This window comes from Beta vulgaris, chromosome 8, assembly GCF_026745355.1.
Source record: "Beta vulgaris subsp. vulgaris cultivar EL10 chromosome 8, EL10.2, whole genome shotgun sequence".
Classification (NCBI taxonomy): domain Eukaryota; kingdom Viridiplantae; phylum Streptophyta; class Magnoliopsida; order Caryophyllales; family Amaranthaceae; genus Beta; species Beta vulgaris.
In genome coordinates this window covers 28,213,605-28,285,693 of record NC_079209.1, presented here as the reverse complement: position 1 = coordinate 28,285,693, position 72,089 = coordinate 28,213,605, and the positions used below count along the sequence as shown (strand labels likewise).

Below are 72,089 nucleotides of genomic sequence, written 5' to 3'. Positions count from 1 at the left end.
AGCCGGTCAATATTGGGCAGTGGGAAGCTGTCCTTAGGACAAGCCTTGTTCAAATCTGTGTAATTAACACACATCCTCCAAGTACCATTCGGCTTGGGAACCATTACCACATTGGCCACCCAATCCGGGTAATAGGTTTCGCGGATAAATTTTGATTTGAGCAGCTTTTGGACCTCCTGGTCAACGGCATGATTTCTAGCCGGCCCTAGATGCCTCTTCTTTTGCCGGACTAAGTTCTGCCCCGGCTCAATGTTCAGCTTATGCACTGCAAATTCTGGATCTATTCCCTGCATTTCTTCCACAGTATAAGCGAAAACATCTTCAAACTCTTTCAGCAACGCAACCAAGGCGTCCTTGGTTTCAGAACTCAGGACGGATCCAATCTTCAATGTCCTCTTCGGACGCTCTGGTCTTAAACAGATTTCTACTAGGCTTTCTACTGGCTCTGGACGTCCTAGTCCCAAGCTCATGATAGCCATAACTTCATCGGATGAATTCTTCTCTTCTTTAATAGCTAAACATCTCCTTTTCTTGTTGGGTAAGAGAATTGACGGCTTGCCCTCTTGGAGAGGCTTTGCCTGTGCTTTCTCTACCTCATGCTTCAACTTAGTTATATGGCCTTTCACCTTTTCGGCCGGCTCTTCCTCTATGCCCTTTGGCCGTTCTGATTTCTCATTCCATGATGATGGTCTCAAAGTAGTAAGATAGCATTCTCTTGCCGCCTGCTGGTCTCCATATAACGACCCAATTTTTCCACTATCACACTCAAATTTAATGAGCATCAGATGAGTCACAATGACAGCTTTGATATGATTTAAGGTAGGTCGTCCGAGGATGATGTTGTATACCGTCAGATCTCGTATTACCAGGAACTTCACGAAAAGCGTTCTCGCAGCTTCTTTGTCTCCAACTCTGACGGGCAGGGTAACCGTCCCCATAGGATGAATTACCCCTTCGCCGAAGCCAATGATAGGATGATTAACAGGAACCAAATCATTTTCATCAAACCTCAATCTTGAAAGACAATCCGCACTGATGATGTTGGTAGAACTTCCTGTATCAATCAGGATCCGTCTTACCCTGAGATTAGCAATCTTCATCTCCACCACCAGCGGGTCATCATGAGGAGTTCTTATCTTTCCTCGATCCTGCTCACCGACCACTATCTTGGGGAAAGGATCAGCCTCAGCTTGATTGGTGAGCATCACCTGGCTGAGTTCCCTCAGATAATTTTTATGGCCGCGAGTTGTAGGACCTCCGGCTGCGAATCCCCCCGAAATTACCATTACCACGTCTTCATCAGTACTTTCGTCATCTTTCCTTCTTCCCTAACGATTATCTTTTTTCTGGAATTTCCTTCCCGACGAGGGTAGATAAGAGTTCATTTTTCCCTTTCGGGCCAAATCCTTCAATGCTCTCTTGAGATGCTTGCACTCATTCGTCTCATGGCCACAATCTTTGTGGAAATGACAGTACTTACTTTTGTCCCTATTTCTGTAGGGTGTTTTCACCTCTGCCGGCTCCTTCAATTCATGCTGATCTTTAATTTCCATGAGAATGGAATACTGATCTTTGTTGAACTCTATGGGCTCAATTGAGGCTGCCGGCTCAGATCTCCTGCTCCTCTTGGACGAGTTGGTCATTGAAGTCATCGCCCAAGTTTCAGCTTTCTTGGGGAGACTCTTTTTTGGCTGAACTGCCTCTTCAGTTTTCTTCGCCTCTGGCTGTTTGGCTTCTGCACAAACTTCCATGGCATGGATGAATGCTTCGGCTTCCTTCAGAGCCTCTGTTAAGGTTGTTATCTTCTTCTTTACTAAATCAAACTTAAAGCTGCCAGGTCTTAGACCTCGGATGAAGGCGTCAACGCCACTCCAGCATTCAGATCCTAGATCCGCAATGCTTCCAAATTGAACCGCTTCATATAACTCCTTAAGGCTTCTTTAGGCCCTTGAACTACCTTTCCTACGTGCATACTTGTCTTCTGTTCTTGACGATTTGCCACAAAATGGCTGGTGAATAAGATACTAAGCTTGGTGAAATTATTCACCGAGTTAGGAGGTAAATTGTTGAACCACTTCTGCGCCACTCCCTTCAATGTGGCCGGAAAGTTCTTACACCATGTAGCGTCATCAACACCCTAGACGTACATCTGGTGTTTGTAGGCTGACAAATGATCGTCTGGATCTGTTGTACCATCAAAAGGCTCGATCGTTGGGAGCTTAACCTTTGGGAAAGGAGGAGACTCCATGATTCTGACCGAAAAGGGAGTCGGCCAATTAATCTGGAGTACCCCCGCATGTCCCTCAGTGGGTATGTGCTCCCGGTGGTACTCCTTCACTAGTGGAAAAAACAGCTTTTGCTACTTATCAAATGCTTTGGTTGAATAATCAACCCGAGCATTTGTGATAATTTAAGAATAAAAAATTCACAAATGCATGTGTTGATTAATCAACCGGAGCATTTGATGTGAAATGCTCCGGTTGACTAATCAAACCGAGCATTTCTAAATAAATGCTCCGGTTAGTCAACGGAGCATATGGATGTTAAGCGCGATTTTTTTTCTTTTTGTGAAATTTCCCCGCTAATTTAAGCAAATATTAGTCGACCCTATAGATCAGTTTCAGACTTTCAGTCCCTACTCCCTCCCTCTCTTAAGTCGCTCGCTCTCTCACCCACTCAGCCGTCCTCCGTCGTCCTCCGTCGTCTGCTCGGTCGACATATTAGGGCTCAAGCCCTTCTGTTTGGTCGACATATTAGGGGTCAAGTTGGCTTTTGTTTGGTCGACAAATTAGGGCTCCGTCATCGACTTCTGTTCGGTTAATGGTTGTTGGCTTGTGAAATATGTTGCTAATTAGGTAAAATCGATAGATGGTAAACTAAAAATTTGATGCTAAGTTGTGATATTGTCGTTCTCTCTCTCTTTCCCTCATCAAGGGATATAGCCTAGCTAATTAAGATTAGGTTTTAGTGTTATTATTATTATAGCTTCATTACCCAACGAAACCTTATTCTTTGTTTATTTTTCTTTGTGATTATGAATTTATGATTCTCTATGTTGTTGTTGCGCATGCGATATAGTCTATGTTGGTCCCCGACCGTCGATTCGATAACCGTTTGGCCTGAATCAATGGCTTCTTTTGAGAAATTTAATGAACTTTCTCTCTCTTCCCACTTGTTTTGATAAGTTAAGTTGTTATGTTGTTGCAAATTGTGAGCCCTTGATTTTGCAGCCTACTTCAATTGAGAGTACGAGGAGACCGTTTGATTGTTGAATCGATTGTCGGTATGTTTTCGAAACCGACGATTTCTTTTTAAAGCATTCTAAATGAAGTTACATGATTAAGTTGATTGGTTCTTGTTAAGGATCTGAGGAGTAATTGGAGTGCGTCTAGTTGCATTTGATAGACGGGTGAATTTTGGTTTCGCCGTGCTATATTGTATGTGAGCTTGAGAATTGATTTTATTCGCCCGTGCTGGAAACATCGGAAGCTGGACAACACGTTGGAAGAACTTTACTGGAATATATTTCAGTTACATTCCGCTTAAGTTTTATTCGCATTGGCTGCAGGTATGTAAGCAACACTCTTTCTTGTAGAACCCCATGTGACCAAAAGTTATAGAAAAGACACTAAAGGCAAGTTTGTTAGCTAGTAATAGAAGGGGGTATGGTAATGAAATTATATGTGATTTTGTTTGGAATGTCGCAAGCAATGCACATGGTAATGGAACTTTGGCCAAAATGTATTTTTTTCCCATAACGGAATGACTACTGCAATCGCGTTAATTAACCTCACCACCTTCCTTGTTTTTTTCTCTCTCAAATCACTTTCTTTCTCCTTCCCCCGATTTGACTTTTTTTCCTCACTTTCTCTCACTATCATCTTGTTTGTCTTTAGTTTTGATATTAGTTAAACTTTGTCTTATTTTGATAACTAATTCTATGGAAATATCATTGACAAATTTGACTAGTGATGATGAGAACAAGCATATTGTTTGCATATGAGGTTTGGAGACGTGGACTTCCATCTACAATCTATATATCTATATTCTATATATATTATTAAAAACGCTTAGGTAAGCATTGCACGCTGCCATATTCATGACCTTCCTACTGCTACCATCTTCTTACTCCAATCAGATCTGCTCTACATTTCCTCAAATTTGCAAAATTTCATGATCTTTCACAAAAATATGATCTGAGGCGGGTTTACTTGATTTTCAGTTGTACTAGTTTTTTTTGGTCTTAAATCTTTAAAGTTTGATTCTTTTTGCTAATTTTGGTTTTATTTTTTTGTGGGTAGACTTTGAAGTGGAGGTTTAATCAGTGGTCATCACCGATGAGAAAAAAAAGTAAAAAAAATAAACAAAGAACATGAATGAAAGCATGGGAGGATTTCAGCTTGGAACAATTGGGGCATTGAGTCTCTCAGTTGTTTCTTCTGTTTCTATTGTGATATGCAATAAAGCCCTTATGAGTTCTCTGGGTTTTCATTTTGGTAAGTAAATTCTTCTAAATTTTACATTTGGGTGTTTTTTTTCTCATTAGTTTAATTGTGTGGTTGATGAGTTCTGATTTTTTCATAACGTATGAATTTTTTTGGATTTTTTATATTCATGATGGAAAGTTATGTTTTGTTTATGCTATTTTAATGCATAAATGTGGCCTGCTTTAAGCTGAATTGTTGTTGATTTGGTGTCTGTTGAGAAAGTCTATTACTTGGGAATTGATGATCTTATCTGGTGAAATGAAAAGAAACTGGAGTTGTTTCGGAATGAAAGGGGTTTATGGTTTACTTTAGAACGGGCTCTGGCATTTATGAGATGTGGGATTATATTTCCATGCTTTATATGGTGATCTCTCCATCAGAATGGCATAACCTGAATCCTTGTTAGTGAGGCTTGTAGACAAGGAGAGTACATACGTGCGGTGAGAGACTACATAGGATGAAGATTTGGTGCTTGTATATAAGTTCCACGAGAATGTAGTGCACCTACACAACTAAATAGATGACAAAGTCTCAAGACCAATATAAGCAACAACTGGCTATTTGCATCAGTACAGGACTTAAGAACAGTTGGTTGTTTCTTTTAGCACTATGAGATTAGATTTGGACCCTGGAAGCTTGCATATCCAATAGTAGACTGGGAACTATTCGACCACTGCCTAATTACCATTGACCTAGGTCATGACCAAAGAGTGATGCTTGGATTTGTTGTTGATTTGGTTTGGCTTTTGTTGTTGGTTCATATATTAAGGGACGAAAATCAAATGTTGATACTAATTGAGATTTCCATTCTTTACGCAACTGAATTAATGGTTTGTGTTTCTATTTCCTATTTCAATTTTCGGTTTCTAGGGTTTCAATTCGTATATACCATTTTCTCTCTAAGTTTGTGATTTTCTTGCTATTTGAAACTGTGATTTTCTTGCTATCATGTTTTTTGATTTAAAAGCATTGCTGAATTGTTTATACTATACATGATCTATCTCATTATTCTTGATTTAATATCAACGAGGTGTCTGATTGTGTAGCTTTATAATCTGTTTCATTCTCTACTGAATTTAGTTGACTCAAATATGAAATTCGTCAATACGGATTTCTTGTTTTTCAATTTGGTTATGATTTAAGGATTCAGATCCTTGGCATCGCTCAACAATGTATAGTGAAGTGACGGTATTTTATTATGCTCTCATTCTCAGAGCCAATGGTGCCACTTAAGGAAGAAAAAGAAAGTGATATAGACAAGTTCAGGCCACAGGACACTATACCTACAAGTCAGAGGGTGAAACCAAAGGCTTCACCATCTAAGAAGAAGGGAGATCAATCAGTTCTCCACACTCAAGTTTCTGTGTCCAGAAAATCCAAACCAGGAAAACCCTCTGTCCCTAATTCTAGTCTTGTAGCTGATACAAAAGACTCAGGCATGCGGAAAATGAAACCAAAGTCATCTGTGTCTAAGGTAAGACTATCCGAGGGTTCTCTTACTGTTGTACTTATGTATTTCATAAATAGATGCAAATGATATTTTTGTCTAATATCTTTTCGCTGCAGATTGCTACTGCAGAGGCTCAAATGGATTCACATGCTAATGCTGTTCAGGAAAAGGAGGTCTCAACTTATTCTGTACTAGCTTTCTTATTCTAGTAAATTATTTTGACAACTGGCAAAACAAGGAATTTTTTTATGCAATTAATCCTCGTATCTGTGTTGATTGGAGATATAGCTGTGTGCATAACACCTTTTCACAGTATTTAGATACCTTCACTTTTTGACTATATTATTGTTGTTGTCGTTAGAATGATTATGATTACTGTTCTTACTTCATCGTTATCATATGAATCAAATATGGAAGTTGTTTCAAGAAAACCCATTATTTCATGCAAATCTATCTTCCATGTTATTGCTGCTTACATGGGGAAATTGTATTGATCAAATCAAATAAGCCTAGTACGCATTTAATTAGAGTTGTATCTTCTACTGACTTTTTTTTTTGCATAATTAATGACTACATGATGCATGAATTGCTGTGCTATTCTCTGAATTATATAGTATATATTGAATGTACTTTAGGTGTGGAGATGTAGAAGATGCTTGAAAAATTATAAAGAAATCTGGGATATCCAATCTCAATGTGATAGCATTCACAGCTTTGATGGATGGCTATGTGAAGCTTGGTGATGTTAGTCCTGCAAGAGAGATATTTGACTCGTTAAAAGACCGCGATGTGGTTGCTTGGACAACAATGATAGTAGGCTATGAGTAGAAGTAGAGTTTGTAATTATTAGCTAGTTGTTTATACTTATGTCATGGCATATTAGTTTTTTATTTGATTAATAAAATTTCACTTTATATCCTTTTTATTTGTTCTTTTGATTTTATTAAAAGTAGTTTTAGGGGTTGCCACACTAAAAGGTACTTGTACTAAGTACCTGTTAGAGCTGTACAATTTTTTTTTAGAAAAAAAACTATCAAATGCTCCGGTTGTTAAGAAAAAACCGAAGCATTTAACAAACAAATGCTCCGGTTTTTTCTAAACAACCGGAGCATTTGATAGTCAAATGCTCCGGTTTTTTTAAACAACCGCAGCATTTGAGTTACAAAATGCTCCGGGGAAAACCGGAGCATTTGTAAAATGCTCAAATGCTCGTATGGTGTCTGCTACGCGCTAAATACGGAGCATTTAATGGGTTTTCAACCGGATCATTTGATGTTTTTTCTACTAGTGCTTCAATACTGGGTTTAAAGAGGTATTGGCGACGGCCTGACGCCTGTACACTATAGGTTGTACCACTGTTTTTTCTTGCCTTGGCTGAATAGCCGAAGGTCCATGACTTCTTCTTGTTGTCTTAGATGGAACTCTAAAAAACGGGTCCTTCATGTAAGGAGTAGAACCTGAGGCTGAGCGCTGAAACGCAGCAGCCCTCTTAGCCTCCAGATACTCCCTAGCATCTGTCTCCATCATACGACCAGTGGGAGGGATGTTATCTCCTGGACGGACTAGGTGGTCCTGCGGAGCTTTCGGAGAAGGGCTACCAGCTTCCAGTCCATCTTCCTCCTTGTCCCATTGACCGCTGGCTGCTTTCCCTTAGAAGGTGGCCTGGACAGGTCTGGCCGTGGTGGCCTGCTGGTCCCTGGATGACCTTCTTGAGATTTTCCCTTGAGCGTCTCAGCAACCTCTCTTCCTGGGCTTATCTGAAAGAACAACATGTTGTTCTTAATTTGCTCTTCCATAACAGCGACCATCTTGGTCTGCAAGTCATTTAAGACATTCTCCAGATGACCAGCCGTCACTGGACGATCAAGATTATCCTGGATGACAGGGGTCCCACTTCTTCCCTCAAGATGAGCGGCAGCATGGTGCCTGTCCCGTCCTCGGGGTGGCCTCTCGTCATCCACTGTATCCTCTACTTGAATTCTGAAACTTCTATTCCGAGCAATGTTTGATGAGTGACAATCAGTCATTGTTGCGTCTCCCCACAGACGGCGCCAAATGTTACGTAGTATGAAACTAGTAATTTAATACAACAACTCCCAACTCCAGGTTCTTGATTTGGAGACTCGTGCAACAATGATTGGACTCGAATCCCGATACTGAACTCCGATTAGCCACCTGCAAAAAAGGGACCACCCTGGAGGTTTGGGTGGTATTTCCTCCACCGATGCTTAAGTAAGATATCAGGGATATGAAGGAACTTTTAGAGAGAGAAAATAGAGAGAGAGAGAGATAATTTATGGCAGAATAACAGTACTGTGCTCTGAAAAACGTACCTTTCCCCTGATTTCAAGGACTATTTATACTGTTTGAAATGACTGATTTACCTTGATGTCACCCTAATTTGGGAGCATCTGATTGGCTAAGCAATAAAATGGTGACACGTGGCAGGTACTGATTGGTTAGTACACCTCACCTTTAGGCAGGGATATAAGCTGCTTTAGCTGGGCCTAAGTACAGATTTGGGCCATAAGACTTGTTTTAGTACATCTTTTTCCTCAGAAAAGTGTACTTTAGCCCACATAATCTTTTGACCCATGTACTTTACTTCATAAACATGCGCCACATGTAAGGCTAGGATGAAGCCACGTGTCATCTTGGTATCCCTTGATTTTTAAGCTACAACAATAACCATTATGTAAAAAAAGTATGACTTAGCTAGTTAATGGTAGTGGTGTTATTCAATAATGATTAAGATAATTATTCTTGATTATGTTACATAAAAATGATTTAAGCAAACAATTATGTAAATCAAATAACACTTAGCTAGTTAATCGTGATTATGTTAATCTTAAATAATTAAGATTTTTAGCTTAATCATGATTATTTAAAATTAATAATATTTTAGCAATAATAATTATGTATAATAAGTACATAAATAAACTATCACTTATCTAGTTAATTGTGATTATTAACGATTTAAAATTAAGATAGTTAATCGTGATTTTGTTTAATTAATAATGTTTTTGTAATAATAAGTATTCATAATAAGATCGTAAATGAACTAGCACTTAGCTAATTAATTTTTATTATGTTAATCGACAATGAGTAAATATATGTTAACTTAAATATCGTAGATGAAGCCGGTGAAACCGACGTGGGCAATGACGACGACGAAGCTGGTGGCTCACAACCTCAAGGTACCAAAAAAGTGTCACGGGTGTGGCCATTCTTTGAAAAAGTTGCAACCAACGAACCCAGACAATGGAAGTGCATTTGTCAACTTTGCAAAATTGTAGGCGTCAACGCACCACCGACTTACAACTGGAGGAACGGGGACCTTAGGTCGTCATTTGACCAACAAACATGGCCTTACGGCGGAGAATGTTAGCAGTGGCGGGGACCGAAACACCCAGACACAACTCCACGGGTATGCTGGTGAGATGCCCGGCGCAAGTATGCCTTTCTCCTACAATAGAGATCGTATGATTGATGAATTTGCTAAATATGTTATCACTGATGAATTGCTGTTCAACCATGGAGAAAGTGATGCATATGAACATTTCAATAGAACTGCTTTGCAACCAGCATTTAGGAAAGTCCCTAGGAACACACTTAAGCGTCGCACACAAACTGCATTTCATCTCTATAGAAGTCATATGATGGAGATGTATTGTACCTTCAATGGTCGCATTAGCCTGACAACGGACACATGTACCTCATGTTTTAGTGAACCTTTTATGTGTGTTACTGCCCATTGGATCGATGATGAGTGGTTTTTGCAGAAGCGTATCATTGCTTTTGAGCTTATGGAAGAGAGTCATAGTGGGTACAACATAAAAGCTCGTTTAATGGAGTGTTGTAAGAAATACCATTTGCTTGATAAAGTGTTATCATTGCCTATGGATAATGCAACGGCCAACACTAAGGCCATTGATTTCTTGAAGCAGGAAAGTACGTTTAAGCTTATATTAGATGGTCAATTCTTACATGTTAGATGTTGTGCTCATATACTCGACCTGTCTGTTCAAGAAGGTATAACTTGTTTACAACCTTTATTATAGCCCATTAGAAATATCGTTAGGGTGTTAAGAAAAAGCCAGGTTAAGAGGAGGTACATGGCATTGTGTAAAGAATTCGGCTTGCCGAAGAAGGTCTGGTCTCTTGATACTCCAATGCGATGGAACTCTACTTATAAGCTGCTGAATGATGCAATCAGGTATCGTGATGTTATGACTCATTTATATAATGAAGTTGTTTCGAAATAAGATATGTGGATTACTGATTATCATTGGACAGTTGCAATGCTTGTTCGAGATGTTCTTAAATCTTTTCACAATGCAACTAATAACACATTTTCTTTGGATTATGAACCCAACATTCATTTGGTAATTGTAGAATGCACTAAGGTGGTACGTGCCATCAATGAGAAATTGGATGTGAGTGAAATCAAAGTTGTGCTTGATAGCATGAAGGTAAAGTGTTTTGCATATTTTAGTGAATTTCCGTACATTTATGGTGTTACCTGTATCCTTGACCCAGCGCTTAAACTTTATGGCCTATCAAACTTGCTAAATTTCTATTATCAATGTTTAGGTGTTTCTTATGATGTTGGCAGTTATGTTTTGAAGTGTAGACATCTTTTGGAGGAACTTCATGATCATAGGAAAAATTGCTTTCTAATAATCCAAACTTTGGTTCATTCGCTCGAAATAATCCCACCTTCTTATTATTTTCAATAATCCGACCTTTTAGCACTACCCACTTATTTTGGAACATGCAACAATGACCTGATGAAATGGTACTTTTTTTTTTTACATTTTTTTCTCCTTTCCTCTCCAATCTCTCTCATTTGTTTCTCCCAATTTCTCCTGCCTCATCAGTCATCAACAACTACCAACCTTCGCCGGTTCCGACCACCCCCGCCCCCACTCCTAACCTGACTAACAATCATGGTACATATAGTATAACCCATTCTAAATATTTTTCTATCTAACATCCTCACAGATATTATCATATTTATCAAATAACTTTATCTCCACATGAAAAACAAGCACATTACAAAATTAGAAGTAATTAAAATTGTAGAAAGGATACAAAATAACAGCATGTGCCTTGGACATTGATTGCAATGATTTGACAACAACGCAATATTAGTTTCATATGGATTTGAAGTCACAAATTGACTTTTTTTTTTTTTATAATGTGTAATTAGTAGAAGAAAATATTCGTTCTTGGAAAAACAAAAGTGCGGAAGAAAAGTTTGGAATTGTAGGCAAATTAAACATGTTTTTTAATCAATTGAGATTTTGTACTTTCCAGAAAAAAACAAAAATATATCCTGACAAATCAAATGAAAAGCTGTCACTTTATTCTTCCAAATTCAAGTCAAATTTCCACTACTCTAGTACTCCCTTTTTTGTCTGATTTTGTCTCATTGAATGCACGATGACTACGATTATGGGGGCAAAAATTTTCAATGATTGTATCATGAAACTGTTTATCTTATACTAACCCAATCAAAGTTAACAAGTCTATTTATCAAATTAATTCTATTCAAGTTAATATGCATCAATGGCAACGAAAACCTAGCTATATTATTAGCAAAGAGCAAAACATAAATCAACCAAGAGAACTTATATCGATGATCGAATTTTCTCTTGGTTTCTGTTTGCGTAATAAAAAAGATTTTGCCTTTTGTTTCCCCGTCAATAAATATATGTAATGATGCTCAAAACATAAGATAAATATAGAGACAAAACAAAAGTGAAGAGAAATATCCTTGGATGATAAATTTGTGAGTTTCTTTATTCAATGGACAATTACATATAAGAAAAATGGATTTCTAATAATCCAAACTTTGGTTCATTCGCTCGAAATAATCCCACCTTCTTATTATTTTCAATAATCCGACCTTTTAGCACTACCTACTTATTTTGGACCATGCAACAATTACCTAATGAAATGGTACTTTTTTTTTACATTTTTTCTCCTTTCTTCTACAAAATAACAACATGTGCCTGGGACATTGATTGCAATGATTTAACGACAACGCAATATTAGTTTCATATATGGATTTTGAAGTCACAAATTGACTTTTTTTTTCATAATGTGTAATTAGTAGAAGAAAATATTCGCTCTTGGATGAACAAAACTGTGGAAGAACAGTTTGGAATTGTAGGCTAATTAAACATGTTTTTTAATCAATCAAGATTTTATACTTTCCAGAAAAAAACAAAAATATATCTTGACAAACCAAATGAAAAGCTTTCACTTTATTCTTCCAAATTCAAGTCAAATTTCCACTACTCTAGTACTCCCTTTTTTGTCTGATTTTGTCTCATTGAATGCACGATGACTACGATTATGGGGGCAAAATTTTCAATGATTGTATCATGAAACTCTTTATCTTATACTAACCCAACCAAATTTAACAATTCTATTTATCAAATTAATTCTATTCAACTTAATATGCATCAATGGCAACAAAAACTTATATTATTACCAAAGAGCAGAAAAAAACTCAACCAAGAGAACTTATATCGATGATCGAATTTCCTTTTGGTTTCTGTTTGCGTGTTCTAAAAAATTTTGCCTTTTGGATCCTAGTCAATTAATCTATCATAATGCTCAAAACATAAGATAAATATAGAGACAAAATAGAAGTGAAGAGAAATATCCTAGGATGATAAAACTGTGAGTTTGTTTATTCAACGGACAATTATATATAGGAAAAATTGATTTCCAATGATCCAAACTTTGGTTCATTCGCTTGAAATAATCCCACCTTCTTATTATTTTCAATAATTCGGCTTTTAGCACTACCCCCTTATTTTGGACCATGCAACAATTACCTGATGAAATGGTACTTTTTTTACATTTTTTCTCCTTTCCTCTCCAATCTCACTCCTTTGTTTCTCCCTATTTCTCCTGCCTCACCAGTCATTAACAACTACCAACCTTCGCCGGCTCCGACCACCCATGCCCCCACTCCTACCCTGACTAACAATCATGGTACATATAGTATAAGCCATTCTAAATATTTTTTTATCTAACATTCTCACAGATATTATCATATATATCAAATAACTTTCTCTCCAAATGAAAAACATGCACATTACAAAATTAGAAGTAATTAAAATTGAAGAAGGGATACAAAATAACAGCATGTGCCTTGGAAATTGATTGCAATGATTTGACAACAACGTAATATTAGTTTCATATGGACTTTGAAGTCACAAATTGACTTTTTTTTATAATGTGTAATTAGTAGAAGAAAATATTCGCTCTTGGAAGAACAAAACTGTAGAAGAAAAGTTTGGAATTGTAGGCTAATTAAACATGTTTTTTAATCAATCAAGATTTTGTATATTCCTGAAAAAACAAAATTATATCCTGACAAACCAAATGAAAAGCTTTCACTTTATTCTTCCAAATTCAAGTCAATTTCCACTACTGTAGTACTCCCTTTTTTGTCTGATTTTGTCTCATTGAATGCACAGTGACTACGATTATGGGGGCAACACTTTCAATGATTGTATCATGAAACTCTTTATCTTATATTAACCCAATCAAATTTAGCAAGTCTATTTATCAAATTAATTATATTCAAGTTAATATACATCAATGGCAACAAAAACCTATATTATTACCAAAGAGCAAAACAAAAATCAACCAAGAGAACTTATATCGATGATCCCATCTTCTTAATTTTTTCAATAATCCGACTTTTAGCACTACCCACTTATTTTGGACCATGCAACAATTACCTGATGAAATCGTACAATTTTTTACATTTTTTCTCCTTTCCTCTCCAATCTCTCTCCTTTGTTTCTCGCTATTTCTCCTACCTCACCAGTCATCAACAACTACCAACCTTCGTTGGCTCCGACCACCCCTGTCCCCACTCCTACCCTGACTAACATTCATGGTACATATAGTATAAGCCATTCTAAATATTTTTCTATCTAACATTCTCACAGATATTATCATATTTATCAAATAACTTTCTCTCAAAATGAAAAATATGCACATTACAAAATTAGAAGTAATTAAAATTAAAGAAGAGATACAAAATAACAGCATGTGCCTGGGACATTGATTGCAATGATTTGACAACAATGCAATATTAATTTCATATGGATTTTGAAGTCACAAATTGACTTTTTTTTTTTTTATAATGTGTAAATAGTAGAAGAAGATATTCGCTCTTGGAAGAACAAAAGTGTGGAAGAACAGTTTGGAATTGTAGGCTAATTAAACATGTTTTTTAATCAATCAAGATTTTGTACTTTCTAGAAAAAAACAAAAATATATCCTGACAAATCAAATGAAAAGCTTTCACTTTATTCTTCCAAATTCAAGTCAAATTTCCACTACTCTAGTACTCCCTTTTTTGTCTGATTTTGTCTCATTGAATGCACGATGACTACGATTATGGGGGTAAAATTTTCAATGATTGTATCATGAAACTGTTTATCTTACACTAACCCAATCAAATTTAACAAGTCTATTTATCAAATTAATTCTATTCAAGTTAATATGTATCAATGGCAACTATATTATTACCAAAGAGCAAAACAAAAATCAACAAAGAGAATTTAAATCAATGATTGAATTTCCTTTTGGTTTTTGTTTGTGTAATCAAAAAGATTTTGCCTTTTGTTTCCCCTTCAAATTAATCTGTAGTGATGCTCACAACATAATATAGAATAGAGACAAAATAGAAGTGAAGAGAAATTGCCTATGATGATAAAATTATGAGTTTCTTCATTCAACGGACAATTATATAGAGGTAAAATTGATTCTAATATTCCAAACTCTAGAACATTCACTCAAAATAATCCCACCTTTATATTATTTTTGATAATCCGACCTTTTAACACTATCCGCTCATTTTGAACCATGAACCAGTTACCTGATGAAATGGTATATTTTTTTTCTTTTACATTTTTTCAACTTTCTTCTCTAATTTCTCTCCTTTGTTTCTCCGTATCTCTCCTGTCTCACCGGTCATCAACAACTGCCAACCTTCGCCGGCTCCGACCACCCCTGGCCCCACTCCCACCCTTGGCCCCACTCCCACCCTAATTATTAATCATGGTACATATAGTATAAGCCATTCTAAATATTTTTCTATCTAACATTCTCCTAGATATTATCATATTTATCAAATTAATTTCTCTCAAAATTAAAAACATGCACATTACAAAATTCTCTCTCGTTGAATGCACGGCGACTGTGATTATAGGGGAAAATTTTCATTGATTGTATCATGAAACTGTTTATTTTATACCAACCCAATCAAATTTAACAGGTCTATTTATCAAATTATTTCTATTCAAGTTAATATGCATCAATGGCAACGAAAAGCTATATTACCTAAGAGCAAAACAAAAATCAACAAAGAGAATATACATCAATGATCAATGCAAATTTCATTTTGGTTTCTGTTTGCGTAATCAAAAAGTTTTTGCCTTTTGTTTCCTCGTCAATTAATTTGTAATGTTGCTCACAACATAATATAAAATAGAGAGAAAATAGAAGTGAATAGAAATTGCCAAGGATGATAAAATTGCGAGTTTCTTTATTTAACGGACAATTATATATATCGGAAAAATGATTCTAATAATCCAAATTTTGGGTCATTTGCTCAAAATAATCCCAACTTTTGATTATTTTTAATAATCCAACATGTTAACACTATCCTTTCATTTTGAACGATGAACCAGTTACTTGATGAAATGATATTTTTTTTTGCATTTTTTCTCCTTTCTTCTCTAATATCTCTCCTTTGTTTCTCCGTATCTCCCCTGCCTCACCAGTCATTAACAACTGCCACCCCCCGCGGGCTCTAACCACCCCCTCCCTTACCCCACACCCTATCGGCTGTAAGTATCCCCTCCCGAAACGAACAACCTCCATCCCCGACTAATAATCATCTTTTCCCTCCCCCACCCCCCGAAAAGAACCCCCGCCCCCCCCACCCCTACCCCACCCCCCCCCAACGAAGAACCATCACCTTACCAACAATCAAATTAATTTCAATTTTCGATTACCTTAAGTTGTTCTGTAACCTTGTTAGGCATAAAGTTCAGATCAAGTTCCGGTGTTGCAATCGAATTCGTTAGGTAATCGCCTTTTTACCACTAATTTATGTATTTGGATTTAGCTTTATTTTTGTGATTTTTGCTTTTTTTTCATGCATTTTTTAAATTTCGCAACTGCTAATGGTTGAATATGGTGGTGATTGTAATACCCCATATTTTCGAGTATTTATTTAGGTAATTAAAGTATTTATTTTCTAAAAAAATATTTTAAGCCAAGGGTATTTTAGCAATTTCACTCGTTTTTTGGCGGAAGATGGCGCCAAAATTGGATTTGTTAAACTTTTGGTTTTAAATCCTAGTCAAAATCATTCCAAAAAGAAAAAAATTTTTTTAGGCCATTGTGAAGTATATGGGGGAGTTTTGTTTTCCTAAAACTTCCAAATTTATTATGAAGGTTACAAATCTTGGTTTAATCTCCTAATTTATGGTGAATGTTACAAACTCTTTAATTTTGAAAATTAAGTACCTATTCTACTCCTATAAATACCCCACACCTTTAGGCATCTTTTCCACACAAAAACTTTGGAGAATCCATACTTCAACGTTCTTCTTTCTATTCTTATCTATTCTAGTTTTATATGTCTTATTCAAGTTCTAATTTTCTTTGGGTTAAGAAAAGAAAAAGATTTTCCATGTTTCTTACTCAAAAATATTATGCTCATGATAGGTTATTCATGTTTGCATTCATGATTAAGTTCATGTGATAAGTTACTTATTAGATTTATTATTGGTTTGTTAGGAGATCGTTCAAGATTAAGACTAAGTGGAGATACTAGTATACTGTTTGTGCAAGATCAAGGCATGTTATGTAGCTATATCTTTTAAAATATGGTTTTATATGATAATCTTGTTTGTTGATTTTATTGGTTGGATTGGTTTAGAATTTTGGTATTAAATGGTTACAATATTTTATTATTCATCTTGCAAGTGAAAAGAATGAATGATCTTATCAATCATTTTTACATAGAGAAGTTTTGTGATCCGTTTTGGAAAACTAAATTATTTTTACAAGGAAAGGTTGATTGGTTTTTATGAACTCTAAATGTTCAAAAAGTTGTTTATGAGGAAAGAAGGTTTATTCATGACTTACAAGTCATATTATTATTATTTCCGCTTGATTAATATCAAGAGCTTCGAAGTCCACTTGTTGGCAATTATAGTTACCTCTTGATATAGCTTCGTGATGGAATGGCTAGCTTGGGGGGTGTGCACACTTAGCAAAATAGAAGGGGGAGTTAAGAAGAGGAATTGTTTTCAGGATTATTTTAATCCAAGTTGTTTGGAAAGAGTTTGTTCTTAAAAGGTTATTCTTGAATAAATTATTATTGAAGTGTTTGGAAAGAGTTTATTCTTGAAATGTTATTCTTGAATTATTATTAAGTGTTTGGAATAGTTTATCCTTAAAGAGTTATTCTTGAAGTATTGGTGATGCAGTTTTCGAAATGAAAAATTGTTACGAACTAACAAATGTGTTACTTACCCAGTGCATTTCGTACTCAGTTTTCTTTTTCCTATTTAGCTTTGCCCTATTTACCTTTTGTTTTTTGATAAGGAAAGAAAAACTTAGACAAGCCCCTTTAGTCCGGGGGCCAGCCTAAAACATCCTTATGGATGATGAGAGAGAAATCAACATCAAAAGGAGGGACATAATGCACCAAGGAGCAATGCTGATAGCCCCAAGAAGCCATAAAATCCGCCGCCGTATTAGCCTCCCTGAAGATATGGAAAATCCTAAAACAAGCAAACTCCCGAAGATCTACTTCAATATCAGAAATAATGTTAGCAATCTCCCAAGGAACATACCAGCTTTTTTTCACTGCATTAATAACTGCTAGATTGTCCCCCTCAATGATAATGTCCTTAAAACCTAGCTCAACAGTAGCTCGAACACCCTCTCACAACCCCCAAGCTTCAGCTTGAAGAATCGAAGAAGAGGACCCTAAAGACTTAGCTCCCGCAGAAAGAACCACACCACCTTCATCCCTGATAAAAAACCAAATGTTTGCTCACTTTGAAGCCTGGAACCATCAAAATTTAATTTAACAAACCCCAAAGGAGGGCGAGACCAGATGACGGAATCCCCCCGCCGAGGCACTTTTCCAGCCTTAGGGCGCAGGGAAACAGGAACCTCCCACCTATTCAGATCATCACCAGAAGAGCGAAGCCAAGCAGAGAAAAAATTATTAATAACCAAGGCAGCTGAAGAGAAAGAGGCTGAAGCATCCTGAAAAATCACTTGATTCCTAAAATACCAAAAAAACCACCAACCAATAACAGTTTGACAGAATACATTGATCGAGACCATCGACATATAAGTATTTATGATCTGATTAAAAGATTGATGAGCCAAATGGGCCAAAAGGGGGGGAGCAGGCCACGCATAGTCAGCGTGAAGCTTAGCAAACGTATCAACCATAAAGGGGCAGGAAAAACACAGATGATTAATAGATTCTGAATGATAGTTGCAAAAAGAGCACTCTTGAGGAAGAAAAATATGGCTCCGTTCTAACCGTTCCTTTGAAGGCAATCCATCATTACACGCTTTCCAAAGAAAAAAATTTACCTTAGGAGGGACATGGAGCTTCCAGATCCACGCATAATCCACACAGACCACCCTCTCATTAAAAAAAACTTGGGCTAGTCTTGCCCCGGACTTGACCGAATACTCCCCATCCGCTGTGAGACCCCACACCATAGAGTCCTGCTGCTGATGGACAGGGATAAAAAGCGAGCAAACTTTATCCACTAAAAGAGGGGGAAGACATAATGACAACTTGCCCCGATTCCAACATTTAGTGGGCAAAATGAATTCATTAACTCTTATGGAGATAGCATCCGGAGGGGGAGGGGTAACAGAAGCTAAAGGATATTGGAATAGCCAATTATCAACCCAGAAACGAATGGTTTCACCATTCCCAATTTACCACCGCAATCCTTGACTAAACAAATCTCTCAGACTCATAAGATTTTTCCACTGCCACGAAGCTAAGCTTGGCACTTTATGAGCTAATACGATGCTATATTTAACATACTTCTTACAAACAAGTTTCACCCATAGACTATTTTTGTCCTTCATAATTTTCCACAGGAGTTTTAATTGAAGTGCAACATTATTTACTTCCGCCTTGCGCAGGACCAAACCCCCAAATTCTTTTGGCTTACAGATCCCATCCCACCCAATTAAATTCGCAGAGCCAAAAGAAATTACGATACGTTTTGTCTAATGAAACCAGAATTGGCTTTGGTAACAGGAAACTTTGCATTTGGAAATTGGCTTTAGTCGCCAAATTAGATTGGACCAGAATCGTTCGTCCCGCTTGAGAAAGCGAATTAGCTTTCCATTTAGGAAGCTGAAGCACGATCTTAGAAGTAAGCTTAGCAAAGGTTTCTTTTGTAACTCGACAAGAGATAATCGGACACCCAAGATAGTCACCCAAATCATGGGTTTCAACCATACCTAAAATAGAGGCAAAATTTCGTTTCGCGTATTCTGAGATATTGGAAGTCACTTTAAAAGACGACTTATGATAATTCACAAGCTGGCCTGATTGAGAACAATACTTATCTAGAATTTCCTCTATTACGAGACAACTAGCATCCCAAGCTTTAGCAAAGATCATCGTATCATCCGCAAATGTTAAGAAGGGTATGCGAATCCCTGAATGACCGATGGTAATTGAAAGGCGTGTCGTGTACCTAACAAAAATAACCTAACTATTCCTCCTAACTAATGTAGTCGGGCAAGTAAGGGTCGAATCCTAAGAGACTAACTGATTCAAAGTAGTTAAATTGACTCTAATTAATACTAAGCAATGATCCAAATAATGATGATGACTAATCTAAATACTAAAGCAAATGAAATTATCAAGAGTGAATCAAAGACTAAAGACATCTAGGTTTAAGTATCCCCACTAACACGAATTAATGCCACAAACAATCCCTTTTCCCTTAATTAACTAATAAATAACTCATAGGATAGACGCGCCCTAATAATACTAAGGATTTCTTTCGATCAATCAATAGCTTCCCTAACAATGCAATCATGCCTATTTTCATGGAGTCATGCAAATTAAGGACTTTAGACATAGCATCCTAACATCCTAATAAATTCCATCAACTACTTTCGTGATGATTTCCTTTATCTTAAATTAGGGTTCTAGATTCGATTAAGACTCAACTTTCGTTGCAAAAATAATCACATTCATATATACTATTTCTAGTCATATATTGATAATTAAAACCAACCCTAAAATAAATGAATCATAAATTAATTAAAGTTGGGAATTGGGAATTAAACAAGCATCAATTCATATTAGGGTTCAACCTAACCCTAGAATAGAAAACTACTCACACATGATGATTGAATAAACAAAATAAATATTAAAAGAAAGCATGATTAACAATAATAATAAAAGAATAGAGAAGAGAAAATAATACTTGAATTAATTGATGAAATTGCAAACTTGAATGTCGAAAACAAAGACTTGAGGAAAATAATGGAGAATGGCGTGATATAACGTGAAGAAGCCAAGAGGCCAAATAAAACTCACGTTCTCCCTAAAAGAATCCCCCAAAACAAAAAATCAATCTTTTCTTTTAATACTCGTGGCCCTCCCCTCATTACAAGATAAGGAAGATCTAATTAAATCATTAAGAGTCGAAATCGTGCAGTCCGCGTGCCAGGAAATTTCAGCAAAACTGGGCCAACTTGCAAGGCCCATATCTCTTAGAAATAACTCGCCTTGGGCCGTGCAGCCTATCGTTGGAAAGCTCTTCAAGCCTACTTTCCAATGCCTTTCGAATCAGCCAATATCAGCATCGAGTCAGAAGTTATCGATAAAAGAGTGAGCATGACTCAATTTCCGCAATTATATCAATGAATTTCAACTCCAATTGAGCTCCAATTTGCACTCAAATACATCCAAATGATCCTTATCAATGTAGCTTGCTTCCATTTGATCCTAAGTACTCAAGCTTGCCATAATGCTCCAATTATGTTCTGATATCTGAAATTCATCAAGGATACCAAAAACGCACAAGAGGAGTAATATTTCGCAAATTAAGTAAAAGGTGCAATTATGAACTAAAATACACCTAAATGTTCCTAGAATGCAACCTAAATGCAACTAAAACCTATATAAAAAATACGAACATCAAACTCCCCAAGCTAAACCATTGCTTGTCCTCAAGCAATTAGACATAGACATTGGAAAAGCAAGACAACTACAATATGAGACTGTGATAGGGCCAAGCAACAACCGAAAACACAAGAGATACAATTACTACACGAACCAAGCATCGAAACATTCTCAAGCAAAGCCGCATAGCACGTCATGTAATGCAATCAGCTTCCTAGCATACCACATACCATCTCCCCCAAGCTAGACTTAACCAAACCTGAGAGACCTCGCTTTAGTCATGTGCACTCGTACTCTCATGTGTTTATGGCATAATCAATGTCACTCAACCTAAACCATGTCGACTCAAATGAAGCATTTACTCTTTAACTTTGACTATCGACTCACTTTCCACTCGAAATTATAATGCAAAATGATCATGAGGACTTTCAAGGGTTGTAACGGGGTTGAGGTTATGGGTAGGAGTATATTTGGAAATGTGGTGTTAAAAGCCAACTAATGGAGAAAAACATTTAAACGTCTATGGTCATTAGATGCAAACGTCACAAAAACTTCTACTAGAAGTTCAGCATCACATTCCATTAAATCAACATAGTACCCATCTTTATCAACTCCAACCGATTTCATTGACCTTTTATTCGACCCTTTCATTTTTTTTCATTTTTCTTTAGAATCATTTTTCACAACTTCTTCATCATTCTTTTCATTTTGCACTTTCACAATATTTCAAGCAACTTTCTTTCAACATATTTCCTTCCAATAATTACCACAAAACCAAACCTCAAAACATAAACTTTGATGCTACTCCACTTAGCAAGGCTTAGGTAGAGAAATCATAAAAGGCTTAAGGCTTGTAATGTAGGTATTAGTTCATAACAAAGTCAGGAAAGGCTCAGCGGGGCTAGAGAAAGGACAATATATGTGAAAAGAATTTTCTCTGGAAGTTCAGAACACTGAAAAGAACGCCTCAATCATATCCAAATGCTTATAGAGTCAAGTATCAAAGAGTGCCAAGTCAAAGTCAAAATCCATGCAACAAATGAGGAACTAATCACACATGAAAGAACATAACTGACATAGATATATCAGTTTATAGGCACAAAAGCTCACGTGGGTTAAGGTGTCTAAACAGTAAGGTTAAATCAAGCCAGAGAGAGATCAACCAATCTTACCACAAGCAATCAATCGCGATACAATCATGCTATGAAGAATCATGAACGAGATGAATTACGCTTAAGAGTATAGTAAGGATATCAACAAGGTCCTCGAATGGTGCTAGCAATAGTCTTATAGATGCAACTAAGATGAGATGAAACCTAATATGCTAATGCAGTTAAGAAAGCAGTACAATATTTTTCGTTACACGTAAACTCCCACTCCTAGTAAGTGGTACAAACGGACATCCTATGAAAGCAAGAAATATACTAGAAAGCGATAAAAGATAGAATATACCTCCCCCACGCTAAAATCTCGCAATGTCCACAGTGCAATAGTAAGGCGCAAAAAGAAAGGGGAAAGGTACTCACAAGATCTCACTGAGGAGGGAGAGATGGGGGATTAGGGAACCCTCCCGATTGCATCCAAGTGCTAAAACGCTCCAAGAGCTTAATCATGTCCTTCGGCTCGTTGACTCTTAGAAGTAGGACCCTTTTTCATAAGAACGGATTTGGCCTTAAAAATAGAGCTTGTAGGCACGTTTTTTTGTCGAGCATGTAGAGTGTGCGTCATTAAAATAATAATAAGGCACAACCAAATCTCAGTGTCAAACAAGCGGCAAGTGAAATAGTCAAAGTCATGAGCGCCGATGCTATCCTTGTCAATGTAAAACAGTACCCACACCCAATATCTTTGATCAAAATCAAAACACTCAAAACAATTCAGTCACCACTCACCAATACATCTCGAAATAGTCGGGAATTACGCAATTTTCTTTTTCTTTCGCGTCAAATAGGCCAGCAATAAAACAAAACCCAGATTATTTACGTCAATCAATCAATTGCATAAGAACCCCAAACCATGAAATTCGCAGCAAGTGCCAATGCAGTCAAGAAAATCGTCAAGGGGTCGAGTCAATATTGATGAAATTTGCAGCGATTCATCAAGTTTCACGAAGCTGATGCAAGAGAGGTGAAAAGCAGCGAATTTAGTCAAGAATTACCACAATTTCAGCCATTAAAAGCCGAACCCATTAGCCACATGTCGACCAAGAACAGGGGAAACAACCAGCATCAATCTCAATGGAGTTCAACGACAGAAGAAAAAAAAACACGAAGGAGGGAGAGATCAATGGGTTCAGCCTTCGTTTCTTGTTTCTCTCTCTTCGATATTTTTTTTTCTGTTGTTTTGTTGGAGTGGTGGTGCGTCGCTGCGGTAGGGTCAAACTGGGATGGCCTTTGTTTCTCTTTTTTTTTCTTTTTTTTTTTCGGTTTGGTTGGCTGCGATGGGCTGAGTGGAATACAGGAGGGGTTGCTATGGGTTGGCAGTAAGTAGAAGACAACTGCGAAGGAGTCGCGATGCCCACTGATTGCGTGGGACTTTGCTCGCCCTCTCTCTCTTTTTTTTTTTTTTTCGTTTGTTCGCATTGCGATTAGGTCGTGGTTGGCTGAAATGGGCTGCGGTAGGCTGGCAGTTCCTACTGGAATTGTTACTTGCTTGCAAATTTGAGGATTGCGCTTAATAGGTTGAATAGTTGACTAACTCCCGTCCATAGACTTCTTGTGAATAGCGCCATTATAATGCAAGATTTCATTTGTACAAGCACACACCAAAAACTAGAAGAGTTAAACTCTAAAAATAAAAATAAGATGTTAGCTTCCTAAATCTTATGCCTAAAATGTAGACTAACTAATCATATAATACACTACAATATTAAACTAACTAAGAATATAGACTAAGGAACCTCTAAAAAAAATAAGTAATGGGAAAAGTGAAAGAGAAAGCTTGGGTTGCCTCCCAAGAAGCGCTAGTTTAAGGTCATCTAGCTTGACCACCTTTTCACGTCACTTTGAATGAGGGTCGGAAAGTGTGTAACACGCCTTCCCTTCAATAGGTTCACCTTCTCGGTAGTGCTTAAGACATTGTCCATTTATCTTAAAGGAGCCAGTTGCTTCACTCCAAATCTCAACCGAGCCATACGGAGAAACCTTAAGGATTTTGAATGTATCAGACCTCCTTGAGCGAAGCTTACCAGGAGATAGCTTCAATCGAGAGTTGAATGGAAAAACTAACTCTCCTTCATGAAATCCTCGCCGCATGATATGCTTGTGAGGCCACCTTTTCCTTCGTTCTTTGTACAACCTTGAGTTTTCATAAGCTTTTAACTCTACCTTAGGAAGCATAGTACTCTCCTTAGATTCTTCGTGTGTCAACACCTCCTTGATAGGCTCAACACTAGGTAATGAATGTGGTTCCTCTAAGAGCCTCTTGTACTCCCTAGTTTCCCAATCCTCTTCATCAGCACTTCCCATGAGGACGGTTTGCAGTGAATCATAAGTGTAGACTAGCAGCTTTTACCTCTATCGCCTCATCTAGAGCATCCACTCTATAGATAGTCTCTCCCATAGAAGGAGCTTCCATGGAGTTTGTGAGATTGTACTCCATCTTCTCAGTACCCACTTCAAAGGTAATCTTTCCATTCTTCATGTCAATGATGGCTCCAGCAGTGGCCAGGAAAGGTCTCCCAAGAATGATAGGGACCTGCGCATCTTCCTCCATCTCCATTACTACAAAGTCACATGGAATGAAAAACTTCCCAACACGGAGGGGAACATCTTCAAGGATACCAAGTGGATACTTTACAGTTCTATCTGCTAATTGTAGGAAATACGTGTGGTTTTGGTTCACCCATTGAAGCTTCTTGCAGATTGACAAAGGCATTAGACTAACACTTGCCCCAAGATCACAAAGTGCCTTTTTTATTTCAATATCTCCAAGCTTCACAGGAATATAGTAGCTACCCGGATCCCCTAGCTTCTTGGGAAGCTTATTATGCAAAATAGCATACATTCTGCTGTAAGTGAAACAGTTGCATTTTCCTCGATCTTCCGCTTGTTTGAGAGTATGTCTTTAGAAATTTTGCATAAGATGGCATCTCAGAGATAGCCTCCAAGAATGGTATGTTTATGTGCAGCTTCTTCAGTATATCAAGGAACTTCCCATATTTCTTCTCTAATTTTGCACGGGCCAACCTTTGTGGGAATGGAACTGGTGGCGTGTAAGGCCGAATAGGGGTAGGAGTAGGTTCCTTCTTCTCTTCTTCGACAATCTCATTCTCTACCACTTTCTCAGTTTGGACCGTCTCTTTCACGGTTCTTTTTGATGGCTCCTTCAAAGGATGATCTTGTAGCTCTTTTCTGTTCCTCAAAATCACAGCATTGATATGAGCCTTAGTGGTTGTTCACTATTACCTGGAAAATGACCAGGAGCTTTTGATAATTGGCCCACCTGATGTGCAAGTTGGCTTATTTGACTTTCCAAGAGCTTTTCTGAGCTTGAATTTGTTGAATTGCGTTATCAGTCTTCTCATTTTGCTTACCTTGTTGAGCCATGAAGTTAGTTTGTTGGGCTAAAAGGTTCTCCATCATAATCTCCAAGTTGTCTTCTGTTGAATTGGAGGAGGTTGCTGATTAACACCTTGATTGACATGATGATTGAATGGTGCTCTAGCTTGAAAACCTGGTGGTGCATTAAATTGTTGCGAGGTGGAGGAGGTGGATTGAGTTGTGCTTGAGTGTTCTTGTATGAGAATGCAGGATTATGCTTCCATCCTTCATTGTACGTGTTAGAATAAGGATCATATGGCTGCTTTGGATTGGAGTTATAAAGAGCATTGGCTTGCTCAATTGTCATCCTATCATTGTTGATTTGACATTCTATAGCAGCATGTCCTTGTACCCAACATCTGACATGAGACCATCATAGATGAACCAGCTTGGAGTCGATCAAACTTGTGAGATAGTGCCTGCACAGTATTAGTCAAAGTGGTTAGCGCATCAACATCATATTTACCTCCCTTCTTAGCACGATTGCGACCATTTGGATGGTAGTTGTCATTGGCCGCCATCTTCTCAATCAACTCCTTTGCTTCGGTTGGTTCTTAGTCATAAGGGAACCCTGAAGCAGCATCAATGTAGATACGAAACTCATGTGTCAAACCATTGTAGAAAGTCTGTATCAACATCCATTCAGGAATCCCGTGATGAGGACATTGTCTTTGCAAACGTAGAAACCTTCTCCATGCTTCATACAATGATTCGTCGTCATGTTGCTCAAAGGTTGCTAACTCGTTCCTCAGCTTCGCGTCTTTTCTTGCCCCAAAAACTTCACCAAGAATGCTTTGGCAAGTTTCCCCATGTATCAAAAGTTCCGACACCTTCATCTCTCAACCACTCCTTGCCCTATCTCGAAGAGAGAAAGGAAAAAGGCGTAGTCGAATAGCATCCTCACTCACATTGTTGATTTTCACTGTGTCGCATTTCTCCAAGAAACTAGCAATGTGACTCACAGGGCATTCATTGGGTAACCCTGCAAATGAATCGTTGGAGATGAACTGGATGAATTGAGGCTTAAGTTCAAAATTTGCAGCATTGACGGCTGGTCGAACAATGCTCGATAATGCACCAGTTGTAGTATCTGGTACACCATACTCCCAAAGAGTTTTAGTTGCTTCTTCACCCATTGTTCTTTCTTATTCTTAATTCTTTCTTTGTACTTCCTTGCTTGCGTGCAGTGGCTTCGATTTCAAGATCTAGAGGAATCAAATTCTGTGGACCTCTACGTCGAGTTTGCATGCAACAAAGAAAGAACTAAAAACAAAAGATCAAATAAACAAGAAATGATAGCCGAAGCAGCAAACTAAAAGAAAAACTTAGCAAAAATAAAATCAAAAATAACTAATTTAAATACCGTTAGTCCCCGGCAACGGCGCCAAAATTTGAAAGGCTGTCGCGTACCTAACAAAAATAACCTAACTATTCCTCCTAACTAATGTAGTCGGGCAAGTAAGGATCGAATCCCAAGAGACTAACTGATTCAAAGTAGTTAAATTGACTCTAATTAATACTAAGCAAGTAATCAAATAAGTGATGATGAACTAATCTAAATAACTAAAGCAAATGAAATTATCAAGAGTGAATCAAAGACTAAAGACATCTAGGTTTAAGTATCCCCACTAACACGAATTAATGCCACAAACAATCCCTTTTCCCTTAATTAACTAATAAATAACTCATAGGATAGACGCGCCCTAATAATACTAAGGATTTCTTTCGATCAATCAATAGCTTCCCTAACAATGCAATCATGCCTATTTTCATGGAGTCATGCAAATTAAGGACTTTAGACATAGCATCCTAACATCCTAATAAATTCCATCAACTACTTTCGTGATGATTTCCTTTATCTTAAATTAGGGTTCTAGATTCGATTAAGATTCAACTTTCGTTGCAAAAATAATCACATTCAAATATACTATTTCTAGTCATAATTGATAATTAAAACCAACCCTAAAATAAATGAATCATAAATTAATTAAAGTTTGGGAATTGGGAATTAAACAAGCATCAATTCATATTAGGGTTCAACCTAACCCTAGAATAGAAAACTACTCACACATGATGATTGAATAAACAAAATAAATATTAAAAGAAAGCATGATTAACAATAATAATAAATAGAATAGAGAAGAGAAAATAATACTTGAATTAATTGATGAAATTGCAAACTTGAATGTCGAAAACAAAGACTTGAGGAAAATAATGGAGAATGGCGTGATAACGTGAAGAAGCCAAGAGGCCAAATAAAACTCACGTTCTCCCTAAAAGAATCCCGCAAAACCAAAAATCAATCTTTTCTTTTAATACTCGTGGCCCTCCCCTCATTACAAGATAAGGAAGATCTAATTAAATCATTAAGAGTCCGAAATCGTGCAGTCCGCGTGCCCGGGAAATTTCAGCAAAACTGGGCCAACTTGCAAGGCCCATATCTCTTAGAATGTAACTCGTCTTGGGCCGTGCAGCCTATCGTTGGAAAGCTCTTCAAGCCTACTTTCCAATGCCTTTTGAATCAGCACAATATCAGCATCGAGTCAGAAGTTATCGATAAAAGAGTGAGCATGACTCAATTTCCGCAATTATATCAATGAATTTCAACTCCAATTGAGCTCCACTTTGCACTCAAATACATCCAAAATGATCCTTATCACTGTAGTTTGTTTCCATTTGATCCTAAGTACTCAAGCTTGCCCTATAATGCTCCAATTATGTTCTCGATACCTGAAATTCATCAAGGAGTACCAAAAACGCACAAGAGGAGTAATATTTCGCAAATTAAGTAAAAGCGTGCAATTATGAACTAAAATACACCTAAATGTTTCTAGAATGCAACCTAAATGCAACTAAAACCTATATAAAAATACGATACATCAGTAACTACCACAAGCTTTTCCGATTGCACGCTAGCAAGAGAAAGCTGACGGGCCAATAGCTCAGCACTGAGAATGAATAAATACGGCGATAAAGGGGCACCTTGACGGATACCCCGAGAAGCACCAAAGGAATCTCCAGGCACACCATTAACAAGAACAGAGAAAGACGTGGAAGAGATGCATTCTCTAATCCACCCAATCCATCTTTGGGCAAAAGCCAAGCTTTGCCAACATCTCTAAAATGAAGGGCCATTCCAGTCTATCATAAGCCTTTTCCATATCTAGTTTGATTGCAATCCATCCCGATCCCCCCGCCCCCTTTCGCCTAAAGGAATGAAACACCTCATGAGTTAAGAGAATATTATCCTGAATCAATCGATCAGGGACAAAAGCACCTTGCAATTTAATGGGTGAATTAGTTTACCCATAACAACCTTCAGACGATTCGTGATAACTTTAGAGATGATTTTATAAATTGTAGAACAAAGACTAATCGGACGGAAATGATTGGCAGACGATGGATTGTCAATTTTTGGAATAAGGGCTAGAAAGGTAGGGTTAATTTCCTTGAGAATTTTTTCGGAGTGAAAAAAGGCTTTTACCGCCCTTGCGCGTTACGAGCCACCCTCGACGAGGATCGAGACCTTGCGCGTCACGAGCCACCCTCGACGAGGGTCGAGGCCTTGCGCGTCACGAGCCACCATCGACGAGAGTCGAGGCCTTGTGCGTCACGAGCCACGAGCCATAGAGGACGGCGAGCGACAACCAGGAAGGACTGTTAATGAAAGAGATCGAAACTATGCGCCGAAGAGAGAGGAGAGAGAGAGAGAGGATAGTGAGGAGAGAGAGGGGAGAGAACAGTTAATGGGAACGCCGGAACGCCGAAGAGGAGAGAGAGAGATGAGGAACGCCGAAGAGGAGAGAGAGGAGAGTGAAACGGCTAAATGGAACTCTGAGTTCTAGAGAGGAACAAAACCCTAGTTGGGCCATTCTTTCTTTTTTATACTTAAAACCGTATATTGCTGCGGTTTTTTTAAAAAAAACCGCAGCAATAGGTTAATATTTTAATATTATATGTTTTTTCACATGGTTTAATTTTTTTTATATTATTTTAATATATTGCTGCGGTTTTTTCGAGAAACCGCAGCAATATGTTTGGTCAAATAGTCAAAACAATTTCAAAAAATTTCCGTTGAAACCATATTGCTGCGGTTTTCGGCCGAAACCACAGCAATATGGTTATTTTATATTTTTCTTTTCTTTTTAGGTGATATATTGCTGCGTATGGGTAAAACCACAGCAATATCACCGCAGCAAATAGCATTTATTCTACTAGTGCTAATAACAGCATTACCAACTAGCGACCAATACTTTTTTAAAAAAAAAGGCGGATAACCATCCGGGCCCGGGGATTTATCTGGAGCTAGATCAAATGTTGCACTTCTAATTTCCAAGTCAGTGACCTCGGCCACCAGGAAGTTGTTGTCTTCCAGAGAAATAAGAGGGGAGATACTTAAAAAATCATTTTGACTATCAAAGTGGCAGTCAGGATTGGACACAAAGCGCCCTTGGAATTCCTCAGAAATAATTCTAGAGATCTCACTAGGCGACGAGAGTAACACATTATCTTTCGTGAGGAATTCCTTAATTTGATTACGGTTCCGGCGAATAGTAGCATGGGCATGGAAAAAACTCGTGTTTGCATCTCCTTTAGAAAGAAATAAGGTCTTGTCTTTTTGTTTCCAATACTCACGCTCAAAAGATAATAAATTTTCCCGCTTCTGAAGAAGAAGGTTTTGCTTGGCATTCAGACTGGTATCCAATTGGTTATGCATAAGATCACTTTGTACATTAGAAAGCTTTTTATCTACAAGATGAAGTTGGCGAAAAATATTTCCAAACTGCGTTTTATTCCATGCTTTAGATTTTTCTGTAAGGAGTTTACATTTTTTAACTAAACAATACATGAAAGAGCCGGAAAATCGGGTACACCAAATTTTTTTAACTAGAGTATCATAATCTTTTCGAGCACACCACATTTTTTCAAAGCGGAATGGAGGAGCTTTAATGGATCTAACAGATAAATACTCTAGCGAAATGATACAATGATCTGACGATGTAAAAGGGTGATGCTTAAGTAAAGCTTGAGGGAACTCCGAAATCCATGAAATGCTAGACACCACTCTATCTAATCTTTCTAAAATATTATTAGGGCCTGCCTTTTTTTCCTCCATGTAAATCTTGTCCCAGCAAACGGAACATCAACACAACTGATTTGAGAAGATAATTGCGAAAGGTATTTCAACCTTGAATGGTTAAAAACACCCCCCCCCCCCTCTTTATCTGATGGTGAGCCTATTTCATTAAAATCCCCCATAATGATGAAGGGTTGAGAGAGACTACTAACATATTCTATAAGTTCTGTTCAGAATTCAGGTTTGAATTCACTTCAAGCAGGTGCATAAATAAAAATGGCTACAAATTTAAAATTAGAGTCTAATAAGGAGATTTCTACAGAAATAAATCGACTTGCTTTTAATAACACAGATAAACTAAATGGATTGACATTACAAGCTTTCCACAAAAGCCAAATCCCACCTTAATAACCAACAGTGGGGACATAATCAAAAAACTGAAATCCAGCTTGGTGAACAATACTGAGAGAAGGAGGGGATTGGGATTTCACTTCACACAACATCATTATTTTTATATTACAATATTTGCAAAAGTCCTTCACCTCAGCTATAGCATTTTTCCTACCAACACCACGAATATTCCATGCAGCAATCGACATAATAAACTGATTTAAGCATGATCACTTGGACAAAAAAGAAGGGGCTACCCAGCTAATTTATCTTCCTCTTCAGAGTAGAGGATGCATCATCGCTCTCCATGTCATCAACCCTCCTCCTTACAGAGCCAGATTGGGAGGAGAGAATGACTGGGAAAGTAAGGTCCCTCCCCATGTGCTCAATTTGTTTCACCAGAGAGCTATCAGAATGAAGAGAATGAAAAGAATTTCCAACTAGAGAGTTAAGCTCACCAAAGCTTTCAGAGTTATCTGGATCAACCAGGAATGTAGTATCATCTTTCTTACCAGAACCAGCTCCTTCAAACCCAGGGTCAGAAAAGATTTGGTGAGCTTGCAGTTGATAGTCACTTACCAACTGAGATGGGCAGAACACTCTGAGGGGAGGAGGAGAGCACAGGGGGGGACAAGCTCTCACCAGCATATTCCAACTCCAACCCAACTGATCTAGGAAGGTGGAGAGGGACTAGAGGCTCTAGTATTGTTGCTGCATCATCAGAGGACTCGTCGGAGAGCACTGGGTTAGCCACAATCAACTTACCTTTTCCCTCCCATAGACATGAAGAGGGGGGAGGTTCTTACCATCATTGACCTTCTTAACATGCACAACATCCTTAATAACAATACTAGAGGATCTTGGGGTGGGGAGGATACCAGCAAAATTCATATCAGAAACAGGAGCAATAGAAGAGGGCATTGAGCTTGCAACATTCCTTTTAAAGTGTTTGGATTGCACATGGACCACTTTTGCTTGCTCAGCAGTGGTCTCATGTTTTGCTTGACCAGTGGCTTTAGCCATTGATAAAAAGAGATATTTTTGTTTATGGTTTTTAAGAAGTTAAACCAGAATTTCTTTTTTAGGAGCAGCCAGTAAAGGACACACATCAATTTCATGAGAACATTCACCACTAAAAGAACAACTAGAAGAGAAATCTTCATACCAGGTTACATATCCATGCACCAAATCACTAACCCTGCATACCTCAGCAAACTCCAGCAAAGGACCTTGGATATTCACCCTTACACATGCACGAGCAAATCTTATTTTATTCCTCAACGGTGAGCTTTGATCAAGTTTGATCAAAGCCCCAATATCATTAGCTGCTAAAAGATTAGCAATAGATTCGAATTTTAGGAGTTCAGTGGGTAGACGTGGAACCCTCACCCACAAATCCACCCACTTAATCTCCTCCAAATAGGGGTCAAAAAGGGCTTCTAGGGCTGGAGAATGAGAAGATCATCCTGAACATGCCAGGGCCTCTCACTCCACACCAACGAGACATCACTAGGATTAGAAAATTTCAGAAGTAACCAATTGTTACCCATCTCCAGATACTCAACTTCCCCCTTAATAAACTTCCAGTCAGTCTTTATACGAGCTCTAGTAGTTCGCACATCTAAAGGGGCAGACAACATTTTAGCAAATAAGCAGGACTTAGATAACTCTTCAATATCCATTTTTACCTGAGGGAGATCATCTAATACAATTGCTGCAGGAAAGGAAGGAGGGGGAGGGGGGTCCTGACTACTAGCCTCATGACTAGTAGACTTAGGAGGGGGTTGACTTCAGGATTATTAGCATCTGAACTAATAGAAGAAGTGGAATTAGGGTTACCAAGAACTACATCTTTAAACGAAGGAGGAGTTGCCATAATAAATGAAAACGAACTGAAGGAGAAATTAATACTTGACAAAGAGTGTATTAAAGAAGACAAATGCTTAAAGGAGAAGAGAATGAGGAATAAACCTACTAAGACTTGCCTTTTATAGGCCAAAATAGTTACCTGCCAAGAAGAAAAGAGCGAGACTTGGATACCAGCTTGCAAGATGATAAATTCCATCACAATAAATGCAATGGAACTCTTCAAGAAATTTTTAAAATTCCTCTGCAACACTAGGACAGCAGAGAGATGTCCTTTAAACTCCAAAAGTGAACCAATAAAAGAGAATTGAACACCACTACAGCATACCTTATCAGAAACGAGAAAAGACCTCACACAAGCATTTAATGCACTGAACCACGGAACCCTAGAACCCCAAAAAAATTTATACTTAAATTTCGGGGAAATAAAACCCCCTAATCCAATTAAAAGTCTTCTGGGGGATGACTTAAAAAAGATTAATGAGCTTAGCACTCCACCCAAAGTCATAATTGCTCTACAAACCACGAGATAATGATTTACTCTGCCGGAAGCTACGAAATTGATTTGGGGAAAATTGATTATAGCCAAAACTAGGGTGGATTTGAGTTACAATTAAACGCAACCAATCCACAAGACGATTAATCTTCCACTGCAATAAGGCAACAGAGATAATGATTACAGAGTTGAGGATACGAGAAGACTCAAGAGGAGGATTTGGGGAAATTGAATTGGGGCTTTTTTCTAGGGTTCGAAGGCTCGGGAGCATTTTCTCTCTCTAACATCTTTTTTTTTTGTTCTAGTAATGAATAAATGCCCTGTTTACCTTTTTGGTATGCAGATTTGCAGGTGAATTTTGGATGTGCATGGGAGCATACTAGGAAGGGGATCTTCACCTAGATTAGAGTGTTTCATTTATTTTGAGTATTGAGACAATATTTACTTTTATTAATAAAGATGTATTGTCATTTTTGGTTAAACTCTTCCGCTGTAAGTTATTTTGGTTAGTTAGTAGTTGGTTGCCGAAAGCGTGTTAGTCACGTGGCGGTAATACTCCTAAATTACTCAAATATTATTTACGAAATTATTTATTTAAAAGTGAGTAATTTGGGGGTGTTACAAAGTGGTATCAGTGAAGGTCTTGAAAAGATCAAAGTTGAACATTAAAATTGATGGGTAGACATAAGATGGGCATATAGAGTTTCGCCTTTGCATTCTAAATTATTTTTGTTAAGTTTAATTATTTTCTTTTTGACGATTTCTTTTAATGCATCTTTCTAGTGCCACAAAAAGGTATATATATATATATATATATATATATATATATAATATATATATATATATTATATATATATATATATATATATATATATTTTTAATTTTATTTGGAAAGATGAAGGGTGTAGATATGTTGGGGTGATCGACAAGCTCTGTCTCAGATCAGGATGGCTCTCCCCGACGCTGTGGGTAACTTCCTTACCTAGGAGCTATAATCACCTTGGCTATTCTATATCTTGAAATCAAGTACACTTAAATTTTTTTTATGATTTTTTTTTAAATAAATATTTTAAGCCAAAGTGGTGCATCTAGTACAAATCTTGAACTATATTTAGTTATCATATATTAGTATTACTCTTATGATATTTTTGTAATATCTCAATTCTTTTTACTTTTATATGATTGTTGTTGGAAGTAGAGGAAAAAGTTTATGTTATTCCCTATGTATGGGATAAGCAAGGAGGTCATGCTACATTGGCCAGCAAATAGTAGTATTATGTGTATTATATCTCTTTTAATTGAGTAATTTTGTTAACAGATGATTAACCATATGAGGGACATGTATTACTCTGAAAAACTTCTTTTGGAAAGAAAAACGGTCCCTGATTTTATAGATGATATTGTTGAGGCCAGTGGTATTAATGATTTGACTGGGAGTCATGGGTCAGTGAGGAACACTACCAAATTCTGTTAGCCTTAATTCACCTTCCTCATACACCCAAATACCAAATCCTCCATGATAAGTACGCTAATGTAGTCTTACCAATTGGGGAGTGAATTAGAGATAATCATGAGTTCCAGGGAGTTTAGTTAGCCACTATTCTTCATTTTGGCACCGAGTTAATGTATCTAAAAATAGATGGAGCCCAAAGGGGTGGGGATGCCATTGATATTGACCTACCTAGCCCAGTATCCACAATTTCTTCAGTTGATAGCATGGGATATGAAGGTTGACCAGAGCCTGATAGCCTAGAATATACCCCTCGAGAATACCCAGGCCAATATGATTATATGGCTATTGAGGAGATGGAGAATGTTATTGAGGTGGGCTACCCAGCGTTTGAAGTCTCCAGTAACCAAAGGAATATATAGTTTTATTTTGGCCAAGAAACGACCTAGTTGTCTGAAGAATATTTTGATACACTCAATTGATCTAGTAGTTGTTATAAATAAGGCCTCATATTTGATGTACGAAATATGTGTTTGCTATATTTTAAACTAGTTATACTGGCATAGTTATTTATTGAATTGTTTGGTAGATATACAGTTATTCTCTGAATGTTTATACATGTATATTTACTCAAACACTTTGACTCCTAGCAGAATGGCAGAAAGAAGGAGAAGGAGTATGAGTTCTATGGTTAGAAGGCTAGTAAAGATCACTGAAAACATCACTCAAGTGATAGCTAATCAAGAAACCAAGTAGAGTGAGACTGATAGTTTTAGTGAGGTCTTTAAGAGGGTAGCAGCTGTCAAACCTCCGACTTACCATGGGAAAGAGGACCCAGCTAGCTTAGAAAACTGGATCCTAGAATTCGATAAGCTTTTTAATGCCATAGTGTGCCCTGAAAACCTTAGAGTTAATAATGTTGTTTATTATTTGAGAGATGAGGCAGACATGTGGTGGAAACAACGAAAAGATGATATGTTAAAGGATCCGAACTTTGGGTGGGATGAGTTTAAAGAAGCCCTGAGGACTAAGTTTTATCCCGCGTACTTAAGGAAGCAAAAAGGTATGGAGTTCACCAATCTGAGGATGGGGATTATGTCTGTTAATGAGTATTATAGCAAATGTTTTGAGTTGATGAGGTTCGCACCTAATATAGTACCATATGATACTTTAAAGGCCCAAAGGTTTGAGCAAGGGTTAACCTTAACTCTCCAAAGGAAGCTGGGAGGAGTAACTTTTGAGACTCTTGATGAAATTTATGGTAGAGTTGCTCACTTATATGGGATTAAAGGAAGAGAGATTGAAGGGACTTACTCTAGGGAAAAGAGAAAGTATAACAACAATGGGAACCAATAAATTGGAGATAAGAAGCCTAAGACCAATGGTGGATTTAACCAAACTGAGAAAGACAATAGGTACCCTAGTTAGAAGCCTAACGGGAACCAAGAGAATGGGAAGAAAGCTGAGAGAACCTTATTTTGCAAAAGGTGTGATAAGAACCACACTGGAAAAGATTGTCAAGGCAACTTGGTGACATGCCATTATTGTCAGAAATTGGGGCACCGTGGATATGAGTGCTTTAGAAAAGCTGGTAGAGAACCTGCAGTCAAACCTGACACGAGTAGTAAGGCACCTTAGAATGATCAACAGAAGTTAGCTTCTTCCAATGCTGGTATTAGACCAGGGATGGGGAATCAATCTAAAGGCAAAGTTTTCGTCATGAACCGCCGTGAGGCTCATAATGTTTCTGAGGTTGTAGTTGAAACCTTTTTCATTAATTCCTTGTCTATCAAAGTGTTATTTGATTCAGGAGCATCTCATTTATTTATTTCTACCGCTCCAGTTAAGCAGTCCAGTGTTTATTTCATTAGAAATTGCATTGCCATCAGGGGAAATGTTTAATTGTACTAGGTTGCATAGTCAAGTACCTTTAGTGATAGTTGGGGTGAACTTTCCATCCGACTTAGTTGAGTTTGATTTGTCAGACCTCGATGTAGTTTTGGAGATCAATTGGTTGGGAAGATTCAAGACTCAAATTGATTGTGAGGCCCAGAAGGTGTCCTTAGTCGGTCCTAAGAAAGAAAGGGTGACTTATAGGAAGCTTGGGAAGGACAAGGGAATGAAGATAGTGTCTGCGATGAGAATTAAATCTTATGTGAAGAAGGGGTGTCCATTATTCTTATGTGGAGTTCAGAGGATTGAAAAGGAAGATGAGAATAGGGAGATCCCAGTTGTATCTGAGTTTCTAGATGTGTTTCCTGAAGAGATACCGGGTGTGCCACCGGTTAAGGATCTTGAGTTCACCATAGACTTGATGCCAGGAACCGGGACCTATTCCAAAGGCTCCATATAGAATGGCTCCAGCTGAGATAAAAAAGTTAAAAGTTCAGCTGGAGGAGTTATTGGAAATAGGGTATATAAGACCTAGTTCATCTCCTTGGGGTGCACCAGTACTGTTCGTGAAAAAGAAGGATGATAGTTTGAGGTTGTGCATTGATTATCGGGAGTTGAACAATGTGACGATCAAGAATAAGTATCCGCTTCCGAGAATTGATGATTTATTTGATTAGTTAAAAGGAGCGGGAATTTTCTCCAAGATAGATTTGAGGTCAGGTTATCACTAATTGAGGATTGCTGAGGGTGATATTCCTAAGACTGCGTTAAGGACGCGGTGTGGTCACTATGAGTTCACAGTGATGCCGTTTGGTCCGACCAACGCACCTGCAGTGTTCATGGATTTGATGCATAGGGTTTTCAGGCCATACTTGGATAAATATGTGGTTGTGTTTATAGATGATCTTTTGATATATTCAAAGGATAGGATGGTCAGGTGTCGGGTTTCCAGATAATCGATGATGGAAGTATTCGGTTCAAGGAGGTGGTGTATACCAAGTAATAGAGAAGAGTTGAAGCGAAAATTATTGGAAGAAGCTCACAGCTCACCTTATTCAGTACACTCAGATGGTGATAAGTTGTATAAGGACATGAAGAAAATGTTCTGGTGGCTAAACATGAAGCGAGAGGTAGCAGAGTTTGTGGCTAAGTGTCTCACATGCCAAAAGGTCAAGTTTGAGCATAAATCGTTTAACTAAATCTGCAACTTTCATACCTATGAAGAATACTTGGTCGATGGATCAATTGGCTAAAGCATATGTGAAGTGGGTGGTGAAATATCATGGTGTGCCTAAGGACATTGTTTCTGATCGTGATTCATGATTCTTGTCCAACTTTTGGCAGAGTTTGTAGAAGGCTTTGGGTATTAATTTGTTAATGAGTATAACTTTTCACCCGGCTACAGTTGGGAAAATAGAACGAACAATTGAGACTTTAGAAGATATGTTGCGATCTTGTGTTATGGAGTATCAGGGTTCGTGGGAGGATTTCTTGGATTTAATAGAATTTTCGTACAACAACAGTCATGCATATTGGTTTCGTTTGAGGCTTTGTATGGTCGGAAGTGTAGAAGTCCAGTCTGCTGGAGTGATATTAGTGAAACTGTGGTGCTTGGACCCGAGTTCCTCGAAGAGACAGTGAAGCAGGTGAAAGTGATTCAAGAAAAGATCAAAGCAGCTCAAGATCGGCAGAAGATTATGCTGATTTGAAGCGAAGGGATGAAGAGTTTCAGGTTGGGGAGAAGGTATTATTGAAAATATCTCAAATGAAAGGGGTGATGCGATTTGGGAAGAAGGGAAAGTTAAGCCTAAAGTATATCGGGCCATATGAGGTTTTAAAGAAGATCAGGAAAGTGGCATATAAGTTGAATTTGCCAAATGATTTAAGTCGAGTCCATGATGTTTTCCACATATCTTAGTTAAGGAAGTATATTCCGGATGTGTCTCATGTGCTGCAACCTGAGACCATTGAATTAGATGATAGTTTGACTTACGAGGAAAAACCTGTAAGAATCCTTGATAGTAAAGTTAGAAAGGATGTAAGGTTAGTCAAAGTATTACGATCAAACCATCAGACTGAGGAAGCAACATGGGAAACGGAAGTGGATATGCGCAACAAATATCACGGGGTCGTAACTCCTTTTAAGGGGGTAGAATGCGATAGAGTTTTGCGCTTTTACTATAGTTATTGCATTTTAGCATATTCTTGAGTCATTATATGCATTTTAGACATGAGCATTTGAGTTAGAAACAATAGTTTTAAATTTTAATCCGTTTTTGGAAAGTGATTATGAGTTTTTGTCTTAAGTTTCGAGGTCGAAACTTCTTTTAAGGGGGGTAGACTGTATTACCCCATATTTTTGAGTATTTATTTAGGTAATTAAAGTATTTATTTTCTAAAATAAATATTTTAAGCAAAGGGTATTTTAGCAATTTCTCTCGTTTTAAATATTTTTGACGGGATTGTGAAGTAAATGGGAGAGTTTTGTTTTCCTAAAACTTCCAAATTTATGATGAAGGTTACAAATCTTGGTTTAATCTCCTAATTTATGGTGAAGGTTACAAACACTTTAATTTTGAAAATTAAGTAGTATCTATTCTACTCCTATAAATAACTCACACCTATAGCCATCTTTTCCACACAAAAACTTTGGAGAATCCATACTTCAAGGTTCTTTTTTCTCTTCTTATCTATTCTAGTTTTATATGTTTTATTCAAGTTCTAATTGTTCTTTTAGTTAAGAAAAGAAAATATTTTTTCATGTTTCTTACTCACAAATGCTCATGATAGGTTATTCATGTTTGCATTCATGATTAAGTTCATGTGATAAGTTACTTATTAGATTTTTATTATTGGTTTGTTGGGAGATCGTTCAAGATTAAGACTAAGTGGAGATACTAGTATACTTTTTGTGCAATATCAAGGTACGTTATCTAGCTAGATCTTTTAAAATGTGGTTATATATGACAAACTTGTTTGTTGATTTTATTGGTTGGGTTGGTTTAGAATTTTGGTTTAAAATGGTTATAATATTTTATTATTCACTCTTGGAAGTGAAAAGAAGGAATGATCTTATCAATCATTATTATATACAGAAGTTTTGTGATCCTTTTTGGAAAACTAAATTACTTTTACAAGGAAAGGTTGATAGGTTTTTATGAACTTTGAAGGTTCAAAAAATTGTTTATGAGGAAAGAAGGTTTATTCATGACTTACAAGTCATATTATTATTATTATTTCCGCTTGATTAATATCAAGAGCTTCAAAGTCCACTTGTTGGCAATTATAGTTACCCATTGATATAGCTCCATGATGGGATGACTAGCTTGGCGGGTGTGCACACTTAGCAAAATAGAAGGGGAGTTAAGAAGAGGAATTATTTTCAGGATTATTTTAATCCAAGTTGTTTGGAAAGAGTTTGTTCTTAAAAGGTTATTCTTGAATTATTGTTCAAGTGTTTGGAAAGAGTTTATTCTTGAAATGTTATTCTTGAATTATTATTAAGTGTTTGAAATAGTTTATCCTTAAATAGTTATTCTTGAAGTATTGGTGATGCAGTTTTCGAAATGAAAAATTATTACGAACTAACAAATGTGTTAGTTATCCAGTACATTTCGTACTCAGTTTTATACTGACGCGTATTTTCTTTTTCCTATTTGGCTTTGCCCTGTTTACCTTTTTGGTATGCAGATTTGCAGGTGAATTTTGGATGTGCATGGGAGCATACTAGGAAGGGGATCTTCACCTAGATCAGAGTGTTTCATTTATTTTGAGTATTGAGACAATATTTACTTTTATTAATAAAGATGTATTATCATTTTTGGTTAAAGTTTTCCGCTGTAAGCTATTTTGGTTAGTTAGTAGTTGGTTGCCGAAAGCTTGTTAGTCACGTGGTGGTAATACTACTAAATTACTTAAATATTATTTACTAAGTTATTTATTTAAAAGTGAGTAATTTGGGGGTGTTACAGTGATGATTGATGATGGTTTAAGTTTTAAGACGATGGGGTTGTCGAATAGGGGAAGGTGGTTTCAGGAGTGGTGATGCTTGCAGGGGTGAGGTTGTGGTCTCGCACGCGGTGAGGAGGGGTTTAGTTGCGGCTATATGGTGGTGGTTGGTGGTGGTGTGGGCCGAAAGGGGGTGCCTAGCCTTAGTGGTAGTGTTGTTGGCAGTAGTGTCATGGTGGTACGGTGTTAGTTGTATGTTTTAGTTAAGTTAATTAAAATTTAAAATAATTAATTAAATTAGAACAAACTAGAATAAGACACGTGGGCGATTAACTTATACTCCTGGTCATCAACCTGTTTCAACTTTTCAATCTGTAACGGTTCAAAATGAGTGGATAGTGTCAAAAGAGATTAATAAAGAATAATCAAAAAGTGGGATTATTTTGAGCTGACGGCCCAAAGATTGGATTATTAGAATTGTTAGGAAACAGGGTGTTGTATTTTGATTAATGCGTAACAAAATCAATGAAATAATAAGGATGAGAAAACAATAAAGAAGAACAAACAAAGAATACAAGAATTTTACGTGGTTCAGTGATACCAATTGTTATTTCCCTAGGAACACTACAAGAGGGGGGTGAATTGTATGTGTAGAAATAAACGTAACTTTTTGCGGAAATTTAAACTTAAACAAATAAACAAGCTAGAGGAACACAAGGGATTTTTACGAGGAAAAACTTCTTGGGCCCAACAAGAAGAAACAACCTCGACCACTAGGGATTTTAAACTCAACTCTTTCACTAATTAGGCCAAACAACTTTGTTACAACCTAATTCTTTTCTCGAGCCACACCTTGAGTTCCTAAACTCAAGTTCCTGAGCCACTGTTCCCTTAATAGCAGTTCCTCTCAACTTCACTCGAAGTTTTCTCACTCTTACTAGCTTTACTCAAAGCTTCTCTCTTACAGAATTTCACTCAAAGTTCCCTTACCCCAAAAACTAAAATACAATTGATCGAAATAAGCTTAGTGGAATTAGAGTAATAGGTAAGCAAAGAACAAATGGCTATTATGAGAGAATGAAGGCACTGACACTTAATTAGTTAAACTCACTTAATTACTTAGTCAGACACACCTTGGAACTTATTTAGGCTTCAATATTTATAGTAACAATAATGTAGAACGTGGGAAATAAAAATGTGTTCATGTTTAAAATCATTATCCCATGTTGTTCCTTCCCTTAAGGAACACGTTCCTTAACACACCCCATGATCCCATGATCTCTTTTTGAACGTGGACATGTTGTTGTTACTGCTCCTAGATTATAAGAGTTGCTTGAGCTTTTATCCGAAAATCAGTACAACTTTAAAACAGATTTAATTTAAAACTGAAAATAAAACTTTTAAGAAAATATTATCTTTAAATAAAATCTTTAAAAATCGAATAATAATTTTCTTATCTTTTTCTCAAAAGATTTTCTACTGAAACTGATTTTTACTTAGAGAAAAACGGTTACCTATTATTTAGGCATGACTTACTCAACATCATAATTGAACCGTTTATTCTGCTTCACGCCTAAGTCTAGTTCCTCTTTAATTGTCAAGTTCCTTTAACAGATTTGATTAGTGCCATTTAGTTTGTTCCTTAGAAAGGAACAAACTCTCATTCTCAAATAAGACTACCAATGTTCCTTACCAACATTACTTGTTCCTTTTACAATGGAACTAGAAAATAAAACGCCTAGCTTTTATTCTTCTTGATCCAATGCAGCTCCAGTATCAACTTCTAGAAACATCTTTACTTAGTCTTTGAAATCCTCTATTGACTTCTTCCTTGACTTAGTATTCTCCTTGTTCCTTTCAATGATACCTTAAAAATCATACACTTAAATAACTCATTAGTTCACTACTTAGTTTGCATCTTTGTTCTTTTTCATCATCAAAACTAGGGTTCAACAATTTCCCCCTTTTTGATGATGACAACAAAGGTACAAACTAAGGAAATAACAAATAATATAAGTGAATGAAAAAGATAAAACAATAAAGCAGAAAATGAAAAATGAAACACAATTAAGTAACCTACTTAATGTTTGATTTTTGATTTTTCATTTACCTTAACCTATTTTTGATTTTTCATTTACCTTAACCTATTTTTTTGATTTTTCTTTTACCTTAACTTAACTTATTTACAGTTTGTTCCTTAAATCCTTTTCCCCCTTTGTCATCTTCAAAAGGAGTAGGCTCTTCGTGATGTTATAGATTGGTTGTAAAACCTTAAGACCATAAGCAAGCACCAATAATGGCTAAGTTAGAATTGCAAAGGGTAGGCATGCTCAAACATCAATCTATAAGGAAAAATTATGCACAAATAATCACAAACAAAGACAAAATAGCAAAAGTCATTGATTCATAGCACTTGTTCCTTAAAAAAAACAAAGAAAGAAAAAGATAAGAAACTAAGAAAAATGACAGTCTTGTTCCTCAAAAGGGAAATAGGAACTAAGAACTAAGAAAGGGGAGGGGAATTGTGTTCCTCAACTACTTCTTCTTCTACCACATCCTCCAATTTCTTCATCACTTCATCATGGTTTTCACCAACCTTCTTCTTCAAACTCTCAAGGGCGAGGGCCATTGTCTCCATCTTCTTCTGTTGTTCAACCACCGTATCACTTAGAACTTTCATCAAACCTAGCATTTTGTCAGTTTTGTCATCCAAGGTCCAGTGAAGGTGATTATAAAATTTCATCATGTGTTGTGCAGGAAGATAAACTTCGTTAACCCAGCCACAATCATCCGTAGGAACTTGTTCCTCACCTTTGGAACCAGAGGCAGTACGAGGTTTTGGTGGAGGAACTGGGGTAGGCTTATTTGTAGTCCCATCAGTTCCTAGAGTAGAAGCAGATGGTGCGGTGGTGTAAATGGGAGGAAGAAAAGGTGGTGGTGGTGGAAGATCTGTAGAGGTGGTAGAAAATGGGTTAGGTCCAGTCAACTCATCCTTAATCTGTTCAAAACTGGAAGGAACAGAGAAGGATGAGGGAGAGATGGTGGATAGTTGGGTGAGAGGAACAGAGAGTTTTGGTGAAGATGGTGGAGTGGGTTCCTTGAGAGAGTGTTGTTCCTGTTCCTCCACATCAGAAAGGACTAAAGGTGAGTCCTTGTTGGAAGGAACAGAGGCAGAAAGAGTATTTTTCAATCTAGTATTCTGCCTTACTCTCTTTGGAACTGGAGGGGTAGGCTTATTGGCAACGCGTTTGCGCCTCTTAGGTTTAGGTTCCTTTGGTGTAGGAATTTGTTCCTCCAGAATCACATCTTACAGTTCCTCTTCAACTGCCCTAGGCAGCTTCCTCTTGCTAGAGGAACTGGGAGTTGTTCTCCCTTGAGTGAGTACTCCCTCTTGGACAGAGAGACCCAATCCACTAAGGGTTTTCTCATCCAAGATATTACCCTGCTTAATGCCTAGAGTGGGCCAACCAGTGAGTTTCACCTTAAGAGCATCATTAACCACAATTGGAAAATAAGATCATGGAGGTGATTGAGAAAAAATGGGCCTTAACCACAATTGGGAAAAAGATTGTGGGATGAATGAAGGTGATTAGAAAAAAAAAAAAAGAGATGGGGTGAGTGAACACTAGGGGTAAAAAACAGAAGGGCTGCGCAAGAAGGGTTGCGGTTTTGATAAAAGCGCAGCCATATGGTTGAAGGGCTGCGCCTTTTTGGAAAAGCGCAGCCCTACAAATAAGAAGGGTTGCGCTTTTTCAAAAAAGCGCAGCCCTTCAATTGGAAGGGCTGCGCCTTTTAAAAAAGCGCAGCCCTTCACCTTGAGAAGGGATGCGCTTTTTAAAAAAGCGCAGCCCTTCCCATGGTGAAGGGCTGCGCTTTTTAAAAGGCGCAGCCCTTCTCAAGGTAGGGCTGCGCTTTTTTAAAACTAGCGCAACCCTTCCTGAAAAATTTTGAATTTCGATACCGCGGGCTTTGAAATATTGAGCGGGGATTCAGATATATTATCCCTCATTCTCTCTCCTCTCTCACGTCCCTCATTATTCCTTTTCCTCCTTCTCTCACATCCCTCCTCCCTCTCCTCCTTCTCTCTCTCTAATCCTCTCAAAAACTCCCAGAAATGTTGCGACAAAAATGCTGAAATGATTTGCACGAATCATGCCGATGGAGTCCGATTGCCTATTGTGATACCTTTTCGGAAGCGGAACGAGCCAACGAGTCAATGTTTGGAGGTATTTTAAGCCTCCAAATAGGCATTTTAAGTTTTTCCGAATTTTTTTTCCCTTAAATTATATGTATTAGGGTTTTGTTTTATGTATTTAAACATTATTAGGTTAATGTTTGGAGGTATTTCTTGTATTTTCAGATCTATAATGTTCTTGTATACTTCTCTTTGTTTATATATTTTGATTAATGTTCTTGTATACTTCTCTTGTTTATATATTTTGATTAATGTTCTTGTATACTTCTCTTTGTTTTGATTAATGTTCTTGTATACTTCTCTTTGTTTTGATTAATGTTCTTGTATACTTCTCTTTGTTTATTTTGATTAATGTTCTTGTATACTTCTCTTTGTATATAATTTCTTGTATTTTCATCTTTGTGTTTGATTAATGTTCTTGTATACTTCTTGTATACTTCTCTTTGTATATTAGTTTTTGTTCCTTTTTTTCATTTTCGTTTCATTCTTTTTTTTTTTTTTGGGTTTAGTATTTTCGTTTCGTTTCTCTTCTCTTCTGTTTAATTTCAGAAAATGTGAGATTATGAGTAAAAAAATGTCAAAAAAAAAATTTTTTTTTTATTTTTTTTTGGTAGGAAGGGCTGCGCTAGTTAGGAAAAAGCGCAGCCCTTCTAGCTCAAAATTGTGAGTAATGTTGCTCTAAAGTGATGAAGAAGGGATGTAATCAAATCGCCATATCCAACAACACAATTGTTTTCTATACAGTGGGTGAGATGTTGTATAAACAAAGAGGGAAAGTTGATTTGTATGTGGTGATCTAAACAGAACATATAGCACATGTCTAAGAGACCCACTTCGTTCCTCTTTTCAGTGCGAGGAATAAGTGCTCTCCATACTAAATTGAACAGTACTTTGTGGAGAGGAGAGAGTAGGTTATGGTTTAATTTGTTCTGACCAGCAGTTCCTCCAACTAGTTCAACAATTTTGTCCTGAGGAAAATTAGGGAAAGAAACAGTTCCTTTCCTTTTAAAATACAAAATTGTTCCTTTGCAAGGAACTTCCCAAATCTTGCCCAAAGTTTCTTGATTAAATTTGATTTTCTTCCCCCTTACTTCAGTTGTGCAAACACCATCGGTGTTGGAAAAATTCGCACAGAATTCATCCGTTGCTAAAGGAACAAGAGCATTGTTAAAAGCATATTCAAAGAGGTATTCCATACCCTGTTCCTTTAGAATGTCTGTTAATTCATTAAATTTTACATTATTTGTCCATTCTAGATCTACACAAAAACCTAACACATACCGTGATTCACTTCTTTCATCCCGTTTCTTTGAAGAAGAAGTAGCAGTTCCTTTGGAAGGAACGGGGGTGATTTCTTCTTCCCCCTGAGTTTTTTCTTCTTCCCCCTGAGTTTTTTCTTCTTCCCCCTGAGTTTGTTCCGGGGACTCCTCTTCATCATCCTCCCCGATTAATTTCCTTCGATCTTCTAATAATCCTTCTTGGAGATTCTAATTTTTTCTCATCAATTTGTGTTTCTTGATTTTGTTCGGTTTCAAGGGTTTTGATAGGAGAAGGGTTGTTTTCCATTTTAGAGGAGTTGGGAGTTTTTGAGATTGGAAAAGGTGAATTTCGTGAGATTTTTGCCATAATGTGAAGTAGGATTGGGGTTTTATGGTTTGTGAAGAGGTGTGAGGAGTTTCGTTAATGGCGAAGATATAGAGTCTAAGGAACACGGTTTCTAGAAAGATGAATTAAAGAAGGAAGGGGATGCATGTAACAATGTTGTTGTACACGCGGAAAAAAATAAATAAAAACAATAAAAAGAAAAAAAACGAAAAGAAGATAAATGAGAATCAAGATTTAATTAAATCTGATTCCTATATTTTTGGGATTTTTCAGATTTTTAGAATTTTTATGATTTTTAATTTTTAGAAGAAAAGAAAAACTAAGAAACTTGTGCTATAGGAACAACTAATGCTACATATCAACGTTCTTCATATCATGCATGTTTCTTTACCTTAGGACATAAGGGGAGTATTATGTGACATTTGTGAGTTGTTTATTCCTTTGAATTCATGTTTATGTTTTTAACATTCATTTGCAATGGTCTTAGGTAATTAAACACAATTATTTTACACACAAAGTCACTCAAATTGATTCAGACATGGGGGAATGAATAGGAACAATCACTTAATTTTATTAACCTAACTCAAGCCTTAATTTTTCATATCTATCTCTTTGTAAAGGCTTAGTTAGTATATCAGCAATCTGATTCTCAGTTTGACAAAACTCAAGTTTAATCAAACCTTTTTCAACATTTTTCTTTAAAAGTGATGTCTGATATGTATATGTTTAACTTTGCAATGATGCACTGGATCTTTAGAAATACTAATAGCACTAGTATTATCACAATAAATAGGAACACAATCAAAGTTTATTCCATAGTCACTAAGTTGTTGTTTTATCCAAAGCATTTGGAGCAACATGCACGCAGCTGCATAATTCTGCTTCAGCAGTGGATAAAGCAACTGTGTTTTGTTTCTTGGTACTCCAAGAAACTAAACTATGACTAAGGAATTGTGCCATACCTGAGGTGCTTTTCCTATTTACAAGATCTCCAGCATAATCTGCATCTGCATATCCTTTTAGCTCAATGTATCACTTCTTGGATAGTAGAGTCCAAGATCATCTGTTCCTTTAAGATATCTAAGAATTCTCTTCAGCAGTAGGTGAGACTCTTTTGGATTTGCTTGAAATCTAGCACACAAACCAACACTGAAAGCTATGTCTGGACGACTAGCAGTTAGATACAAAAGTGAACCAATCATTCCTCTATATTTTGTTTGATCAACACTTGTTCCTATGGAGTCTTCATCTAATCTAGTTGAAGTTCCCATAGGAGTGTGATTTATCTTTGATTTTCGAGGCCATATTTCTTTAATAGTTCCTTTATGTATTTTTGTTGGTGAACAATTATTCCTTTTCAGTTTGTTTGATTTGTAGTCCAAGAAAGAAATTTAACTCACCCATCATACTCATTTCAAATTCATTCTCATGAGATTGAGAATTCTTTGCACAATGTTTCATTGTAGCTCCGAATATGATGTCATCAACATATATTTGAACAAGCAAAAATGTAGTTCCTTTAGATTTTAGGAACAAGGTTTTATCAACCTTTCCTCTTTTAAAATTGTTTTCTAAAAGGAACTTGATAATCTCTCATACCATGATCTAGGTGCTTGTTTTAACCCATAAAGAGCTTTATCAAGCTTGTAGACATGATTTGGGAGATTATTTTCAAAGCCTGGGGGTTGTTCAACATATACATCTTCATTAGATAGCCATTTAAAAATGCACACTTAACATCCATTTGATATAATTTAAATCCCATGTAAGCAGCAAATGCAATTAAATTCTAATGGCTTCTAATCTAGCTACAGGAGCAAAGGTTTCTTCATAATCTATTCCTTCTTGTTGATTATAACCTTTTACTACAAGTCTAGCTTTGTTCTTACAATGGTTCCATATCATCATAGTTTGTTTCTAAACACCCATTTTAAGCCAATTACTTTTTGTTGTTTAGATGAGGGAACTAGATGCCATACCTTGTTTCTTTCAAACTCATTTAATTCAGCTTGCATTGCAGTAATCCAATCAGAGTCAGTTAAGGCTTCTTCATGATTTCTTGGTTCCATCATTGATAGGAACGCATGAAATGCACAAAATTTCTTAACTGAGATCTAGTTTGCGTACCTTTGGATATGTCGCTGATTATGAGTTCCATGGATGTGACTTTTGTTGTTCCAAGGTTTTGGTTGAAACTCTCTTATAGGAACATGTTGTTCCTCATGAGTTCCTTGAGTGATGAGGAACTCTGTATAGTTTCCTCTGTTAGCCTCGGTGACCATTTCCTTCATTTGAGGAACAAGAACATCTTCTCCTCCTTGAGGAACAGGAACATCATTGATGTTAATTTCCAATTCTTCGTTCCTTTCCTCTTTATTCTTCTTCTTCTTTGAATCTGCATTTTTCTACACTTGGTTGTACCAACCCAATCTCATAGTCATCAACCTGTATGCTTGGATTGTATTTGTCAGATTCATCAAAGATTACTGTGAATAGTTTCTTCAACACACATAGTTCTTTGTTATATACTCTATAAGCTTTACTATGTGAGAGTATCCTAAAAATTGCTTCATCACTCCTTGCATCAAATTTTCCAAGATTATCTTTTCCATTATTATGCACATAACATTTGCACCAAATGTTCTAAAATAGGTGATATTTGGTTTCTTTCCAAATAAAGTTCATAAGGAGTTTTTTAATGATAGGTCTCATCATGGCACGATTAATTATGTGACAAGCAGTATTAACAGCTTCAGCCCAAAAGTTCCTTGGAAGTTCACTAGCAATTAACATGGTTCTAGACATTTCCTCCAAAGTTCTATTTTTCCTTTCTACAACACCATTTTGTTGTGGTGTTCTAGGGGCAGAAAAATTATGATCTAGGCCATTATCTCTGCTTAAGTCATCAAATTTATAATTTCGAATTCTTTCCATGATCTGATCTAATGTGCATTATTTTATGACCACTTAAGTGTTTGAACTCTTTTAGCAAAGACAAGGAACTCATCATAAGTTTCATCTTTACTAGTGAGAAAAATAACCCAAGTATACCTAGAGTAGTCATCTACAATACAATACATACCTCTTTCCACTTCTGCTTTGAATTCTCATGGTCCACATAAGTCCATATGAATTAATTCTAATGGTTTAGTGGTACTTACAATCGTTTTAGATTTGAAAGAGGATCTTACTTGCTTACCTCGTGCACATGCATCACAAACTTGATCAATATGAAATTTTATGGATGGTAATCCTAAAACAAGTCTTTTGATCTAAGTTTCTCAAGTAATGAAAAGCTAGCATGTCCTAGACGCTTGTGCCAAAGAAGTGAATCATCTTCAATAACACTAAGACAAGTTAAATTGATTTGAGGAACAAGGTCAAGATCCACAATGTATGTGTTCCCTTTCCTTGTTCCTTCCAAGATAACCTTCTTAGTTTTAATGTTGATGATCAAGCATTTTTCTTTATCAAATTTTACAGTATTTCCTTGTCACAGAATTGAGAATATTAATAGATTATGTTTTAGACCTTCAACTAAAAATACATTTTCAATGGAGTGTAGTGGTGACTTACCACCTTACCCATGGCAACTATGTTACCTTTCTTATTTCACCAAATGTTACACTCCACCTTCATAGGTTGTGAGTGAGAGAAACTTCTTTTGTCTCCTGTCATGTGCTTGGAACAACCACTATCGAGATACCATGTGTTGTTCCCCCACTCCAACCTGCAAAAATCAACTAGTTGTTAGTTGTAGGAACCCCTCTTTCGTGGGTTCCTGTTCTTGACTAGGATTTGTTTTGACAACCCATTTTTTTTACTTATTTCACATTTTTCCAATCATTCAGATTTTAGTTGACATTGATTTATGTAATGACCTACCTTCCACAATACATACAAACTTTTCACTAGGTAGATCAACATATTTCTTTGTCTTGTTCCTTTTCTTGTAGTTTTCAAAACCAAGACCTTCTTCCTTTTCTTGGTCTGTGGTTTCTCAATCCACTTAGGAACTCATGATTTTGCCTCTGTTCCTTGCGACAACCAGTTCCTTTTTAAGATTCAGATCTGTTCCTTTAAAATAATTTTTCTTTATTCAATTTTTCAATCTCAGATCTGTATCCTTTCAAAGGGTTGATCTTATATCAAAGGAACTCAGAACAGGGACAAATTCCTTCAAGTGTGAAATCTCTAAATTAATTAGATAATTTTCATTTTTCAAACTTTCATATATTCTTTGATTTTTAGTTTTTATCAAATAAATCAAAGAATCTTGTTTCACATTGTTCTCATTTTCTTAAGCCATTCTATGTGTTCCTTGCAGACCTTTAAGGGCCTTTGTTCACGTTTTTCACGTTCATCTCTACATTCAAGAATTGCATCATAAAGAAGATCATATATTTCAGTCCTAGTTTTACATCTAAGTCTGACTCAAGCACATGTTGACTTACCTCAACTTTTTCTTCATCTTCTTTTTCGTCAGTGTTTGCCATGAGGCAAAGGTTTGCTGTTTCTTCAGTTTGTTGTTCCCTTCTTCTTCCGTCTCTGAATCTCCCCAAGCAGCTATCATAGCTTTGCGCAATTTGCCTTAGAGAAAGGTGCTTTGATTCTTTGTTCCTTTCAGCAAAGCGTTCCTTGTTCCTTTCTTTGGTTTTGTCATTTTCCCAAAGAGGACATTCCTTGATGAAGTGATCTGTACTACCACATTTATGACAAGCAGCTTTGTTAGAAAATTTCTTAGTTTTACCTTTGAAGTTCCCATTCTTCAATTTTCGAACCATGAGGGCTGCTTCTTCTTCTTCTGAGTCCGAATCATCTTCATCATCTGCTTTGAGAGCAATTGATTTTGATTTGGAGCTTTCACCATATTCAGTATCAAGGTGAAGCTCATGAGTCATAAGTGACCCTGCCAGCTGTTCTAAGTTGAACTTAGTGAAGTCTTTTGTTTCTTGAAGAGCAGTGACTTTAGCCATCCATCTGTCCTTAGGAAGACTCCTAAGAACCTTTCGAACCTGTTCCTCAGATGAAATAAACTTTCCAAGAGAAGCCAACTCATTAATAATGTTAGTAAAACGAGTAAACATGTTTTCGATGCTTTCCTTAGTTTCATGCAGAACAGTTCATATTGATTCATAAGTAAATCAATTTTGATCTTTTAACTTCATTAGTTCCTTCATGGGTTACTTCTTAGTAAATCCCATATTTGCTTTGCGGATTTGCATCCCATGATCCTATTATGTTCATGGGGTCCAAGTCCACAATGCAACAGTTTAATAGCCATGGCATTTACTTCCATCTTTCAAAATCAGATTTGTCATAATCAGAGAGGGGTTTTAGAGTTACCTCATTTTTGTCATTTGTAGTTGTGACTTCGAAATCACCAACTTCAATGACTCTCCATACCTATAGTTTTCAGCTTTGATGAATATCTCCATGCGGTTCTTCCAGTAGTTGTAGTACTTCCCATTGAACATGGAGGCCTTTGATAGAGTAACCTTCCTCAAGTTTCTCGGTGGTATTCATTGTTCCTTGGATCTTTTTCTCAATAGGGTTTCCTATCTTCGTGAGTTCTAGCTCTGATACCAATTGTTATTTCCCGTACAAGAGGGGGGTGAATTGTATGTGTAGAAATAAACGTAACTTTTTGCGGAAATTTAAACTTAAACAAATAAACAAGCTAGAGGAACACAAGAGATTTTTACGTGGAAAAACTTCTTGGGCCCAACAAGAAGAAACAACCTCGACCACTAGGGATTTTAAACTCAACTCTTTCACTAATTAGGCCAAACAACTTTGTTACAACCTAATCTTTCTCGAGCCACACCTTGAGTTCCTAAACTCAAGTTCCTGAGCCACTGTTCCCTTAACACAGTTCCTCTCAACTTCACTCGAAGTTTTCTCACTCTTACTAGCTTTACTCAAAGCTTCTCTCTTACAGAACTTCACTCAAATCCCTTACCCCAAAAACCAAAATACAATTGATCGAAATAAGCTTAGTGGAATTAGAGTAAGTAAGCAAAGAACAAATGGCTATTATGAGAGAATGAAGGCACTGACACTTAATTAGTTAGTCAGACACACCTTGGAACTTATTTAGGCTTCAATATTTATAGTAACAATAATATAGAACGTGGGAAATAAAAATGTGTTCATGTTAAACCATTATCCCATGATGTTCCTTCCCTTAAGGAACAGTTCCTTAACACCCATGATCCCATGATCTCTTTTTGAACGTGGACATGTTTTGTTACTGCTCCTAGATTATAGGAGTTGCTTAAGCTTTCATCCGAAAATCAGTTCAACTTTAAAACAGATTTAATTTTAAACTGAAATTAAATCTTTTAAGAAAATATTATCTTTAAATAAAATCTTTAAAAACCGAATAATAATTTTCTTATCTTTTTCGAAAAACAAAATCTTTTTCTCGAAAGATTTTCTACTGAAACTGATTTTTACTTAGAGAAAAACGATTACCTATTATTTAGGCATGACTTACTCAACATCATAATTGAACCGTTTATTCTGCTTCACGCCTAAGTCTAGTTTCTCTTTAATTGTCATGTTCCTTTAACTGATTTGATTAGTGCCATTTAGTTTGTTCCTTAGAAAGGAACAAACTCTCATTCTCAAATAAGACTACCAATGTTCCTTACCAACATTACTTATTCCTTTTACAATGGAACTAGAAAATAAAACGCCTAGCTTTTATTCTTCTTGATCCAATGCAGCTCCAGTATCAAGTTCTAGAAACATCTTTACTTAGTCTTTGAAATCCTCTATTGACTTCTTCCTTGACTTAGTATTCTCCTTGTTCCTTTCACTGATACCTTAAAAATCATACACTTAAATAACTCATTAGTTCACTACTTAGTTTGCATCTTTGTTCTTTTGTCATCATCAAAACTAGGGTTCAGCAAAAATAGAGCTACTTCTACAGGTGAGGGATTCGAGCTTCTTCACTATAATGGAGAAAAACCAGAGAGAATAATACAAGGAATCCTAAATTCTAGAAACCCTAAAAGACAAACAAATTCGAAATTGGCCAAAACTGCATAAAAAGCCAGCCGCCCTATCGGATTGGGCGACATCCGCCGGATCGGGAGGTCAATCTCCTCAAGCTTCTAACGGCGCGGTCCCGATCAAGCGGTGTTCGCCCGATCGTAATTCGCGAAGAACGCCCTACCTGATCGGGCGGGCCTTCGCAAATGGATTTTGACGAGTTCAAGGCACCAAACTTAACGAATCTCCACCTTGACTTGAAACCGATCAAAAAACAAGATAACTTCACCTTGAACCAAGAAGTGATGCTCACTCAAAAACCATATAACCTCCACCTTAAACAACATTACATAAGCTTATCATTGTAGACAATCCAGAAAACATACATCTTCTATAAGTGTGTACTGATGCGTCTTCGAACACAAAACTCCATATACAAAACCATCACATAGCCTAGATCGAGAGTGTAAAGTCACCATCGCCAAACATGCTTATTAAAATTGACCAAACTCTCTTCAAAACACTTATTCATCTCAACAACAAACTCAGGCAATTCTAGATAATTAAATGACAACAATAATTTCTAAATTGCAGTTGTACTTAATCAAAATACGAAAGTATCAAATTTGAGATAAGAAATAGCATAACTAGTACAAAAACTAATGCATAACCATGATTGTTAATTTATTACAAACTCAAAAGTAATCTATCATAAACTCTATAGTAAAAATTCACACGGTTTCTCGTTTCACCAAGAGATCTCAAAAAGGGCACCAAACATGAATAGATAGTTGAAACCGCAGCCCCAAATCCTGTTACCCTAAAGTGCAAAATCATCATCAAGAACAGTGTTCGCAATATTTGCAGATTGGTCCTTATTGGACCTTTTCGTGTTTTTCTTCTTTAATTTCAAATACTCATATTTAATATGACCCTCACATGATGATAATAATAATTACAGATTTTATTCTTGCCAGGATTCTTTCCACCATGAGCAACCAAAGCATTTGTGTGAGCAAAATTATTAGATTTATCAACCAACTTATTGTCAAGTAAATCTCTCTGAGTTAAGGCATCCTTAATATTCTGCAAACTCATGTCATCTTTACCATACAATAAAATATCTTAAAAGTGCTTATATGAAGGCGGTAAAGAACAAAACAACCTAATAGCCATATCCTCATCATCGATCTCAACATCGATGTTTTGCAAATCCATGATAATAGAGATGAATTCATCTAAATGAGACTCAAGCGATTTACCTTCTTCTAGAATGAGATCATGAAGTCTAGATATGAGTAGTAGTGACTCCAACTTCAACCACAAACCCACAACAGTCGTCTCTTTGGCAACCTCTCTCTTTAAACTTCATTAGACACACTTAATGAATCGATGAGAGTGCCTTCAATCGATCTCCTCCCACTTGTCATCCGTCATACCTGAAGGCTTTTTGGATGCACCTTCAAGATCCTTTATGACAACCATTTTGAGCCAAGATGGGTTTCATCTTTAATTACCATAGGCCAAAATTTACTTGCCTATATCAAATTTTTCACTATTGAATTTCATTGACATAATCGAAATCAAACCCGTCCTATAAACACCTAAGATCTTAAACAACTAAGTCCTGATACCATTGTTTAGAAACAAGGTGTTGTAATTTGATTAATGCAGAACAAAATCAATGAAATAATAAGGATGAGAAAACAATAAAGAAGAACAAACAAAGAACACAAGGATTTACGTGGTTCTGTCAAAATAGACCTATATCCACAGGTGGGGGATTCGAGCTTCTTCACTATAATGGAGAAAAACCAGAGAGAATAATACAAGGAATCCTAAATTCTATAGGCTAAAAGTGTTTGATAAGTGTTGTAAAATAATGAATACTAAGGAAGCTTTTTATAACATAAGAAACGACGTACAAAACCCTAAAAGATAAACAAACTCGGAATTGGTCAAAACCGCGTAAAAGCCCAGCCGCCCAATCGGGTCAGGCGACATCTGCCCGATCGAGCGGTCAATTTGTTCAAGCTTCTGACATCGTGGGCCCGATCGGCCGGTGTTCGCCAGGCTGTAGTTCACGACGAACACCCGATAGAGCGTACCCGTCCGACCTAATCGGGCTTGCGAGAACGGATTTTGACGAGTTCAAGGCACCAAACTTAACAAGAATCAATTATTATACAACACCATGGTAAAGGAGATTCACAATAAAAATATTTATAACATTTTGAACTAATTTTATTATATCTTTCAGACTTTAACCCTGCCAATGCTTGTTAATTGAAGGGCTATCATAAAAGAATCACAACTACAAGAGCTAAGTTACATGCTTTCAAATCGCGTGACATTTTGATAACATACATAATCACACAAAAGGGTTCTCCAAATTCCCACAAATTCAATAATCATCTTATACCATGCAATTATGTAAACAAGCTGCTCTGTTGTTCTTTAGAACTTGATTCTGCATTATTTGAGCTCCAACCTTGAAACTTCTCCTTTGCCCAGGCAATTGCTTCACTAATATCTATTTCTTCCAAATTGTTTGTTTCTTTGATATGAGAATTTACCTCTATATCGTAAGAGCTTGTTGTGTGCTCTTCTGGTTGTACGCTGAAACAAGGTTGTGGACATGAATTATTTTTCTCATGGTTGATGTTGATTATCCGGCCCTTGGAACCTTGACAAAGAGAAGGAACAGGGGATGAAGGGGATGAAGGGGAGAGTTGCTTGTCATATTCTTTAGTAATAACAGACATCTTGAAGGTAGCGTGTTCTGAGTTAATAGTTTCAGGAGAAGACACTATTTGGGGATACCCAAAGTTGAAGCTTTTCATTATGTAGTCATTACACTCATTTGCAATGATCTTATTGTCAGACATATAATTAGGATTACTGCACCTAAACGTTGGTAAATCTTTCTTTTTGTGATTGGTTTTGGGCATCAATGAAGTTGACGATGTTGTCCATCTACTTGGTATATTAATTGGCCTGCAAAGCACAAAATTACAATTATTAGTTATGGTAAAAAAAAACATTGTGTCTTTATGGAAAACTTATTATACCCTATCGCTATATACTATCCGTATTTACTAAAAATCGCCCATATTTTTTTCAAAATTTTCCTAAACTACCCTTATGTATACTAACCCTCTCTCTCCCCTCCTCTCACTTTCATTCACCTCACTTCAACCACGACCAACAACAACCACCACCATCGGAACCACCACCACCACCGAAACCACCACCACCACCGAAACCACCACCATCGAAGCCACCACCACCAAAACCACCACCACTGCCAATTTTTTTCGTTTCCTACACTGAGGAAAGGAAACGAAACAGATCTTCGACATGGAGGAAACGAAATTCTGTTTCAGATCCTCCATGGAGGAAACGAAAATTCATTTCGTTTCCTCGGTGCGGGAACGAAAAAAAAAATTGGTGGTGGTTCCAGTGTTGGTGGTGGTCGTCACTATGATGGCGGTGGTTCCGATGGTGGTGGTTTCGGAGGTGGTGGTTCCGGTGGTGGTGGTTCTAGTGTGGTGGTGGTGGTGGTTCAAGTGGTGGTGGCTGTCCGTGGTGGTTGGGGTGAGGTGAGAGAAAGTGAGAATGAGAGTGAGAGGAGGAGAGAGAGAGAGAGTGAGTGAGTATATTAAGGGTTAGTTTAGGAAAATGTTGAAAAAAATACGGACGATTCAATACGGGCGGTAAATAGTAATGCCTTTATTAGACTACTCCCTCCATTTCAAATTATACGGTATGTAAACCACTTTTACGCATATTAAGAATTTAGTTAGATTTGCGTAGGTAATAAAAATTAACATTAAATAATATATTGATAATAGAAAATAACCTATAATATTATCTTGATAGTATAAAATTGCATTTAATATTACATTGATAATGTAAAATGTCTTATATTTTAGCACCAAAATATTTAACTAAAAAGCCTTATAATTTGAATATAGAAAAGAGTATAGTTTTTTATGTTACCAAAAAAAATTACCATGTCCCGCTCACTCTTTTTTTTATTACAATAATGATAAATTTACATTATTCACCTACCATCCTTTAACTATCTATAATGATTTTTACATAAGAAAAAATATTGTTATGCAGGATCTTGTTTTCGTCTCAATTTATACTTTCAAAATATCAACTCTTTATAATTTTTACTAAAAAGTAATTACAGAAATTGATCATTAAAAATGTGCATTGACAAGTATAAAAAGTCAATTGTTACAATAGAAAAGAACAGGAGAAGTATATGATACTGGCTTATGAACTCTAATATAATCATGTTGAATTTTGGATTGAATGTGTTTTAGGCTAGGTTCATTTCATCTTATTTTTGCTTATTTCAGATCTAATCAGATCAGATCAGATTCCCAGATAAGTTCAGATCAGATCATGCTTATATTTAAAAACTTATTATTACTATTAATACTATTATTTACTACTAGTACATTTGTTCAAAGGGATTATTTATTAATTATTACTATTGATAATTATTATAATCTTATTGTTATCATTATAAATGTCATTGTTATCATTATTTTAAGTTATTTTGTTGTTATTAAATAATAGAAAATTAAAAACCATGTGTATGTTAAGAACATAAGATTGGCGTATAAATAAGAAATATATAAAATATGATAAGCTCAAATTCATGACAAAGAAACTACTAAGTTTGGATTACATTTCAAAATAAGCTCAGTGCGAGATACAAATTATAAATTTAGATCCGGTATACCTCTTCCTATCGAATTCCAAATCTCTCTAGCTACTTCATTTGAAGTTGCACTCTATCCATTTCTTTCTTGTGCAAGTCGTAGCTGTTTGTATATCTTATTTTATTTTATATGGAAAAAAAGAGTTGAGTCTGCCGACTTCTCAAGTATGAAACATTTTTTTAAGGGAAAGTGTAAACATTTTATAAGTGCTCTTATAAATTAATGACTTCGGTTATATAATAATAATAATTATGATTATTATTATGATTATAATTATTGTTGATGTTATTACAATAATGATAATAATAATAATTATTATTAATAAAAGTTGTTATAGAAATAACTTGATAATAATAGTAATACTATATATAAGATCTTATAATGTATTACATAATGATGAATTACAAAGTAATAATATAATAGTAATAATATGTTTTATCAAAGACAAGATCTTGTAAATCAAATCAAATCAGTTCAGATCACATCAGATCAGATCAGAAAAAATAAGATCACATAAGATTAGATCAGAAAAAATAAATTCAGATCAGATCAGATAAGTTCAGATTAGGAAAATTTCAGATGAACTAAACATAGCCTTAATATAGAAGTCGATCGAAGCTTTCCAACTTTCGAGGTGATAAGATTTATCAATCTTCCTTTCCTTCACACACGTACACATGGCCTCAATTTTTATTAGTTTTTCCTCATTTCGGAAACTTTGTGCCAAACACATATGGAATATAACAATTTAAAAAACACCAAATTATTATAATAGCTGTCTATTTTTAATATAAAATTAGATAAATTTATGATTGAATTTTTCTAACAAACTCGTTCTATTTCACTCTAACCCAATATTATCCTAATTATCCTTTTTATTATGATTCCCTTTTTTTCTTGATTATCGAATTACAACAAATAATTTCAAAAAATTGACTCGGTAGTTTTACCGAACGAATGAAAATAGTCACTGAATGGATTAAAAAATTATCATCACTGAATAGATTAAATTGGTCATGAAATAGATTAACTTGGTCTCTAAATAGATTAAACTAGTCACTATATTAAAAAAAAGTGACATATTCTCCTCTTAATATTGGGCTTGGACCGTACCTAATTTTAAGTTAAAATTAGACGGTCTCTTACAAGACCAACTTCTTAAAAAACAAAGTACGTACTCTTATTTGACACTAACTAGTTCTTAAACTCGAGTCATGCTCTAGGTAAACGTATTTTTATTTTATAATGCTTTACTTTATAATGATAACATTAAATATCACTTATTTAAGTGGTTAAGAGCTAAGATTCTATTATATAAGCTTAAAGTCGCGGTATTAGATGCCTTATATATTTTTTTTTCACATAACTTTGGCCATATTTAACTAGTAATCTATAAAGATAAATTTAGTTTCAAATTGTTATTGGGTAATCTCAATATATATTCTTAAAATATTATATTTTCATAATTTACAATGATATATAATTAAATATTACTGTTCACAGTTGTGTGTTTTATAACTTAATATGATGCATCCATCAAGAAACATAACAACTAATCAACTATATATTTGTATATCAATATGATAATTGATAATGCAAAACTCAACAAGGACCAACATCATAAAAAGGAGGGAGTAAGCATTACAATTTAGGGTCTATTCTCTCCAACTTATTTTCTGTTTAGTTCAGTTCAATTCAGTTCAGCTCACTTGCAATCAATTCAGTTCAGTTCTATTCAGTTCAGTTCGGTTCAGTTCGGTTCAGTTCAGTTCAGTTCCTAATTTATTTCTCCAATAATTTATTATTATCATTCAATAAATTATTCTTATTATTTATTAACTTATTATTATTTAATAACTCATTATTATTAATAACTTATTATTATTAATTTACTATTAATTAAATAATATTTTAATTATTATCAAATATTAACATATTATATTATTAAATACTATTATTATCGTCAATTAGTATTTATTATATTATGTTATGTTATGTAGGGGTGTGCAGTTTTGGACGGGACCAAACCGGAACGGAATGGACCGGACTCCGGTCCATGAAAACTTGGGATTCTGAGTTCCCAGTCCGGTATAAACCCAGAATGAGATTTTTTTTTAAAAGAAAAAAATAGGTTTGAAGGTTAAAAAAAATTTAAAACTTAGAAAAATTAGAAAGTTAAAATCTCATTTTTGTTATCTTTATGATTATTGCTTTTAGTATTATTTGTTTTTAATCTATTGAATTTATAAATATGTTTAAACTTAGCAAAAAAGATTTTTGTGAGAAAAAAAAAAATTCGGTCCAACCGGTCCATAACAAGACCGGTATATCCCGGTCAAAAACATTCAGATTCCAGTCCACCGATCCGGTTTTGGACCGATGCACACCTTACGTTACATTAAGTCACATCATGTACGTTACGTTTTTATATTGTATTAATATTGTTATTATTATTATTTATTTATATTTATTAATTAATGATAGCTAAATTATCATCTATCACTATTAGTTATAATTTAATTCAGTTCAGTTCAATTGTTTTATGTCGAAAAGAACCTAATCTTAAGTTAGTATGAGAGAGTATCATCAATAATGGCTCCCATGGTCTAAATTTATCTCTCATATTTCTCTTTTTGAAAAAGTTAAATGAACAAAAACAGTGTAGTTACCAAGGATAGTATTCTTGGCCTAGTGGTTAAGATTGAGGTGCAGATTGAGGTGCTGTGAATGATAGGTCACAGGTTCGAATCCACCTCCCCTTCTTTGTACCGCCTTCGTGGCTTATATGGATAAAAAAACAAAAACATTCTAGTTTACCATATTGAGAGAGCATATCTGCATATCTAATTTAAGGCCCATCAGAGGAGAACAAAACTTACCCCTTATAACATACACACATTTCATTTACTCTTTTCAAAACATACTCTGTTTCTGCAATTATGTTCCTAATTAAGATCTCTATATAACAGTTGAAATTATATAAGAGCTCTTATTGGACTTTCCCATTTAAGTAAGAGATTGACTAAAAAAGAAATAAAAAGAAAAATAAAATTTGAAGTGGAGTTAACCTGAGCTTGGACGCCAAAGATGAAAGGACCACATCTTCTTCCCCAATAACAACAGCTGACGTGAAATTATTGAGTTCGTTCAGTTCATCAAAGCTCAAAGCGGACGAAGAAGTCGACTTTGATCTTGATATCGATTTTGCCTGCTTGTTCTTGAATCTTCTCTTTTCGGGAATCACGAATTCTGGTAATCTCCTGCCGCCTGATATAGCCTCATAATCCAAATCCGTCGGCTTGAAAATTTCATTGTAAAACCAATCATTACCGGAGAAGTCAGCCGAGAGTTTCCTCGCCAGTACACTTCTTGGCGGCCCTCCGAAAACATCGTCGAAATCCTCAGGTTCCAGAACGGATGGCGTGGCGGATTTGCCAGAGTTTCCCATCTTCATGCGCCAAGATTCATCCATCCTTTTTTATTTCTTCTGTTTAATTCTGGGAATACAGTGATGATGGAAGTGGACAAGTGGTGATAACTTATGTGCATCGGTGTTATATTTGGAGGTGGGGTTATTTATATGTAAAGAGGGAGAACAAAAAAGCCGCCTTTTTCAAAAAGAGGCATGTAAATTTACTAAAGTAGGCTTTTCGTGTTGGGGCCTCGGGGGGAAATGGGGATGGACAGACGATAGTTGCTTCACTGGAAAGAATGATTCTATGAATACCAATGCCATTTCTCACACCACATTTTTGTTGCTTCCACTGCAAGTAGTTGTTCAACTCAAATTATTTTTAAAAGGAGTTGTTTTTTTTTCTTGGCCGAAATATACATAGATTGTGTTTGGTAAATAATTTTTTTATTGGCTTTTGACTTTTTAATTTGGTCAAACAGTAAAAAAAAAAAGTATTTGTTTATGTTAGGTCTGATCAATGAGAGAACCGGATATCTCATTTCAAGGCACGGAAACTACGTTTTCCTATTAGTTTAATTTCGCCCCTCTAGAATCACCGGGTTACCACGAAATAACTAATGAGATACAATGGAGAGAACAATCCACTTAGATGATCTTCTAAGTGAATCAACAAGAACTTTTGTTTTGTATTTGTGAAAAACACTCAAGAGAAGTTTGCAATGTTTCTCTTAAGCAAAGCAAGAAGGTTTGAGAGTAATGAAAATTCTGATTTTCTTCTAACCCCCTCCTCATAGGAATCACAAAGGTTATATAGGAAATATACCCTTCATAGACTAGAGTGGTTACTTACATAAACACCATCTTAATCACTAATCAAAGACCTTTAATCCACTGATTTAAGGACCTTAAAAGTCATTAAAATGAAAACGTACACATCACAACGGTTAAAAACCGTCAAGGCATCTTTTCGCGTTCCAAGGCAGAAGACAGGCTGCGACTCGCGAGGCCCAGGTCGCGACCCGCGACGCCTGTCGCGACCCGCGACCAGCTTCTGTTTTTCCCTTCTTTTCAACGTGATTTTGCCACTTTGTGTACTCTAATCTTTTGCATACTAGACCTCCTCCTCTTCTAGTATAAAACCATATGAGTATCAAACCCATTACCCTATAAATGTTCCAACAATCCTCCTCCCATTTATAGGGTAATGTTGAAAAGTTTCCAACTTGCTATAAATCGCAAACACTCATGTTCATGCATCATGGAAATATCTAGCGATTGAATTTCCATTTAGTAAAAGTAATCTTTACAATAATTTAGATCATAATGATAGACAAAGCTTTGAATCATATAACCATTACAAATTATTGAAGATATTAATACACACAAACATAAACTAGGTTCTTTAAACCTCCGACATCTATGAAGCTTTGGTGTCCATATCCATTCATAAGCGTTCCAAGTCAAGCCTTAGACTTGATGAATTGGCCAAACTTCTAGCTTATATCGATAAATCTTTCCGAACATGCTCCTACAATTGAGCACTTTATCAAAGATTTATTAAGAATAAATTCAACCTCTTTATCATTGTAGCAACAAGCACTAACCTTGGGATGTATTTAAACAAGTGCTCCCAACCTCTTAGAGAAGTACTATCCTCTTTGAATTTGAGATCTAACATTGTATTAGACATCAAATAAAGTTTTCCTTCACCATTGGTTGACCAATAGGCTTAAGACCCATCCCTTTGTTCATTTTGTTCACTAGTTCCCTTGACAACGGTTTAGTAAACGTATCCGCCAAGTTCAAACTAGAACGAACAAAATTAATAGTTATACAACTATCCTTATCATTTCCCGCACATAGCGATGTCTAACTCCAATGTGCCTTGACTTACCATTGTAGACTTAACTATATGCTTTAGCTATGGTTGATGCACTATCACAATGCATAGCAAGAGGTGACATAGGTTTGACCCATAAGTCAACCTCACTCAACACATTCCTTAGCTATTCCGCTTCTTGGCAACAAGAAGCCAAAGCAATGAATTCCGATGCCATATTGAAATCCGTTATACATGTTTGCTTCTTGGATGCCCATGAAATAACACCTCCTCCAAGAAGAAACACCCAACCACTAGTGGATGAATAATCTTCCTTATTGGAAATGCAACTAGCATCCAAGTAACCTTCTAAGATAGAAGGTTCCCTTTTGTAAGTTATGATATAATCCAAGGTCTTATTCAAGTACCTTAACACTCTTCTCAATGCTTGCCAATGCAACATACTAGGATTACTAGTATACCTACCGAGCTTGCCAATAGCAAAAGCTATATCCGGCCGAGGGCTAGTCATAGCATACATCAAGCTTCCAATTAAGCTTGCATACTCCAATTGTGAAATAGGAGTACCACTACTCGAAACCAAGTGAATACTAGGATCCATAGGAGTAGCAAAATGAGATTGTGATAAAGAAAGACCCTTTCCCTCTCAATATTCTAATACCTAGAATAACATCCGCTTCACCCAAATCTTTCATGGAGAAGCTAGAAGAGAGAAAGACTTTGGTTTCTTCCACTTGTTCCAAATCAGTCCCAAAAATAAGCATATCATCAACATATAAGCAAATTATAACTCCTTTACCGTTATTATCAAACTTGCTATATACACACTTATCGGACTGATTTATTTTGAACCCACTAGACAACACAACCTCATCGAAATTTTGATGCCATTGCTTAGGTGCTTGCTTAAGACCATACAAAGATCTAACTAATTTACAAATTAGTATCTTGACCCTTGACCACAAACCCTTCAGGTTGATTCATGTACACTTCCTCCTCCAATTCCCCATTTAGAAAAGCAGTTTTTACATCCATTTGGTGAATTACTAGACCATGAATCGCAGCTAATGCTATCAAAAGTCTAATAGTAGTTATTCTAGCTACCGGAGCATAAGTGTCAAAGTAATCGATACCATATCTTTGCCTAAAACCTTGGACCACTAACCGGGCCTTATGTTTTAGTATGGTTCCATCGATTTTCTTTTTCCTTACAAAAATCCATTTACAACCCAGGGGTTTGCAACCGGGAGGTAAATTAGCTAAAATCCAAGTATGATTACCCATTATAGAATCCATTTCATCATTCACTGCCTCTTTCCAGAAAGCAGAATTATGAGACTTCATAGCCTCATCAAAGGTCCTAGGATCCTCCTCCATATTGTAACAATATGAAATTTGAGTCGAAATTGACTCCCTTGACCTTCAACTAAATATAGTTGAAAATCCGGTCCAAAAGATTTCTCTTTTCTAATTCTTTTACTTTTCACTAGTACAGAAAAGGCAATTTGCGTCGGATGTGAGGCGCCTATTTGCGTCGGACTATGGTGCGACGCCAAAGCCCTCGACGCAAATGACTCAGAAACGATCTGCGTCGTATGCGGAAACGACGCAGATTAGTTAGCTATTTGCGTCGCACGTTGTATACGGTGCGACGCAGATGGCTACCACAGCCCAACACCAAGTTCAAAGGGTAATGTGCGTCGCACATCGCCTAGGGTGCGACGCAGATGAGTGATTTGCGTCGTACCTTGGGCTACGTGCGATGCAAATTGCAATTTTTTTTTTTTAAAAAAAAAAATTTAATTAAAAAAACTTGGAATGAAGGTGAACTTTTCGAGTGCAATAATAATGAATAATATGAGGGGAATAATATGAATTGTTCAGCGTCGATGAAACGAAAAAAGAAATTAATTTCGTGAACCATAATTTAAGTTATGGGACATGAATATTGCAATTGAAAGAACATGACGAAAATTTCAAAATGAAAATTGTACAGTACAAATCATCAAAATAAAATAAAATAAATTAACCAAAAAATTAAATCACTTGTACATTCAGTATAGAATGAAAAAATCTGGAATAATATGAATTGTTCAGTGAAATCCTAAAACAATCGAAACATAAAAAAATCTGAAAATCCTACGCTTAAACAACAGAAATATAAAAATCTGAAAATATTGAAACAACCGAAATGTAAGATCTTGTCTGCAGTTTCTTCTCTTCCTCCTTCAGATCTGGAAATTCAATGAATTTCATTATAATATATACGAGAAATTAAAAAGAAAAAAAAACCAAAAAATTATCTTTAGCAAAACTGCATCTTAGAGTTCAAAAATTTATCAGATCTTGGAAAATGGCAAAATAATAAGAGAATTACTGGAGTTAGAGGACAAAATTCCTCCTCAATTTTGATGCATGTCCTCCTTCACCGTTGTGTCACCGGAAATTGTTGAGCAATCTCGGTGTTGAGACGGTTGTTCTTCAATTCTGTTTCTTGAATTTGAGAAAATAGACGGCGAGAACAAAGTCGCCGGAGTCGTCTGTGTTTGTGCGAACGGATCTCGAGTTTGGGAGGCCTGAGAAACGAACAGAACTCGAGTTTGGGAGGCCTGAGAAACGAAGGGATCTAGGGTTGAGAGTGAAGGTTGAGAGTGGAGGCCGAGAGTGAAGGTTGAGAGTGAGCGGAGTGAGAAAGTGAGGGGCGAGATCTAGGTTGAGAGTGAAGGCCGAGAGTGAAGGTTGAGAGTGAGCGGAGTGAGAAAGTGAGGGGCGAGATCTAGGGTTTTAGAGGGCAAGTGAGAGTGCGGTTGAAATGGGCCTTTTATGTTGTGAGGCCATATGCGTCGCACTTCGAACCCATGCGACGCACCATCATTTTTTATTTATTTTGGTCATTAATTCACCCAACACATCTGCGTCGTATGGAGCTCTTCGTCCGACGCAAATCATCCTTTTGCAACACACCTTAATAACGTGCGACGCACATTGATTCCGATTTGCGTCGCACAGCTTCCCACATGCGACGTAAATCCCAACTGTGCGTCGTTTCCGTTTCCATGCAACGCAAATTAGGGGACGCAAATCGTCCTTTTTCTACTAGTGTTTCCTAATTTCCGATGTTGTAGTATCATGGTCATTAGAAATGTCATCCACAACATTGGAACTAGTACTAGGTAACATGTCCTTTGGTCTTGGAATCGATGAGAATCTAGTCTCATCAAATATTGCATCCCTTGATTCTATCACCGAATGGATAGAGACAAAATCATTGGGCTCAATGGCATAAAACCTATAGGCTTTGCTATGTACCGCATAGCCTATAAAAATGCAATCAATTCCTTTTTCACCTGAAGTTTTCCTTTTAGGTTCCGTCAATTTGACAATTGCCCTACAACCCCATACCTTAAGGTAATTGAGATTAGGCTTTTTATTACACCAAAGTTCATAAGGGGTAGTCTTATTCCTTTTGTTAGGAACTCGATTCAAGATATAACATGCGATTAAAATTGCATCACCCCAAAAACCATCATTATGACCCGAATTAGAAAGCATAGTATTAACCATTTCTTTAGGACCCTATTTTTCCTTTCCGCTATACCATTACTTTGAGCTGAGTATGGGCGGTTGTTTCATGAATTATACAAATGGAACTAAAATATCTAGGATTATAGTATTCACCCCCCTATCTCGCCGAAGTCTTTTAACTTTTGATTAAGTTGAGTTCCACTTCGTTTAAAGGTCTTAAACTTTTCTAGTCTTCATCTTTAGTAAATAATAAATATATGTAACAAAACCTTAAAAAATCATCAATAAAAGTTACAATATATTTTTTATTTCCAAAGAAGGTGAACTATGAAAGTCACACAAGTCACTATGCACCAATTCTAGCAATACCGTTTGTCTAGTCACACTAGGATAAGGATTTTTTGTAATTTTATTTAGCATGCAAGTATTACACTTCTCTAACTTTAAATCGAAAGGAGGTATCAAACCATTTTGACATGTCATATAATCTAGATATTACATGACATAAACGATTGTGCCATAGAGAAGAAACATCAAGCATGAAATAGAACTAGTACAATTTTATTATCAATACTAAATTTAAACATTCCATTACAAAAGAAACCTTGTCCAACAAAATACCACCCTTGGAAATACAAATTATCCGACTCAAAAACAACTTTAAAACCATACTTATTCAAAGCCTCCGACACAAGATTCTTCCTAACTTCCGGTACATAACAACATCCCGGAGAGTTAAAGTCTTTCCGAGATTAACAACAACTCTACTTGGCCTATACCTTTAGCCTTTACCGTAGAATCATTCCCCATATACAAGATTGGACCATCATCCAAATCTCTTAAAGACTTGAAGAAATCCTTGTTATTGCACACATGTCTAGAGGCTCCCGAATCTATCCACCAAGAATCATCAACCTGCACACACATAATTTCAGAAATCATAGCAACAAAATGCATTTCTTCAATTACATTTACATGTGCATTTTACCTTGGTTTTGAACAACACTAGGTTGTTCATTCTTTGTCTTCTTCTTGTTCTTAGAAGGACAATCCCTCTTAAGATGAGGGCCATTGCATATCCAACAAGTAAGGGTCTTCCTCTTCTTATTTGCAATGTTGATTTTGTTATAGTTGTTGTTGTTGGATTTCTTGGTCTTACTAGACCCACCAACCTCTACCAAATTCACGGTAGACTTAGGAATACTAGGAGTAGTATCCTTAACCCCATCTTAAGCCCGGATCCCCTCTTCAATACGAAGATGAGTTCATAATTACTCCATGGACATGTCTTCCTTTCTATGTTTCAATAAATATTTTGTATCTTTCCAAGAATTTGGTAATTTATCGATGATTGAGGCAGCCACAATTGCCTCATCCATCAGCATACCATGTGATGTTATTTGGTTCAAAATGTGATGAACCTCATGGAATTGCTCCACAATAGGCCGATCATTAGTCCTTTTAAATGAATTATAATTATTAACAAGAAATTTCTTACTTGAAGCATCTTCCGAAATGTACTTGGCCTCAAGAGCGTCCCAAAGTTCCTTTGCACTCTCCACGTTTTGGTAGAGATCGAACAAAGGATCGGTAAGAGAATTGAGAATGTGACCCCGGCATATGTAGTCATCATTCTTGCATTTTACCCTCTTCCTTGAAGCCTCATTAGACTCCTCCTCTCCATCCGCCGGGAGTGGTGGCATGGGTGTTGAAAGAACATACACCACATTCAAGATAGTCAACAAGAAATGCATCTTCTTTTGCCACCTCCGATAACCCACCCCCTCGAAGTTATCCAATTCTTGGAAGTTCATAGTCATGTCCCTGAGTGATTGAGCCATATCCGGAAATAAAGAAAGTTAAACTAATAGATTGTTAGGTGTGATCAATGAGAGAACCGGATATCCCACTCCAAGGCACGGAAACTACGCTTTCCTATTAGTTTAATTTCGCCATCTAGGATCACCGGGTTACCACGAAATAACTAATGAGATACAATGGAGAGAACAATCCACTTAGATGATCTTCTAAGTGAATCAACAAGAACTTGTGTTTTGTGTTCGTGAAGAACACTCAAGAGAAGTTTGCAAAGTTTCTCTTAAGCAAAGCAAAAAGGTTTGAGAGTAATGAAAATTCTGATTTTCTTCTAACCCCCTCCTCATAGGAATTACAAAGGTTATATAGGAAATATACCCTTCCTAGACTAGATTGGTTACTTATATAACCCCCATCTTAATCACTAATCAAAGACCTTTAATCCACTGATTTAAGGATCTTAAAAGTCATTGAAATGAAAACGTACACATCACAACGGTTAAAAACCGTCAAGGCATCTTTTCGCGTTCCAAGGCAGAAGACAGGTCGCGACTCGCGAAGAAGCTCGCAAGTCGCAAGGCCCAGGTCACGATCCGCGACGGGCCCCAGGTCGCGACGGGTGTCGCGACCCGCGACCAGCTTCTGTTTTTCCCTTGTTTTCAACGTGATTTTGCCACTTTGTGTTCTCTAATCTTTTGCATACTAAACCTCCTCCTCTTCTAGTATAAAACCATATGAGTATCAAACCCATTACCCTATAAATGTTCCAACAGTTTATTGGCTTTTGACTTATTGCCCACAAACTCTCTAATAAACTGTCAAAAGCCACAATTAGTTTTGCCAAACACTTTTGAAAGCATCTGGATTAAACAGGCAACTTAAAAAGCCGATAAATACAACTAATGTTTCCAGCCAGTCAAACAAGCCAACTAAACCAGCCAACATCCGATTGCCAAACAACCCCATAATCTATTATGATAATTACATTAATACTTATAAGCTACTCCCTCTGTTTCAAAATATAAGGCATTCACGTTTTACGAAAATTTGCTTTGACCACAAATATCTCTCAAATACGATAAATAAAAATTATAAAAAATATACCACTGGATTCGTCTTGAAAAATACTATAATAACATTGTTTTTAAAAATTTTCCATCAACATAAATTGAGAGTAATTAACGGTCAAAGTTCGACCTCGAATATCGTGCGTGCCTTATATTTTGAAACGAAGAGAGTACGCCATAACAATATAATCATGGTTTATGATAATAATAATCTCCAATCATTTTTTAAGCCAATATTTTCTCCATAAGAGTCGAAAAAGTTGCCTTCATCGACTATTGCAACATCTCTCTCATGAACAAGCAAAGAATGAACCAATCCTAGTTCCCTAAACTGCAGTCGTCTTTTGACTTGACTAGTAGTTACATTAAAGCAGTAGAAAAAAATAAACAGAATGAAGGTAAACAAAGATGTAAGAAAAGGAAAGAGGTATTGATTGTTAAAAGTGACTTAACAACCAACTTTAATTTGACACCAAGTTAGTTAGTATTATTAATTGTTGAAGCTAATACTAGCAAAAGCTGTTATCCTACTCATACATGTTTAATTTCATGATGATATTAATTATTGCAAATATTCAAGAAACAAAATCAAAACAGTTCTTACTTCTTCCGATTTAGTTGCTACCCACAAAGTTAGTATAAGAGGCTGATTTTCTGAAGGTTCTTTAATATCTAAACACCTCAAAGTGCGACAATACTAGCAGGAAGCAAAGTAAGCAGCTTTTTAGCGAACATTGTATGTGTGTACAAGTATATAACATATCAAACTCAATTAAGAATTATGATGGAGTAATTTTATAAACATCTTTCTCTAACAAATGAATGCAGGCTTGGGACACCCTCATGTGATGTGTGTGGTCCAAAGACTCATAGACAGAGTGGGATCTCTTACACTGTTATGTAAGATAGGAACATCATATTCATATATTAAGCTATTAAAGTATCATCCAGTGTTTGGGACCCGACCCAAAATTCTCATCATAATTGCTTGACAGGCCACAAGGACGAAATTGTACGAGACGGCAAATTGATCTTGCCGTAGATTGTAGAGAAGTTCCGGTAATCCCATAGTATTAGTAAAGGACCCTTAGGTCCAATGATATGGCTTCCTATTTTCCACATAAGAGATCAAAGTTTAAATTTTGGTGGAAGCAAAAATTTCAATATTCTTGGGAGGGGTGGTATGGGCTTGTTGGGCATCTGGATGAGTGGTCCTATGCGAGGGTAACCCACAGCAAATACTTCTTACCACGGAGTTCGCGAAAGGAGCCCAAAAAAAATGCATAATATTATTATTTGAGTGCATGTTGTACAAATATATTAAAAGGCGTTTGAATCAAAGGAATAGTGCCAAATGATACTCTCCAATATATGTGTCATGTGACACTTTTGCAAGTTTCTAATACAAAAATATTAACAATGTGTAGCTATTAGGTTTCACACACATAAACTTTGAAATGAAAAATGAGATTTTGACCACCAATCCACCACAATTTCAATATCTAATGTTTCAAAGTAAAACATAATATAGACTTATAATTATACTTCCTCGGTTTCTTTTTACTCGCTACACTTCTCATTTCACGGACTCCTAGGCAATTTTTGGAGAAGAGAGAGGTAGAGAGTAAAAAGAAAAGGGACACATGTGGGAGGAGAGAGATAGAGAGAGTTTATTGCCCAAAAAAGAAGTGTAGCAAGTAATATAAAACTTCCCATAATGGAAAGTGTAGCGAGTAAAAAAAAACGGAGGAAGTATGTAACTATAAAGACATATACACGTTTTTTGATCTCTAAACTTTTATTAAGGTGATAACATCTCTTATCCCAATTTCATTGAAATTGTTTACTTTTATCTCCAATACCTTAGAAGTTTTTTTTTTCAAAACGGTTTCATGTTATATTGTCTATTTTTCAATTTTGCACTAGATGGAAAATTATTAAAAGCTAATAAAATCAATCAAGTTATGAATAATAATATATTTGATACTCCCTACGTCCCATAAAATTCTTTACACTTTCTTTTTTTTATCTGTCCCATAAT

The 72,089-nt window shown here is 36.4% G+C and overlaps 2 protein-coding genes and 1 non-coding gene across 3 annotated transcripts; 1 reads left to right on the top strand and 2 right to left on the bottom strand.

Moving 5' to 3' along the window:
- Window positions 1-24,667: 24,667 nt before the first annotated feature.
- LOC130589875 (uncharacterized) lies at window positions 24,668-26,243 on the bottom strand. Its single transcript, XM_057391499.1, has 3 exons — window positions 26,128-26,243; window positions 25,185-25,533; window positions 24,668-25,090 (listed from the first exon to the last, which is right to left on the bottom strand). Exons 1-3 carry the CDS (start codon window positions 26,241-26,243, stop codon window positions 24,668-24,670), a joined length of 888 nt encoding a protein of 295 aa, XP_057247482.1.
- Window positions 26,244-26,370: 127 nt separating this feature from the next.
- Window positions 26,371-26,477, top strand: LOC125492975 (small nucleolar RNA R71). The gene has a single exon (XR_007269360.2). It is a non-coding gene; the product is annotated as a small nucleolar RNA R71 (small nucleolar RNA).
- Window positions 26,478-55,864: 29,387 nt separating this feature from the next.
- Window positions 55,865-62,100, bottom strand: LOC104901252 (hypothetical protein). Its single transcript, XM_010688803.4, has 2 exons — window positions 61,455-62,100; window positions 55,865-56,641 (listed from the first exon to the last, which is right to left on the bottom strand). Exons 1-2 carry the CDS (start codon window positions 61,856-61,858, stop codon window positions 56,074-56,076), a joined length of 972 nt encoding a protein of 323 aa, XP_010687105.1. The 5' UTR covers window positions 61,859-62,100; the 3' UTR covers window positions 55,865-56,073.
- Window positions 62,101-72,089: the final 9,989 nt, after the last annotated feature.

What these genes read in the sequence shown, in the direction of transcription:
- LOC104901252 (XM_010688803.4), bottom strand. Translation starts at nt 61,858, where the DNA reads ATGGATGAATCTTGGCGCATGAAGATGGGAAACTCTGGCAAATCCGCC. An exon ending in TCTTTGGCGTCCAAGCTCAG is followed by an intron (nt 56,642 to 61,454) that starts GTTAACTCCACT and finishes TGTGCTTTGCAG; the next exon opens with GCCAATTAATATACCAAGTA.
- LOC130589875 (XM_057391499.1), bottom strand. Translation starts at nt 26,243, where the DNA reads ATGGCGGCCAATGACAACTACCATCCAAATGGTCGCAATCGTGCTAAG. An exon ending in GTGCAGGCACTATCTCACAA is followed by an intron (nt 25,534 to 26,127) that starts GTTTGATCGACT and finishes TTTGAGGAACAG; the next exon opens with AAAAGAGCTACAAGATCATC. An exon ending in TGTTTCACTTACAGCAGAAT is followed by an intron (nt 25,091 to 25,184) that starts GTATGCTATTTT and finishes GAAATAAAAAAG; the next exon opens with GCACTTTGTGATCTTGGGGC.